Source organism: Alexandromys fortis, unplaced genomic scaffold, assembly GCF_014885135.2.
Source record: "Alexandromys fortis isolate MF-2015 unplaced genomic scaffold, M_Fortis_MF-2015_v1.1 scaffold_1, whole genome shotgun sequence".
In the NCBI taxonomy this organism is placed as follows: domain Eukaryota; kingdom Metazoa; phylum Chordata; class Mammalia; order Rodentia; family Cricetidae; genus Alexandromys; species Alexandromys fortis.
In genome coordinates this window covers 41,434,106-41,506,194 of record NW_026067927.1, presented here as the reverse complement: position 1 = coordinate 41,506,194, position 72,089 = coordinate 41,434,106, and the positions used below count along the sequence as shown (strand labels likewise).

Below are 72,089 nucleotides of genomic sequence, written 5' to 3'. Positions count from 1 at the left end.
TTGTATGAGACTCACCTTAGGCCCAGGTATGCATCACAGAGCAGGGGAGAGTCATAGAGGGTTTGTGAGGACAGAGAGAAAGGTGAGCCCTCAGTTCCTCCTTCTCCTTTCTCCAAGCCACACCAGTGACCTCTGTTTGAGACTGCTGCTCCATTTTCCATTTCCCCCTTACCTCACTTCATGTTCCTCAGGGAACTTTCCTTTTTATTCCCTCTGTGATCTGGTTGCCAACTCAAACCTCTTTAGTTTTGGAGTACTCTTGACTTGGACTCAATCAATTCTCCTGCCTAGAGAGTCTGACATGATACCTGGAGTTGCATTGGGACAGATATCAGCAGCACAAATGACCTCTCGCTTATACAGTGGTACTCAACCTGTTGGTAGAGACACCTTTGGGGAGGTTCAAATGGCCATTTCATGGGGGCTTGCAATCAGGTATTTCTGGGGCAGACTGTGGGGCCACTGGCAGTGGCACCAGGATTTATCCCTACTGCTTGTACTGGTTTATAGAACCCATTCTCTTTGGAGGGATACCTTGCTCAGCCTAAGTATAGTGAGGAGGGACTTGGTCTTGCCTCAAAACAATGTGCTAGATTTTGTTGATTTCCCATGGGAAGCCTTACCCTCTCTGAGGAGTGGATGTGGGGTGGGGTGGAAGAAAGATGGAGGGAACAGGAGGAGGGGAGGGACTGAGATACTCTAGACCCTAGCAAAAGTTAGTTGCCCCAACATGAAAAACATGTAACATGAAAAACAATAGTTTGCTTTCTTTTTTTAAAAAAAAAAATAAATTTAAACCAGGCAGTGGTAGTACACACCTTTGATCCCAGCACTTGGGAGGCAGAGGCAGGTGGATCTCTGTGAGTTCAAGGCCAGCCTGATCTATAGAAGCTAGTTCTAGGATAGGCACCAAAGCTACAGAGAAACCTTGTCTAAAAAAGACCAAAAAAGTAAATTTTAAAAAAGCTAAAAAAAAAAAAAGGTATTTTGTAAATTGATGCAATTTAGGATATATTTATTATATTGCACTATACACTTCTACTTCTGATCGAGAAAATTATATATATTGTTTACATTTGGGGGTCATTGTCTTCATTTGCTGCACATCTATTTAAAGGTTGTTTAATTTTATAATGTGAAACTTTAGTCTTTAAGCTAATCAGGTATTAAGAATTAGACATCAATAGTCACCCATGTTTGCCATACTTATAGTTAGGCTAGCCAGGTTCTATAGATGCACAGATATTGTACTCCACATAGAAACATAATCTTCAAGCACTTCAAAGAACTATAGGATATGACATTTAAATAACTCAGGATTCTGTTGATGTGAGACACAATTGCTTTTGGCAGCATTGATCTATTCTTGAGAGAATGTTGGGCACTGAAGACACTCCACTTAGAGCTTGTTTTCTTCTTTGCAAAACTGACCTTTGGACAAAGAACTTCCCTTGCCTCAACTACTAACAGTATGCACACTGTCTAAACTGGACAAGCAGGATACAAGCAAAAACTCTGCCAAACCTTGCCCAAACAGGGTAGGACAATCTTTCAAATTTTCTAGCATCACTTTACAATATACATGGACTGACAGTGGGATGTGAGGGTGACTGGAGGGTCTGATACCCACGGCTGAAAAGTTGGAACCTAGATATTTATATGTGGTAACAACAAAGGGGTGGCCAGCATGACCTGAAAACTAGCAATGTATGTAGGGTAGCAATGAGGGGAAGAAATGTCCAACAGGTCCTGATTTCTAGCACCTTATTTATGGACAAAGGAAAGATCCACATACTTACTTAACATTGTTTTTACAGTTGTGGCTGGTATTGCCTAGGAGTATAAGCTGAGAACTAGTCTGGTGTCTAAGCCCTAAACTCTAGATGTGTATATGGATGTCAGTTAGGTATCTAGTAAAGTCTAAATTTAATAATGTATATACAGTGAAAATGAGTGATGCTCAGCAGGGTGTGATACAGAGTATTGCATATAGGACAGAAGCATAGGGCAGGTTGGATTGAGGGTTCTGACATGACACGAATCATTGTATTTATGAATGCTGAAATGAGCAAGGGGATATGCCCAGCAAGGCCTGATACCTACCATAATATGTGAAGTGGTGGGCAGGAATCCAGTGGGATCTGATTCGTAACAGTATTCACAACAGGGCTGGAAGGGGGTGCCCAGCAGGACCTGATACCTACCGGTGTATGTGGGGTGGGAGCAACAAGGAGTAAAGCTTATAAGTTTATATGTGCTGGACATGACTTTATCTGTTGCTGACCCAAATTGCTTTGCTGGTTTTTATGCCATGCTTATGACCTGTCTTCTGATGTCCCACATAAACTTTAATGTGTCAGGCCCCATTGAGCACCCACCAAATTTGCTGTAAAACTTACAACACTAGTTATCAGACTTTACTGAAAAACCTCATGTCTCTGCTTCCAATAGAAATACACTACTAACTATCATGCCTCGATGCACACTCTGACCCCAGGCAAAACCCCACATACACTGCCAGGTTCAAATCCTGCAGAATATCCCCTGACCCACCACATCAATATACCATGAGGTATAAGCCCTTACCAAGCCTGGGTCCACTGCAAATCTCCATATACACTGCTAGAAATTGGGCCCCAGTGTATAATTAATCCCCCTGATATCTCTCATACACTGCTATGTTATAGGTCCCTCTGGACAATCTCACTTCCCTACACAGAAAGTGCTATATATAAGGCCCTGAAAAACAGTGCCTTCCCTCACCTAAGTCTTCCTAGAACCCTTTCCTTCACCCATATAAGTATGAATCACGCCCTGTTGGGTATGCTCTCCAACCCTATTACTGCCCCAAATGCACTACAAGTTTTCAGGCAATACAATGTACTCCTTGTCATCACATATAAACTTCTAAGTATCAGACCTAACTGCACTATATCTCTACCTGATGCCACACAGACAGTGTAAGGTACCAGGCCAATCTTCCATGTTACATACATAGCTATATATCTGGCCTTGTTAATCAACCCCAAACCCCTGACACCAAAACCCTACATACATAACTAGTTATTAGGACACACACTCCTGAAGCCCCCATACACTATTATTTATCACATACTATTGGACTCCGAACCTCACCCCACACACTCTGCATAGATCGGACTTGCTGGATACCCTCATTCTCTGCTAATATTCCACTAAACTGCTGGAGACCAGGTTCTATTGCACAGCCTTCATACTCCAGGTGCACTGTTAGGTATCAGAACCTTTACACACTGCCTTCCCTGCCTGATATACATAGATTACTAGGTATCCCTTCCACCCTTCACTGCCAACAGATACACACTGCTCAGTAATAGGTCCTTCTGGACACTCTTACCCGATGGCATTCCCCATCCCATAACTATAACTAAGTATGAGGTACTACTGAACAACTTGTCCTCTATCTCAACCAGAACCAACTTCAAGGTATCAGGACCTTCAGAACAAACTTGCCATTGTTCCATATATATATTACTTGGTGTCAGACCTTCCCAGACATCAACTATCCACTGTTGCTGACTAATTTATATTAATAGTTTTGGCCCATGTTGTACATACTTTATATAAGCTTTAGGTGTCAGATTTACTATAAATCTACAGTTTACTATAAATTTACTATAAATCTATTATAATATATATAAATTTACTATAAATCTATCATAATATATATAAATTTACTATAAATCTATAAATTTACTATAAATCTGACAGTGCCCTATAAATAATGTTAGTTTTCAGACCCTACATGATATCCCCAGCACCTGCTGTCTTTATTGGGCACCCTCGTCATCTTCTATATCACATATACTGTTAAGTGTCAGGCCCTTTTGAATATCACCCAACTACTGCTGCACCAAGTGGAGTCACCCAGCAGTGGCTAGGGATCAAGTGTATATGGGGTTTTGATGATGGTGCAAAGGTTTGTCTAGAAAGTCCTGAAACCTAGCTGTATATGTGGGATGGCAGCTTTAGGGGAGTAGGGGAGTCCAGTATGATCTGGTATTTATCATTTTGCATGGGAAGAAGGGAAGTGTCCAGCTGGAACTAATATATAGCAGTATAAGTGGGGGATTAGACTAAGGTTTAATAACAAACTTTATGTGGGTTGGCTGTGAGAGTTGGAGGGTATCTTATAGGGTTTTATATCTAGTGTTGTATGTGAGGTATTGACTCAGGGACTTGGCTGGAATGTCTAATATGTAGAAATTTATTTAGGGAAGCAGCAGGTGTGTGTCTGACATAGTTTGAAAACTAGCAGTATATGTGGTGTGACAATGAAGGTATTGTCGGGGTCCAGCCCCAACAAGATTGTATGTTCCAGAGTAGGGTCATGTGGAATAGAAATGTTGGACAGAATAGACAGAGACACAAAAGTAATACAAAGACATAGAATAGTACCAAGAGGGCAACTCAGGGAATACTAAATAACGAATCAGCCTGCATTTATTTTCCATATGCTTATATACCCCCAATCCAATGGGGGTAAAGAAAGCAAAAGACTGCTTTCACATGACACAAAGGACAACCAGAACAGTTACTTGCTTCAATACTTGAATCATCGAGTCACTATTTCCTGAGTTAAGTATTCTGATGTTTTGGGCAGGATATGCAGCGAATACACCTTAGACCAAGTATCCTGTAGGCAGCCACTCCCTAAGTCAAACCTCCTCTTTTAAAATGAAGGAGCAGGAATACACTTGAATTCTCTGGCCTTTGGTCAAAGTGGAGCAGATCTACCTTAATGTTGAAAACACCAAGTAACTATACTCTGTTGTTCTTTTTTTAAAAAATGCTGCAAGATCCCCAGTGGCAGTAGGCAGCAGAAATGCTGTAGGTCTGGCCACACCTGTTGTCAACAACCTGTTGGGTGCTCTGTACCCTAGCAAAGAACCCAACCACACACACTGCTAGGTTCAGACCTCTGTAGACAAATCCCCATCTGACATATCATATACACTGCAAGATATGAGATCCAGATGGGCATCCCTACCACCAGCAATGCTTCACACATACTGCTAGGAAGTAGTGATCTGCTACCCAACTTATGCTGCCAGTTTTCAAACCCTGTTGAACACCTTCCTGTTTTATCCAGATACAAAATTCTAGGTGTCAGCCTTCATTGGTAATACCTCCACCTGCTGCAATTGCCCATAAAGCCCTATATGTCAAAGCCAGCTGGACCCATGCTCTTATCCCATATATAGTACTGTTGGCTGTTTCAAACATACTCCCATTGTTGCCCAACATACACTAATATTTATCAGGCCATGTTGGATATTACTGATACCATCCTACATATTCTACATATTAAGAACTAATAGACCCTTCACACCTCTAGTCCCTGAGATTTGATGGCTAGCCACTTACACCATTGACGTCCCAGACTCTAGACTAGATATTTATCCTTCTATGTAGCTTTACATGTACTGCTATCTAGCAGGTTTAACAGGAGCTCTCCTAAACACCCCATAAAAAATTCTAGGTATCAAGCCATTTTGAACACATTATTTGTCCTTTCCACTTGTCATCCCAAATACACTACTATCATTTAGGCCGTGCTGACTACTGTAGGATTTGGGTGGGAGTGACTAGACCCATGGTACTCTCTCCTCTAGAGACTATAGGGATGCTTTAATCCAGGGGTCAAAAGCTGTCCTTAGAGATGAGCAGTAGCTTTGCACCTGAGACACAGGTTTTCTTTCTCAATGTCAACATCTCAGGCTAAAGTGTTCATGGCTGCACAGTCTTTACTCATATTCCCAGCCAACCCTCCCTACACAAAAGTGTGCCTTCCTCTTCTGACTCACTGAACCAGCTCTCTCTAGGGATGAGATTAAGGAAGGAGGACGAGGGATATAGGAGGCTAAACCAACAGTAGCCAGGGGAGACTGAAGGACAAGAGGATGTAGCTCTCTCTGGAGATACTGTTGGGCCCTGGGATTTACTCATCTTGAAAAGGATGTCAGGAGGCTGCACAACACAAAAATCTCACCGTCTGCTAATTATATATTATCTTGCTTCTTATGCTTACTCCATGGAGGTCATCTACCAACCTGGTCACACTGGGAGCCTAGGTTCCACAGTCATCATCGACAACTGTAGCATCTCACAGTGAGTGTCTGGTGTGGGACCAAGGCCTCGCCTAAGATTGTGCTTCTAGCTTAGCACAGCTGTGAGCAAAGCTGCTGTCAGACTGTCTTCATGGAAGAAACTGAAGCTCTAAAGGGAAAAAGGCTTTTCTAAAGATAATAAAGAGGACTCACAACATACACCATGTGAATTCAAATATAATCACTGTAGAGATGGACACCAAGTGAGCACCAGCTTGGAGCATGGGCTATTTGGGGACTACATTCTCAATCTGGTTAACCTGTCCTGGGAAAAGTGGGTAGATTGTGATAGTCACTCTGGCAGAAGAACTCTTTCCTCATGTGAGAAGCCCTCTTTTCTTTCCTCAAGCCCTGGCCCAGAGATATGAAGGGAAATATAATAGAGCAAGATAGGGCAATTGTCCTATCAAACATTTGAGGTTACCCCCTATATGGGACTAATGACCCCCATAGCCTAATATATTTCAGTACTTGGTTCCCCAGTTGGTGGAACTGTCTGACAAAAATTAGGAAATATGGCTTTGTTGGAGGAGTTGTGTCACTGGGAGTAGGCTTTGAGTTTTTAAAAGTCCACTCCATCCCAGATAGCCCTTTCTTCCTTGCATTTGTCTATCAAGATATAAACTTTCAGCTACTGCTCCAAAGCCCTGCCTGCCTGTTCGCTTCCAAGCTCCCTGTCATGATCATTATGGACTCTAGCCCTCTGAAATTATAACCTCTTCTAGAAAATCAATTGATAATGCTGTTTTATCAAAGCAATAGAAAATAACTAAGACAGGGCTGGGAGGGATTCTAACTCCCAGGCAGCTTTGGGCATCCTTTTACGCATGTTCCCAATATGCGGAAGATAAAATGGAAGACCAGCCCTGAGTTAAATATCCTGATGACTTGGATTTCTGGTGGAGAAAACTATCTGTTTGTATACCTCCTCTCTGTGCTAGACAGAGCCTCTTTGCTGGGCATGCAGGCACATTGTCTCCTGGACTTTCTGCCTGGTTCATGCTACAGATGTCTCAATCCACACAGGCTGATTTCCCACTCCATGACTCAGTGTCCATGATGTTTCATCACTTAAAAATAGAAAGACATATGAAAGTAACTTTTGTCAACTGAACTATATGGTACTTATTAATTTACAACCCTGCTGTGTCATAGTTTCCTACCTGATTCCTCCCTTCTGAACATCTGTTTCCTTTAGTCAACACTTCGTCAATGCCTCCACAGCCACTGGTAACCATTTCTGTTGTCTATGTCCAGGTCAACTTTCTCAGGTTCCAGATAATAAGGAAACTGTTGCTTTGTCCATCTGAGGTGCAAGTTGCATATTCCATAAATATGTTTAACTATTCTAAGTCAGTTGCAAAGAACATTAGAAAATTCATTAACTAAAATATAGAGGTATATTTTGGTCCGCCACCTACCTCATTTTATGTTACTCCATTCTCCCATTCCACTGGAGCCACTTTCTTCTGGGAAGCATGGCTTCTCCTTTGGGGAAAGAGGCAGCAACACAGGCTTTGAAAACAATTCACCGTTCTCCTCTTCACCCTCTTCCAGCATCGCCTTATGTTGTGGGAAGAGGCTGTGATCACACTCTGGGGCTGGGCACTGGTGGAGTATAGTTCCTTGTGATGAGTGCCTGTGGTTGTGACACTTTGAGGTGCCTCCATGGAGCTCATTATAGACAATGTGTTCTGGGGAGATGAGCTGTTTTTTGGGTTGGTTTTACTCTGTGGTGTCATCTGGGCAATCTCATTTCTAGAAAGAATATTTTTTGAGGATGTGCTGCCTAAGGCCACCACCTTTGAGGTCGTACATCTCTTCTGAATAATGCTTCTCATGAGATGAACAGCTACATGACCACATTCAGAAGCTACTTTAGGAAAGATGGTTCTCTTCTGTTGACAACACAGGATGTCAGGCATGCTGAGCCTTCTGCTCCCCTCCTTCATTGCAATCTTGTCATCGCCATGAAACTTGTGTTTTGCCAGAAAGGTGTTAGTTGGAAGAGCAGGATCACTCCCTGTGCCATTTAGGGAGAAGCGAGCCATGGAAAGACATAAAGGTGTACTGGCAACATCAAACTGCATAGGTTTAATTTGATGATGTATATTGCTTCTCAAGAATGACTGGTGTTTTAATATTAAATAAGTTGCCATGATGTTATTAAATTTTTTTTTATGTAAAGAGTCTCTAATGTCTTTGGGACTGTAGCCCATGACCCGCATGGCTGACACAATATTGAGGTTTGGTTTTCTAGGGAGCATCTCCAAAGAAGATGATAATTTTAAAAGTACTTCACTGTCCTTGAGCCACAGATGTTTCATAATGTCATGTATCTTGGGTCTCTGCTCAGAGTCAATAGTGAATAACTTCACAATGAGGTTGACGATGTATTCTGGAAGCTTTGATGGGATGTAGTAATGTGGATCTTTCATCTCCACCTTCATGTCTTTATATGTTGTTGCTTTGAATGGGAGGTACCCTGTCACCATGATATATAGAACTACTCCCATGCTCCAGATGTCAGGTGTCTTGGGATCATATTCTTGGCCATTGAAAAGCTCTGGAGCACAGTATGGAAGGGTACCACAGAAAACCTTTAATTTCTGCCCCACAGTTACTTTGGTAGCCAGACCAAAGTCACACAGCTTGATACTTCCTTTGCTATCTAACAGTATGTTATCTGGTTTGATGTCCCTGTGTGCAATGTTATTCTCGTGGCAGTACTTAACTGCACATACAATCTGTGTGAAGATGTGTTGGGCCTCCTCTTCCTGCATGGAGCCTACCTCCACTATACGACCTGCCAGGTCACCCCCAGAGGCCAGTTCCATAACCATATAGATATGCTGAGTAGTTTCCATAACATGGAACAGCTTAATTATATTAGGATGATTCAATAATTTCATGATATCTACCTCATTTGTGATCAAGGTAGCTTTCTTTTTGTCCTTTTCCATAATCTTCAGAGCAACCTGTACGTCTGTACGGAGGTGACAGGCAAGTTTCACTTCAGCAAAGCTGCCTATACCAAGGGTATCGAGGATCATGTAATGATCTGTGGGAACCTCCTCCCCAGAGGAACTTTCCTTCAGGTCCTGGTGCATTGTTACCTCCTCGCTCCTCCTGTTACATACTGTCTATCTCAGTATAAAATCACAATACTAGATTTAAAAAAATTATAAGTAAGTCTATGAGAGAAGTTCATAATCATCAAATTCCTATGTAAATAAAAGCAAAAATTCACCTAATTATGTACTCCAAAGTCACAGAAACAAAAGAATAAACTAAATCTAAAACAGTGAATGGCAATACATAGTAACTTTCAGAGATGAAATTAATAAAATAGAAACCAAAAGAACATCACAAAGGATCAAAGAAACAAAGAGTTGGTCATTATAAAAATAAGTAAAATTGACAAACCCTTACTCAAACTAACCAAATGAGAGAAGATACAAATTATTAAAAATTAGACATGAATAAAGGTGATGTTACAGCTGCTAACACTAAAATCAAGGACCCTAAGAGGGACATACATATATCCCCCTGGGAAAGGGAAATAGACAAAATCTCCTGAGTAAATTGGAAGAAGAGAGAGTGTGGAAAGGGAAGTGGAGAGGAGAACATGAGGGAACAGGACAGTCAAGTTGGGGGAAGGACAGACAGGGAGAGCAAGGAAAGAGATATCTTGATAGAGGGAGCCATTATGGGGTTAGCAAGAAATGTGGCACTAGGGAAATTCCCAGGACTATACTAGGATGACCCCAGATGCTAAGCAATAATGGAGAGGGTGCCTGAACCTTAAATGTCATCACTGAACCTTCATCCAGTAGCTGATGGAAGCAGATGCAGAGATCCACAGCTACTGACTGGGCTGAGCTCCTGAAGTCCAGTCAAAGAGAGAGAGGAGTGATATGAGCAAAGGGGTCAAGACCATGATGGGAAAACCCACGACCCAAGCTAGTGGGATCTCACTGACTCTGGACTAATAATTGGGGATCCTACATAGGACCAAACTAGGCCCTCTGAATGTGGTTGACAGCTGCATGGCTTGGGCAGTTTGTGGGGCCAATAACAGTGGGGCCAGGATTTATTCCTAGCATATGAACTGGCTACTGGGAGCCCATTCCCTATGAAGGGTTACCTTGTTCAGCCTAGATACAGTGGGGAGAGACTTTGTTGACTCCCCATGGGAGGCCTTATTCTCTCTGAGGAATGGATGCAGAGTGGAGTGGGGGACGGTGAGGGAAGTGTGAGGAGAGGAGGGAGGGGAAACCAGGATTTATATTAAAACTAAAAAAGATTGTTTTAAAAAATAAAATTTTTAAAAGTTATGTAAAGTTAAAGCTTTAAATGCAAAAAAGAAGCTCATTAGGGAAAATGGGAAAAGGGGGAGGCTCATTAGGGAGAGGGGTCTTGTTTTGAAAAGAAAAAAGGGGAAATGCTGTGGGATAATGCTCTTGTACCCTGTAAAAATTTGTCACTCATATTGGTTTAATAAAACACTGATTGGCCAGTAACCAAGCAAGAAGTATAGATGGGGCAACCAGGCTAGGAGAATTCTGGGGAGAGGAAAGGCTCAGTCTGTAGTCACCAGCCCAATGCAGAAGAAGCAACATGAGAATGCCTCACTGACAAAAGGTGCTAAGCCATGTGGTTAACATATACACAAAATATGGATTAATTTAAGATAGAAGAGCTAGCTAGAAATATGACAGAGCTTTTAACCAAGCAGTGTTATAATTAACATCATTTTTGTGTGATTATTTGGGTCTGGGTGACTGGGAAACATAAGTGCAGTCTCTGTTTACAGAAGGGAGGTAAATGTAGAAGAAGGAGGGAGGGAGATAACAATAAAGATCACTGAAAAAGCCACAATCAATCATACTATTAACTATTTACCTTAAAACCCTATAATATATATAATTCAGTATATAAATATGCATGGTTAGTTGTAATAAACTTTTCTCATCTGTGCTGATGGCATTCCTTCCAAGAACCAAAGACCACCTAACAAAACCCCTAACAACAGACATGAAAAGCCCTCTTTTGAGTTGTTGGCTAGTACTGTCTAAAAGAATTCTAAAATACCCCAAAATATATAGCCTATTGCTGTTGTCCTTGGTTACCATCCAGGGGTGGTAGGCAAGGCCATGTTGCTGAAGATACTATGCACTTCAGAAACAGGACTCAGAGGTCTTTGAGCTCAGATTAACCTTAATTCCCCTCCCAAAGAACTAGCATTCATGGTACCAGAAGGTACCAAGAAAACTTCCAAATGTAAAGGCAACCAATAGTCCTACCTAGCTATGATACCTATGAACTGTATCAGTGACCATCATGACATGATAACCCTATGGATGCAGTAGTGACACACACACACACACACACACACACACACACACACACACACACCTTGGTCATAGTCAATGGTTTCTTAATTGGTCTTAAACCCTGGGCAACAAGAAGGATACCATGTCTGGTATGGGAAACCTAGCTAACTAATCAGTGCTAGCAAAATCATGGTTATTGGAGGAGATCTACAAACACTAAGTTACTAAACAAACACAATCCCTAACAACAAGTTACAAATGTGTCCTTTTACCAACAGATAAGTTTAGTCTTCACCCCTCATTAAAAAAAAAAAAAACCTTCTCTTTGAAACAGATGGAGACCACCATAGAAAACCAGTTCAACCAATCAATATTCAGAGTTGTAGAGCCCAGTCTCAATGGATACATCCACAAAAACTCAGGGAACATTGTGGAAGGGGCAGAGGGTGGGAGGTGGAAAGATTGTTAGAGCCAGAGGATCAGGGAGTTTGCTGTCAACTTGTGTCTTGTAGTAACAGCAGGAGCTCAGAAAGCTATACCCATAAAGTCTCATCAACATAAGAGTACAAACGTGAGCTGGACAAGAATGCCAATGAACATGCAAACTGCAAGGAGAAAAGCCCATGAGGCCTCAACCCTACGACAATAACTGAGTAAATCTGGGAGTGAAAGAGGTAGCCCACTTGTTATCCAGAGCCAAATGATCATCCATGCAAACACACATACATGTAACATTTTATATGGATTCAACAGATATTTGGGGATATATTATATGCAAATACATATGTGCATGCAATAACAACCGATAGAAAAGAAGACATTATAAATTTGAAGAAGTGTGGGATGGAATATATGGGAGACCTTGAAAGGAAAGAGAGAAATGTTGAGATTAAAATACAATTATCCCAAAAAAGATCATTATGGAGTAGTTTGAAAAAAAAAATTTAGTCAATTATAATATCTGGAAGAAATAGATCAATTCCTAGAATCATACAACCTACCCAAATTTAGATAAGAAAAACAAAATCATGTAAATAGATCAATAACTAGGGACAACATTGAAATACTAATGGAAAAAAATTGCCATAAAGAAAAGTCCAGGACCATTCAGACCAGCAGATAAATTCTACCAGAACATTAAAAGAAGAATTAACATCAATGCTTCACAGATTATTCCATAAAACAGAAAGGGAAAGAACATTCCAAATTCATTCTACAAAGTCAATATTACTGATACTAAAACCAAATGAAAACATTATAAGCAGAAAATATTATAATTTCCTTGATGAACATCACAATTCAGCAATGCATCTAAAAGGCCATTGAAGCAGAATTAATAAAATCTCAGAGACAGAAATTGGAGTTCAACATAAAGTTCCAAAAAGTAGAGCAGCCAGCCACTGGCTCTTACCTCAACCTCAGTCCAAAATGGCGATCCTGCCTCCAGGCATCTCAGAATGAGACTGTGAATGAGAACTGTCTCCTCCCATTTTATAATCCTCTCTAGGGCTGGGATTAAAGGCATGCATCACTGGGATTAAAGGCATGCACTGCACAGTTTCTATGGCAACTAGTATGGCCACTGAGGTTAAAGTGTGTGTTACCACTGCCTGGTCTGTAAGCCTGATAAGTGTGGCTGTTTTACTCTTTGTTAGTCAGGTAAGCTTTTATTAAAATGCAAATGTAATGCCACTACAGACCATGCCCCAGGATCAGGTGGATTCATCCAGGAATGTAAAATTAGTTCCTCATGCACAAACTCACAATACAGCATATAAAAAGAATTTAGGGCAACATAATCAGTCCTAAAGAAACACAGCATTTTGCCATAAAATTAGACAGAACCAGAGATGCTTCAAATGAGACAATCCAGCTCCACAAATATCAATGTTTTCTATAGTATTTGGTATCAGTGGATAAGGCAGGGGATCTGAATACAAAAGGGAAACCATCAGAAATATGAAAGAGGTCAGGGATAGCCACAGAATGCTACATAGGACCTGGGATTAGTTCAAAATTCTGGGCTTTCACAGCATTGGGGTTCTCCATTGAACCTGCTAGTATGAACAGAGGGCAATTGTATGAAACCCATTCCAAAGTGACTTGGACAACCCACAAAACAAAGCTGATTGAAGGACTCATGAAAGAGAGAAGTGCAGTGGCTGATAGCATTGGGCAGCGCTGTACCTGATTGTTAGCCAGAGACCAGGAAACATCTTCATGAATCTGGGGTGCTGCTTACTACTCTCTGCACTGGTGTCAAACTGCACTAACTGTCTCAGCAATCCTCCCCACTTCCAACTGTGAATCCAGATTTATGAACCCTCATTGGTCACATGCATTAACCAATCACACTGGCCAAGTGGGCTTGGCTCTTCTGATTGGTCAAGTTGAAATCATGTGACTTTTTTCCTGTGGATACAGAGGAACTACTGGTGGAGATCCTGAGAGAACAGTTAAGAGATTGAGCCTCCTAATGCTCTATGCTTTGTTTCCAGGGATGTGCCTGTTCAGACCTGCCTCCTCCATCACACGGCCTCTGTCTACAGAATTTATGACAGCACTTCTTCCTTTCCCAGGCCCCATTCCTTTCTAAACAGACTTAGTCTTTGAGGATCAGTTTTCATTTGCTCCCAGCAAATCACTAACTTCCACAGTAGTGGTTTTGCCCCCAAGATAGTCTGACACTTGATGTAAAGAAGACAGAGCAAAAGTCAACATACATACTGGAGGCAGCTGGTGGCATGTGGGGGTGGGGCACTACTACAGGAACAGACTACATCTAGGAAATAAGCACAGTAGACTATGCAGTCCAGTTACTCAGGGCTAGAGTGCTTATCTACTATGCAAGAAAGCCTAGACTCAATCTAGAATCCCACCAGTTTAAAAAGAATCAAAAGTGCTAATTAAAAGCTCTTTCTCAGTTCCTCGGGTACTAAAAATAATACTTTCTTCTAAAAATGGACACAAGAAGAAACAAACAAAAATACTCTTAAGTAGTGTGAACTAAAGTTGAAAAACAAATTGAGAAGTGTAGCTAAAAACTAATGAGGAAGGGTAATGAATAGCAAGCCTCTGGGGAAAAACAACAAAAGTCACAATTTGATAATTTATGCTTATGTCTTAGAAACTAGAAAGAAAGGTGTTAAACACAAAGGATGAACAAGAAGGGAAGTATTTATAAATCAAAAAAGCTCAGAGACCCGTCTGTAACATGATTGGGGCCGGCTTGTTGGGGTTTGTGTCCTGCCCAGTTCCCACAGCTGTTTAACCCCAAAGAAAAGCACACAGCATGACTGTATTACTCTCTGATCTTCAGGCAAGCTTTATTTATTAAAATACAAATGAAATTTCACTACATATGAGCTCTAAGGAGATTAAACAAAAATGTTACAAAACTACACTGCATGGGTCCAAAAGGGATAAGAGCAGTTCTACAGCCTTAAGTTATTCATGTTCCCATTAATCTTTGGGGAAGAGACGTTTTTACAGCAAAGTAAAACAAAAATCTATATCCTCACCTCTAATGCTACCTATTCTTCACAGGCTCAATGGCTAATGAAAAGAATGGGATATCAAAAGGAAAAAAGGATTAGTTGGAGTTGCAAGGAATTATTGAATTTACAGTCCCACAGAGAAAAAATCATGAACATGGATCAGATTTTATATAGGGGACGCTGAAAAATTACATGAAAAACTAATGAGCCTGTGTGGACACGTAAATGGCCTCTCTCTCTCTCTCTCTCCTCTTTTTTCTCTCTTCACTCTCTCTCTCCCCCCACTCTCTCTCTCTTCTCTCTCTCTCCTCTCTTTTTCTCTCTCCTTTCTCTCTCCTCTCTCTCTCATCTTTTTAAAAAGAAAACAAACTATTTTAAATTTTTTTACATATCAATCCCAGTTCCCACTCCCTCCCCTCTTCCCCTCCCCTCCCCCATCCACTCCTCAGAGAGGGTAGGACACATTACTTCAAGGAAGGACTAAGGCTCTCCCTACTATATCTAAGCTGAGCAAAGTATCCATCCAAAGAGAATGGGTTCTGAAAAGCCAGTACACACAATAGGGATAAATCCTGGTCTCACTGCCAGTGGCCTGAAGTCTGTAAATGGCCCCTTTCTAAAGAAAAGTTGCAAGCTCTTCACCAGTTAGTCAGAGAGCAGTTCAAGAATTTTTGCATAGAACCCTCTTTTTCTCTTTGGAATTCTCCTGTTTGTTAAAAATAATCTTGTAACTGGAAATTGTTGATTGACTAATGGAATGTTAGTGCCACCATGTGGCCAAGGGGAGCTTTACAGCCCAGCTTACCTCTGCCTAAAGATTGGCCTTAAAGAGTTTTGGATTTAACAGACTGCTTTTATAGTATACATATTCATCTTGATGATAAGGTGCACTTTACCTTTTCTGTTCCCTCAGTCATAAAGAACCTCAGCTTTGGTATCATAATACCAAAAAGGAATATATTACCTTAAGACATGACAAACTTCCCTACTATGTGTCAATACTATATAGGAAAGTATTTAGAGCTATGAGGCAGGTTTTTCCTCAGGCTTATATTTGTCATATGGATGATCTCCTGTTAGCCACCTACAAAGAGGAAAAGTTACAATACGTATATAATGTGAGTCAGGATATGCTACATAAAAATGGGGTTATTATTGCTCCTGAAAAGGTACAAAGATCAGACACTGTGATATTTGGGACAACTAGTGACCAAAACAGTTGTTAAACCACACACACACACACAAAGTCCATTAGACAAGACAATTTAAAAACACTTAACAACTTTCAAAAACTATTGGAAGACATTAATTGGCTACAATCTACTTTAGGAATACTTAGTTATGTACTAACCAATCTATTAAAACTCTAGAAGGAGAAAAGGTGTTGGACAGTCCTCAAATATTATCCCAAGAGGTAAGGGAAAACTATAGTTGTCTTAATCCAGACTAAAAGAAGCTTTCATATATCATGTGGATCCTTTGGTTCTATTAAGCTTATTTATTTTCTTCACTAAGTTGTCCCTTAAACGTATTATGTCTATTTATCTGTCTATCTACCATTATCTATGTATCTATCATCTATCAGTCTATCTCTGTGTCCCTCATTCACGCCCCCCCCCCATGTAAAACAAGACATATCTTTGACTTCTGAACAGCCTGCCTCATCTAGTTTTAAAGTTTCAGTCACAGTGCCTGGTTTGTATTCCAACAGCTTTCTTTTCTGAACCAGCTAAAATAGCATGTTTTGAAACTGGCATGAAAAGTGCTTCTTCATCTTTTCAAAGGCAAGCACTCACATTTAGGAAAAAAATATGTTGCAGTGTAGTCTTGGCCAAGAGTACATTTTGTTAATCTGTTATCGTTTCAGCCCAAAAGTTTGTTCAACATGGATAACAACATGAAATCAGTTTTAAATCGCTAACTTAAAATATCTCTTAATCCTGGACATGCTGTGCTGCTTTCTTAAAATTTAATCTAATACTTAGAGCAAGGACAATAAATAAGTTAACTGAGAAAAATGTTTCAGGTTCCAATTCCCTTTTAATATTTTTATTTCCTGCCTCTGTCCCTTTTTAAAAGAATGCATGAAGGGATAGTATGAGGGAAAATGATAGTATGCCTTCAGGCCTAATTGAAGAATACTTTTTTGTGTATTTGTCCCCAAGATAAACAACTTAGGGAGTGGCTAATTTCATTACTTTCAGGCTGTAATGAGGCAGAGCATCATGGTAGGGAGCATGTGGTGGAAAAGAGTTGGTTATCTCACAACAGTTGAACTGTGGGTGGAGTCGTGGGAAGGACAAGGAATAGCCCTCAAAGGCACATCTACTCCTCCAGTTATCAGGTCCTATCCAGTCACTTCCACATAGTCCTCCTAACTGCAAACCAAGTTTTCAGTAGGTAAGCCTTTTTACAGGAACACTTCATATTCAAACTGTAATTGTCAGGTAGGGAAACCAAAAATAAGGGTCTAACAGTGGATAATTATGCCATTATATTGAGAAAACTGACACAGCTGGACATTCTTGGGTCATTACACCTACCAGGAGAAAGCCAGCCAGTTAAAGGAATAAATAAATAGCTCTGTCTCCCTATTACCTTGATGGAACTTGGGCTTATTCCACAACTCTCAGAGAAGGGAGAACAAACTAGTGTTTTTTCTACATGTCTGATTTCTGAAGTTTGTTGCAATGGTGTACTGTGGTGTTCTTTGTGTTGAAATCCTGCCGTTAGGTCCCATAGAAACAATAGTCTTTCTTGGAGACAGTGAGATGTTCCCACTAACCACCTTCCACTTCCACAGGTGGTCCTGTCTGCTTCACAGATGACATGCTAAAGTGCCTCCCCATATACAGGCTGGCCCCTTATGTTGCAAGGTCAGGCTGTTATACACAGTCTCTCCAGAACCCTGGTAATGTTCCTGGTCACTTTTTCCTAGAATGCAGGAAGGAATGAGGTGGGCAGATGGGTAAATGCTGGAGGCAGCAACCTTGTGCTGGAGCCTGCTGAGCACGAAGCTGGTAAAGCCAGCAAGAAGCATTCTCCTGTGGTTTCTGCTTCAAATTCTTGCTTGAGTTCTTACCACGGTTTCTTTTAATGACATACTATAACTGAAATTGTAAGACAAATAAGTTCCTTTGCTTCAGGTCTTTCAAAAAAAAAAGCTAAGTTCAAAACCACCCCCAATGAGACACAAAAAAATGTGGCATTGATATAATTTGGGTAAATGGTAACAAACTGAAAAACCACTTTCACTGGAAGTGAAATGTATGATTCTCTAAATTGTGGATTAGAGTTCTGTAAGGAGTGGAGCAAATCCCTCCAGTGAGTTAAGTCCTGCGTGAATGGTGTGGGAGGTCCTTCTGTATATGTGTTGCTTTTATTGGTTAATGAATAAAGAAGTTGTTTTGATCTGTGGCTTAGCAGAATAGAGCTAGGCAGGGAAAACTAAACTGAGTTCTGGGAGAAAGAAGGTGGAATCAAGGAGAAGCCCTGTAGCCCTGCCAGGGACAGATACCAGACAGAACCTTGCTGGTAAGCCACATCCACATGGCGATACAGATTAATGGAAATGGGTTAAATTATGATGAAAGAGCTAGCCAAAAAGAAGTTAGAGCTAATAGGTCAAGCAGTGATTTAATTAATGCAGTTTTGTGTGGTTATTTCGGGGCTGAGTAGCTGGGAGCAAGCAGCCTCCTACAACAAGTGAATATGTGTTGTTGACATGCACCCAGCCATGTGGAGGACTCAGTGGCCCTAGGACCCATGAGAAGTTGCCAAAGCCATTACCTATATTGGCCAGGCTCTAGAAGAATGGCAATATTTTGCTCAGCAGTCTAAGTATTAGTGTTTATAGACAATTGATAATTGTGCACAAAACTAGCAACCCCAGCTTCCTTTTCCAGAAGTTTACAGCCTAAGCTACACCTCACCTACAGAGCCCTTCTATTAAGACTAGGTAGCCCCTTTGTTTGTGCTGTACATAATGAACACACTGAGTTCCTAGTTGAGGTGATATCAGATTCCACCTAATCCCAGCTTTACTATACCTTTGTCTGTTGGTCCTTTCTTCATTCCCTCAGCACCCCATCCTCAGGTAAAAAACAAAGTTTAAACTAATGAAATCTTGTGAAAGAAAATATTTTTGCAGGTCTTAATGTATATTTTCTTCAAAGATAAAAGAAATATTACTAAAATAATAAAAATGTGTTTCTTCAATAAGAGAATCTCATTTGGTATGATGCTGACAATGTGGCTGTGTTTCTCAGTGACTCACAACACAGTCCTATCTAGGGTACCATCTTGTTAAGCAGTTTCATCATCAGCTGCTCAGACTCCAGAATGTGTGAGCTTTCCATATGAGACCCTTGATCCAGTTCTCTGCTGAGAACCCTGGATGAGGTTTCTGTGGAGTCTCCATAAGAGGTTTTATTTAAACTTCTGTGAAAGGTTGCTCTGTGAGTTCTTTGACGCATCCCAGGCAATGGGAGATCTGTGTTGTGTGGGAAGTTTATAAGGTGCTCTCTCTCTGTACGGTATCAGAAAGAAGTTCTTGTGAACAGCTCCATGGGAAGTCTCTATGGCAATCTCTAATGTGCTCTCTGAATTAGACCTGTGAGAGATGGGAAACATCACCTGGTTTTCTCAGGGTGGTGATTGGAATCTAAGAAATATCTGTAGAGCATGAGGGAGGGTAGTCCCTGTGAGAGATTTTTGAGACTTGGGGAGTCTCTCTTTTCTGACTATATCTGTGAGGCAGTCTTTGGGGTTTTCTGGGGGAATTTGGGACTTGGAATCTCTGCAAGCTGACTAGGGGTGTCTTTGGGAGAACACTGGGTCTTGTGGGGTGGTCTTTGTGTTGCTTTGGGTGTTTTGTGAGCAGTATCTGTGGGTCCCTATTTGCTGACTGAGACAGGTCTCTATATAAGGTTTATATGGAAGTTTAAGTGTGGGGTCTGGGAATGTATCTGTGTGAGAAGAGGTGCAACTATGAAATTGAGGCCTCTGTGTGACTGAAAGGTCTGTGTGTGGTCTTTGTAGAGGCCTCTAAAGGGGGTCTGTGAGATTTGTGTATGAGAGCTTTCATAGAAATCTCCATGGGGCATGTATAGGTTGACATGAGGACTCAGCTATGTGAGGTTCCCATGGAAAGTCACTGTGAGAACTTTCAGATTACAAAGCAATGTGAGGCACTGAGAGGTGTCCATGCTGTCTGGTCTCTCTGGGAGGCTTCTGTAGATCTCTTTGATGACCTTCCTGAATCTTATGGAGGATAGAGAATCGATGTCTTTTGTCTGGTTCAACAGTGTAGCTAATGTATTGCCCTTTTCCTGATTAGAACCATGGGATCTTGGTCCAGCTCCTCCACACTTCAGAAAACTCACCTCTTGGTATCCTGAGAGAAGCCAGGACCAGTCAGATATGATGTCTTCTGAGGTCAAGGTCCAGTCTATATTACCCTCTTTTTAGTTTTTGTAGTCTGGATAACAACTATGCTTCCAGTTTGAGGCCCTTCTGTTAGCCCCAGCTCCATTTTCACTGTTGGTCCCACTCTGGAGGCTAACTTAGTTGTCCATCTTTAAGAGAAGGCTAGTTACATCAGCACCTAGACTCCAGGGGCCTGTGATTACACTATCCCTACATTACTGTGATTACTATCCCATTTGTGGAGGTCAGAGCTCATTTCTGTTGGCATCAGGATCAGTCTGGTACAAGGTTATCCTCCATGGGTTATGAGGTCTCTGAGCTGTGCCTATTCTGTGTTCTGTGTGTAGCACAGCTTGGAACATGTTCTTCACATAAATAGTTCCTCCTCCTTCTAATTTTCTGTATGGACAGATCCCAGTATGAAGGAATGCTAGAAGCAGAGAATAGTGCATAGACCTCTCCTATACCCTTCAACACAGGGGAGGGAATACATTTTGACGAGGTACTGGCAATGCATACCCTTTCTGATTGTGTCTTTCCTATTGGTCTCTGAACTAAACAAGGACAAAGAGCTGAGGAAAATTTCCATGTGATTCCAAATCATCCCCTCCACCCTTTCTAAATTTTCCATTTCTGTACTGGTAGTAGTATACACACAACAGACAAGATCTCAAGATCCTTCATCTTGAGATCTATTGTGAAATTATCCTTTCTAGGATTAGAGATTTGATTATATTCAACATTAAAAAATTTATCTTTCCTAATTTTTTTAAATTCCAATCCAGTAGTGTTGGGCTGTTTGTTTGTTTGTTTGTTTGTTGGCTTCTCTAGGTCTGAGACCAAGGATCATAGATGGGATACAAGTGTGAACACTTGGCCCCTAACATCCTCCCCCTCTTGGCTTCCAGATGGCAGGGGAACAGTAAGGGTTCCTCATTGATAACATGTTTATAGCACCTTCATGTTTCTGTCTTTGATTCCAAGATTTTAATTTCTTTTTATACAGCCCTGAGTCTACAATCCCCAACTCTCAATCATATCCGTCTTCATTAATCCAGAATGCTTCCCTGGACTGGAGTTAGCTGTGAGACAGATTAAGGTAAGTGAACTGTAGGAGTCATTCCTCTGGAGTAGACACCTTCAATGGCATCCCTGAATGAATGATACCATCACCCTGACCTGGAAGGTGCTTTCCTCTGCTGTTGTAGAGCATGAGGAATGTAAAGAGGTGGCTAGCATATGACTAAATTTTTCTTAAGGCTGTACTGTTTCTACCTTTCCCCAGGAGAAAAAGCTTCCTCTTGTCTTCCTCTCCCCAACATTGGGATTAAAAATACCATCATGCTTGGTTTTTACATGTATGCTAAAGATCAAAACTCAGGTCTTTATTCTTTTGCATCAAGCATTTTACCAAGAGAACCATCTCCCTGGACACTGGAAACAGTGTTTTGATGTCAAGAGTTTTTGTGGAAGTGGGTTTTCACTATCTCTGCCAATCACCCATCCTCATTTATCTCTAGTAGAAACCAAAGCCCATATAAAACATGGAACAGAGAGAAACCATCACTCTTTATTAAGAGGAAAATATGTGTTTTGGGCTACATTAAATTTCTTGAATGTATTAACACGAGATAAATAATTTTTACATGGACCAAGTTTTCTTTTCTTTCGATTATGCTTTTCTACTAGTGAAAACTAGAGAGGAATTTTCTAGTTGGCTATAGATACTTCTCCGGACAGCACAGTGCCTAGGACAGCAGAGATGGTAACTTGAAACAGTTGGCATTATTGTTCCATTCTGAGAGGAACTTACTAGGTTCAAAGTTGTATTATGGGGCAAGGGGCTGGTATTCTGAAGGGTCTGTGGTTCATTACTAAATGGTACATTTTTCTGAGATGGTTGGCTTTTGATGTACCTCTCCTTTGTAGAATACCTTTGGTAGGAGGAATTGGCTGGGTGGCTGGGTGCTCTTCTTTGCTCTGAGCCAGAGACTGGCTTATGGCCATAGGAAGACTGAGGGGCAGGGGGTGGAGGCATTTCCCGGTGCTGTTTTAACTTGGAAGCACATTGTTTACGTTGCTGTATCATTTTTTTTTCTAGCATTTGTCCAATGGCTGTTGTAAGTTCCTGGGCCTCAGCAACATTGCTGTCCACGCGTGGTTTCTTTACTTGGTTTCGTGGACTCTGGACAGTAGCTGCTGTAGGCTTACCTTTCTTAGGAGGAGATTCCTGCCCTTTTATTGCTTTCTTGGGGTGAATCCACCGAAGAAAGCGGCTCACAAGTTTTTGGAAGGGGCTTTCTGGAGGAACCTGTGTGGGTTTTGGAAGGGGCTGATGCTTTCTTATAAATTTATCTTCCTTCTCCTTGACTCTGGTGAGCTTGGGCCCTTCATAATTTCCTTTACTTGGTCTTTTAGTTTCCTCACCTTGGTAAGGAGGTGCCAACACTTTGATTTGGCTCTTCGGTGAGACTTGATGGTTTGGAGTACTGGACTTCTGCTGCACCAGGCTATTGTCCCCTCCTACCATCACAATGTCACCTAACCCAAGGGAAGCCAAAGTGTCTGCAGTTAGCAGTGTGCTCCTGGGATGTTCAGGAAGGAGCACAGCTCTGGTATAGACCTGTGGCTGGCTGGCTGATTGTGTCTCCACACTTTGTGGAAACTCGCTAACTGTTTTTGCCTGGTGACTATGTGCCCCTGGGTTTTGGACACTGGTTCTTCTAGGCAGTAAAAGGACTACTTGGGTCTCTCTCTCTTTCTCTAAGACAGTCCCACTCTGAGATGGTGTATCCATGACTTTATGTTTGAGAGTTTCAGAATGATGCTTGCTCTCTGATTTGGTTGGCAGGACCTGTGAAGGCTCATGGTCAGCACCAGATGGAAATGCTCTCAGGGTTCTCTTGATACCCTTACAGGAAGGAGAGGCAACAAGGAGAAGACTCCCTAGTGATGGAGAAGAATCCTCAATTACCACCTCTCTCAAACATGTCTGGCATGGTTTTCCTAGGAACCCGACTACCTCAACTGCTGAACTGGTCCCAGATACAGAGGTGGTTGAGGAGGGCAAGTCACACAGTGCAACAGACAAGGACTCAACTTTTTTAAACTTAAAAAGATTCACAGGCTTGAGCATCTTGAGGGGTAGACCCCACCTGTGCTTCACCCAAAACCTTACAATATGTTCCTCCAGGGCCTGGTGAGTGCCTGGATCAAGAAAGGCAAGCTTCTGTGAAGAGTTCACAGATTTTTCTGATATCTTAGAGGATGCTAATTTCTTAGTTTCCATTTGGATATCAGACATGTAAAAACCATCGTTCAAAGCAAGCCAGGATCGACGCACACTCAGAGGGATTAGACCTTGATTGATTTGCTCTGACTTTGTGCCCACATGATCTTTCAGGGTGCTTTTTAATTTGTTTATGTATTCCGTTGAATCAGTTTTGGGGTCTCTCTTCAAGTTCTTCACTGGATTTCTTTCTGACTTCAAAAGATTTGCCCCTTGTAATGTTACTGGAGCTTTTTCCAAGTACCTGTTTGGATTTTTTGAGATGTTTCCAAGAATTGGTCCCAAATTTTTTCCAGATTCCTTTTTTATTTGGAATCTCACCTTGTGGTCATCCTTGCTATGGTTGCCCATAGACACAGAGGATCGTGAGGGGCCTGGTTTGTCTCTGGTTTGACAAGGTCCTGTTACTGTGTTCTGAAGCTGCATCACTTCCAGAGACTCTTGGATCTTACGAGAAAGGTCCCATTGGTGTTGAATGAGCCACTTTTGAATGTGTTGCTCCAGTTTCTCTCGGAGCTCACAGCTGATAGGAAAATTGTCAGGAAGGATAGAGACTGCCCAGTCTTGGGAAAGATTGGGGGGGGCCAAGACATCATAGACTTCTTGAGGTCTCTGGACCATCAAGGGTAAAGGCAGCCTACTTTCTAGTTTTGTTAGCGAGTGCCCTTCTATGTGTTGTATTTCAGTAGGGAGACACTGTGATTGACTTTGTGACTGAGAACAAGATGGTCCATAATCTCCATAATCACTTGTGTAGGGTAGAGAAGAGGGTAGTTGGGCTGGGAGAGGGGACTGAGGATGGACTTGATTTGGAGCTGGGGCCTGGAATTGGGGTGGAGACAAAATTAAGGGTGGAGATTGGAGGTCCAGGTAGGACAGAGGACGTGTACAGGAATGCACTGGAGACATCTTATCCCGCATTTGAACTGGATAAGCAGTTGAGATGACATTGAATAAGAAAAAGGGAGAAGGGAGAGTAGAAGAAGCCTGAGGGATCCAGGCAGTGGCCACTAGAGATTCACTGTGCAGAGAAGGGAGACCCCAAAAGAGCTGGTTGTATTTCTCTTGAAAATTGTCCCCCAAGATGGTGGGATATGATAGTTTCTGAGTGGTCATCTGCTGTTCTGATTTTTCTTTCAGGTTCCAGAAGGGTGGCAGGATAGTTCTGTCTTGCTTAGTACTTGGTGACTTAAACATGTTCCCTAAATAATTCAAATGGTATCCTGGGCTAATTTCTTCTAGAAATGATTCATCTTTTTCTTTTTCTTTCAGCTTTTCCAGGCTTTCTCTCCAAGCTGGAAATCAGGAAACTGGGTTATGATGGTGTAAGGTAAGGCATAAGGTTTTTATAGCAAGCTAAATGTGTGGGTGTCACATTAGAAAAGATTATGAGCTTAGACTCTAGGGCCTGCTCATTAACATCCAAGGTCATGTAATCCATGATCAATAGCGTTCTTAATTAATCATTCATAATCAGATCCCATAGCTGTTACCCTCCTCCCATGATCCTTCTATCTGACCTCTGGGAGAAAGGATGGGGTCACCTCAGAAAAGAATCAGCTTTACTCCAGGTCCCACCTCCAAATCCTAGTAACATTGCTCCTAATAGTCCAGAGCCCTCCCTGTTAGGAACACCTGTTAGCTGGCTCATCACAGCTTTCTTCTAACACAAGAGCCTGAGTAGGGTATTCTTGTTTCCTTCCCAGGAACCTCCCTCTTAGGCCTCTGCAACTCACCTGGGAAACTTGGTGCTAGCTCCTCACAGGCAAGCTAATGGCAGAGACTGACTTACCTTTGAGATCTTTCCTAGAACGAGTCCCAAACTTTTTCCTGTACCGACTCTGCCAAGTCATCTGCCTTTGAGGCTGAGAGAGAAAGAGATGATTGGTAGGTATAGATAGATAGATGATAAATGTTCTCATTATCCTCTAGAGAAGCTGCAGATACTCATGAATTTTTTAATTTGATATGGAATTAATGCCATTTCTGTGTGGTGTGTGTGTGTGTGGTTGTGTGGTTGTGTGGTGTGGTATGTGTGTGTGTGGTTGTATGGGATGTGTGTGTGTATTGTGTTGACTGCCTAGCCACTATCATAGACCAGAATAGTGTATTAGTGTATTGGATCTCTTAGAACTAGAGTATAGGTGGTTGTGAACTATGCATTCTGGGAAGCAAACTTGGTTCCTCTGGAAGAACAGCAAGTGTTCTTAAATGCTAAGACATCTCTCCAGCCCTAGCTGGCCTGGAATTAACTATATAAATCAGGTTAGTCTTGAACTCACAGAGATCTACTTACCTCTGTCTTCCAAGTACTGGGTTTAAAGAAGTGAGTGAAAAAGTGCAAATACTTGTTCTCTCTCTCTCTCTCTCTCTCTCTCTCTCTCTCTCTCTCTCTCTCTTTTCTCTCTCCCATATGTATTCAAGTGTGTATGAATATGGGAGACCAGGGATCCCTGTCAGTACTCTTTCTGTCACTTTATTTTTTAATGACAGAGTCCCTTACTAAACCTGGAACTTACTGATGCAGTTAGACTGGTTGTCCAGGAAACTTCATGGATCCTTCTGTCTTTGTTTCCTTAGTGCCTACAGGCACACATCACTATGCCCAGCTTTATAATATTGGGTGTTGAGTATATAAACCCAGGTCTTCATGCTTGCAAAACAAGCACTTACCTACTGAACACTTTTGTCAACCAGTTTTCTTTAAGAAATATAAGAAGGGAGATGTGGAGATGGCCTAGTGGGTAAGAACATTGCTGCATGAGAACCTAAGTTCAGGTCCCCATCACTCATGTAAAAAGCCACATAGTTGCACATGTGCTTGTAACCCCAGTGTTATGGGAGGCATAGTTGAGAATCTGAACCTGGAGCTAGGCTACGAGACACCAACTTCCAGAGACCATTTCCTGTCACTGCCTACCATGGAAGTGGGTTTGCAAGGTCTCTGTATAACAAAATTAAGGAGAGGGTTATAGAACAGAACATCTTCCATTCTTCTTTAGTCTCCTGATTGATGCACAGGCATTTGCACTGTGAGGCCAACCTTGGATGTCTACAGTAACTGTTCTTTTGCTCAAGAGTCAAATCTCTGTAGTTGCTTCATAGTTGCCAGGTTGAATTCTGCTGCTTGAAGCCAGAAGTCACTCTGGCCTCTGGTCTAATACCTTTTGAGGCTCAGCACAGTCCTCAGACAAAGCATCACAGAGGAAATGATTGTACAGGAGAAGAGAACATATGAACCAGTGCTCAATGCTTGTCTTATCCCTGATATAGAGGCCCCCAATTTATATGAAGAATGCAGGTCCTATCCATGAAACCATGGCATTCAAGTTCACCCCGGCATACCAGCATATCTCACAGACATACTGTGAGCTCCAGATAAATGCCCTGGTGACTGTTCTCAACTCTGCTCCACCAGTTCCCAGGAGATTTCTGCTCCTTCTGGAGATGTCTCCCCAGCCATTTCTCTACTTGATTTGGACAAGTGGAAATTTGCAGTAAAATGTGCCGTTGGGGCAGAAGAGACCGGTAAAAGGATCCATGTCACATGAAAGCCAAAAAGGGGTTTGTGGGTAGTAGAGGAGCACAAGTAGGGAGGAAGATGAGAGAAGAGAGGGGGATGGAAGACAGCAATCAACAAAAAGTGAAGTTTGTTTGAAGATCCCATCATTAAACCCAATACTTTTTTATGCTAATTTAAAAATCAAGAAAGAGATGCAGAGAAGGGAAGGATGGAGTGGGGGAAGGAAGAGAAAGAGGGAGAGAGAGGGAGACAGGGAGAGAAGGAGGGGAGAGAGAGAGAGAGAGAGAGAGAGAGAGAGAGAGAGAGAGAGAGAGAGAGAGGTATTCTCTGTTAGATAGATTGAGAGTTTCTTACCTTCATATTGGGTAGCGGTAGAGACAGATGACTATCAATGAAGGGAAGTAACAGAAGGTAGAGCACCAGTCCACACACAATGGCAAATATCATGTCCATTGTGTCCATCGTGGAGCTGAGGCTCAAGGAGTGAAGGATAACCCATGTCCACTTCCTCACAGAACTGGAGACTCCACATCACAAAGGGCTTCTGAGAGTGGGGGAGGGGCAATGCAGATAGATGAATTCTCCCTCCTCAGTCTGTTGGGTACTTCCTTTCAATTCCACCTACTCTATTTTTTTAAATTTACAATTATCAGCTCCCTCGTCCAAGGAATTCATATATTACCTAGTTCCTTTTCTCGTTTGCAGTTCTTAATTTGAGGTCTTTTAAAGTCATGGTTTTTGTTTGTATTTTATTTTTTCTTTTTCAAGGCAGGGTTATACAATGTAACAGCCTTGGCTGTCCTTAAACTAGCTCTGTAGAACAGGCTAGCCTTGAACTCACAAAAATCAGCCTCCCTCAGCCTCCCTAGTGCTGAAACTAAAGGCTTACACCACCGCTACCACACTTAAGATCAGTATTATCATCCTTAAAGTATCTTAGATTGGGGGCTAAGAGCGCTTGTTCAATCTTAAAGATTTGAGTTCAGATACTAGTGGCTACATAACAAGCTAGACCTCTCTGTCACTTCTTATAATCCCATCTCAAAGGGGAGTGGACAGAGGAGAGCACTTGCTAGAGTGTATAATAGTGATTATTAGAGGCTGAGAAGGAACTGAGTGGTAAAAAAAGGAGGCTGCTTTTGATTGTGCCTGCTATAAATATGTATTGAAATATAACACTGAGTTAAATTAATATGTACAACTAATACATGTCAATAAAATCTTTTTGTTGAAAGGAGCGTAGGCCCTTTCTTTGTCCCTCCCTGCTAGTTTACACCCAAAATAATCACTGTATTTATTTAAGCTGTATTTATTTAAACACTGCCTGGCCCATTAGTTCTAGCCTCTTATTGACTAACTCTCACATCTTGATTCAACCCATTTCTAATAATCTGTATTTCACCATGAGGTTGTGGCTTACCGGGAAAGATTCAACATGTCTGACTCTGACAGCTCCATGGCGGTTCTCCCTCTACTTCCTTTCTCCCAGAATTCAGTTCTGTCTCCCCACCTACCTAATTTCTGCCCTATCACCAGGCCCAAATCAGTTTCTTTATTAACCAATGAAAGCAACACAAATACAAAAGGACCTCCTACACCATCTTTTATTTTGTAACACACTTATTCGGGTTTCTTATCAGGGTAATAATGATGACTTCCATTAGAGAAGTTTGAAAGTGTTCTTTTGTCTTCAAATTTTAGAAACACTTGCTCAAGATTACAAAAGGAAATCTGTTCCTAGAAAGAAGCTCACAAAAATTACCATCTAGTGAGCATTAATAAGAGAGAGGAGGGGAGCAGGGAGAGAATCTCATACCATGTGAAATTATGATGGGGATTTGAAATTGGAAACCATTAGGGAGGATAGCTAGCATGTATTGCTTGGTCCTAAGGGAAAAAGACAGATACTTTGTTGTTGTAATGTCAGAATATACATGGCATCATGTCCATTTACAGCCATTATTCACCCTTACAGGGAGAAAGAAACTTCCTTTCAAATCTGAAGAACAGGAGAGTTTTTGATTCCTACATATTTTCAAGGAGGTAGGCAAATTTCATACTATAGGACCTAGCTGTACCTGCCCAGCCTATGTGACAGGAGCCCTAAGAAATCAGGAAAGCACAAAAAAAGTTGTAACTCAGAATCATCCTTGGTCTAGGATTATCAGAGAGCAGGGCTTGCTCACAGCTGCAGGTGGGAGGGAGATACTGAATTCTTTAAACTCTGTGAAGTTGCAGTGCATTTTATCAACTCTTTTGAAGGAGAGAGGCTACCAGGCTGAGAGGCCAAGGTTAATTCAAGTTCTGAGAAAGAGAAAAGGCAGCTAGAGGGTCTATTCAACATTTGTGAAGTATGTCAAGTTTCCTTTAAATGTTTGGTAAAAGGATAGAGAAATGGTTAGCAAATAAAAGTACTTGGTCTCAGAGAAGAATATAGTCCACTTCCTAGCATTCACATTGGTTGCTCCTAAATACCTGGTACTTAAAACTCTCTCTGGCCTCCTCAAAAACCTACATATATGTTAGTACAAATACAAAGACACATGAATATGCATAAATAAAAATAAAATAAACCATTAATTAAAAACTCACTTCAATGTTCAGTAGAATTCCCCATTAAAGCCATCTAACCTTAAGAATTTTTTCTTCTTTATGGTTATTTGGGGTTTAATTCACATTGTTCTATTTCTTTGAGATATAAGGAATTTTTGGATTCTTGAGTCTTTTTTTTTTCTCACAAAGACATTTTATCTCTGTACACTTTCCCCTTAGAGTTGCTTTTGCTACATTCTGGTGATAAGAGATTCCCCTCTGTATGGTATGAATATCATTAGTTAATAAAGAAACTGTCTTGAGTCCGTGATAAGTTAGAACTTAGGTAGGTGAGGAAAACTAAACTGAATTCTGGGAGAAGGAGGCAGAATCAGGGAGAAACCATGGAGCGGCTGCCGGAGACAGACATGCTGAAACCTTGTTGGTAGGCCAAGACCTCATGGTGATGCACAGATTAATATAAATGGGTTAAATTAATATGTAAGAGTTAGCCAAGAAGAAGATAGAGCTAATGGGTCAAGCAGTGATTTAATTAATACAGTTTCTGTGTGATTATTTCGGGAGTCTGGACAGCTGGGAGCCAACAAGGAGCTTCCTCCAACATTCTTTAAGTTTTGATATGTTGTCTTTCTATAATTTTTTGTTTTAGTTATCTCTAAGTTCAATGTAGTGAGTTTTTCTTTGTCCCCTCAGTCAGCCAGCTCCCAAATTACAACACAGAAATTTATTACTAATTATGAAAATTTGGCCAATAACCTAGGTTAGTTTCTATCTAGCTATTATAACTTAACCCATATCTTTTCATCTACATTCTTTTACATGACTTAGTTATCTTTACTTTGTAAAGCTCTTGCTGATTGCTCTGAATCTCCTGGTATCTCTGTCCTTTTTATTCCCAGCTCTATCTGCATCCAAAGTCCCACCCAGCTATTGGCCATTCAGCTCTTTATTAAAGCAATTAGAGTGACATATCTATACAGTGTACAAAAAGATTATTCCACCACATTTCCCCCTTCTTGTCTAAATAAAAAGTAAAGGTTTAACTCTAACATAGCAAAGCTATAAATTATAAGAACAATTTTTAGGTAAGAGTCCTGTTCACAATGTTCAGTCCATTTGTATTTGGCATATACAGAGAAAATACTCTATTATCTAACTTACATTGATGAATTTAAAGTTTTATGCCTAAACCATTTTTATCATAACTTGTATTATCTTAAAACTATCTATTTAGTTTTCCTTAGGTAAACAATTTAAGCTTATATGTCTCTCAACCTTATACAGCTTATACCTTTTCTGTGAGTTTCTTCTTTGAATTTGGTAACAAAGAAAGAACTATTATACAATCCTTTCAACATATTCAGTAAAATATAAATACTGGTTGGAATCCATATCTAACTTAATGTATTAAGGGGGTAGGAGAAAGCTCTTTAACAATTAGGGTACTAATTCTAGTCATTTTCTCAAGTTGTGTTTTTATTTCATTACCTACATGGCATTTTATGCTAACGTAATTGACTGTATACTTGAAAACCCTTTAGTTATACTCTTAGTATACATTCCTAAAACAAAACATAAGGTATGTATAAGTTGAAATGTATTAATCTTATTTTCTGTGACCATGAGTTCTGAGTGTCAAAATTTGTGTTTCTGGATTGCATTGCAATTACAAAGACTGCTAGGCCATACTTGCTTGGTCTCAACAATGAAAACTACATTGTGATAAAGTGTCAATTAGGGATGCATCTCAATAAAGTTAAGTTCACCAAAGGAGCTAATGAGTCACCCCTGCAGCCATAAAGATGTGGATTGAGTCAATGCCACGCTAGAAGATTCTAGATATGCAAGAAACATATCTTCATCCTCAAAGGAAGGTGAAAAGTAATTATGAAAGTGAAGAAAGAAATGGGAACCTCCAGGCATAACTACACTCTCTCTCTTACGTTAAAGCAGGCACAACAATAATAGTAGTTAGCATGTTTTCAAGTGAGAGACACTAATGAACACTAACGAAAATAGTTTCATACAACCATTCCTGATGATGCTCTTTTTCCTTATAAAATTATAGTTTTAGATACTTTCATCAAATATTTATTTTGTTAGACCATTGTTGGAGTTAAAAATCTGGAAGGGTGGAGGGGAAAGCAAGAGGAGAGATCTCTAACCATGTGCTTCAGGTTCTTCCCTCAGAATTTAAGACTCACCAAGTAACTAGTTTCCCTTATAGTTTGTCTTTAATCTCTTGATTTAAAAAACGAGACTTAGATGGGTGTGGTGGTGTACACCTTTAATCCCAGCACTGGGGAAGTAGATGCCGGCAGATCCTTGTGAGCTCAAGGCCTACCTTGTCTATATAACAATTTCTAGGCCAGCCAGAGTTGCGTGGCAAAAAAAAAAAAAAAGTCTCAAAACAAACAAACAAACAATAAAAATTAAAGAATAGGACTTAACTCAGCAACACTATTAACAGATTTCATAGCAACTGAGAGATGAAGGTCAGGAAGCCATCAGAACCAGAGTAGGGTGTTTTCTGTCACAGCATGACGACCAAGTTCTCAAATACGCCAACAGCAGTCGGACCTGTGCTCTAGGTAGTTTCAAGTCTTTTCAATCTACATCGACCTCTAGGACTAGGGCATAGTGAGCAGGGAGAAAAGAGATGGAAGTCATTAGCCCTTCTTCAGTAGGGCACACAGTTGCGTGTTGGAAGGCCTCACTAGTCAGAGGTCAAAGTCCATCATGGCCTGGCAGCTTTTTCCAAAGCTCAGAAACATGAGAACTCTTTCCCCAGAGAGATTTCCTGCTCTCTACCTGCCCTTATCTGGAGAATGTCCCTGGGCACAGAGGACATTGTTTGAGAGCTTTCTCTAGGCCTGAATGCCTGGTTTATCTTTAGCATGACTCTTGGGCCAGACACCATCACCAGGGCCCCAGGAGGCAAGCAAGCCATCCACATGAGTCGGTTCCTCCTCACCCCCTTTGCTTCTTCAATTCCACCTCTTTCCACAGAACATCAACTGGTCTGCTTTTCTCTCCCATTGCTCATCATAATGGTGTCTGTCCACCCGGAGCCTTATGGTGCCAGGCGGGCCTGTGGATGTCTTTCACCTGCCTGGGCTCTCTGTGTCACCTTTAATGTAATTGGCAGAATCTGGAGAATTTTTGGTGAGATAATAGCTCAGAGCATGCATCAGCTCCTGGGGTTCCATATTTCTTGCTTATTGTTGGACAGTGTTATCCAAGAGGACCTTTCAAGTACTGTTATCAGGCACAAAGAAAATGTAAAAAGCCACAGCATGCTCAATGTGATATTTGGGACACTGCCTAAATTTTTAATACTTTCTCAAAGCACACCTAGATTCATGAACAACTCAAGACTTATAAACTCAAGGCTTCATATACAACCATGACCAATCAGTAGTTGTTCTAACTTTGCAACTTCTATAAATCCAGGCTTAAAAATAACAAGGAGAGCCGGGCGGTGGTGGCGCACGCCTTTAATCCCAGCACTCGGGAGGCAGAGGCAGGCGGATCTCTGTGAGTTCCAGACCAGCCTGGTCTACAGAGCTAGTTCCAGGACAGGCTCCAAAGCCACAGAGAAACCCTGTCTCGAAAAAAAAATAACAAGGAGAAAAAAATAATTGTATATAGTCTTTGAAATTTTCATACATGTACATGATGTATTTTTATCTTATCCACCCCTACTTCCTCCCTCTAACTTCCCCCCACGACCTACCAACCGGCCTCCTTCCCAACTTCAAGTCCTTTTAAAAATTCTTTAACTCTATAAATAACCTACTGAGGCCAATGAGTGCTGACCATGTGCAAATGGTCTTTTCTAAAAATGTCTTTTCTAAAACTCTAAATCAAGAGGCTCCATAAGCAATCACACACCACAGAAAGGCTTCAGATTTAGTCCAGCCTAGTTACTAAATAAACACATCTCACAACTGCACTCTGCTTCTGCATGCTGTCACGGTGGGTGATCGTGATGTGAACAGAGCCCAGCAGATGCTGAGCACAGTGCAGATTCAGAGAGCAAACACTTGCGAGCTCCTCAGCATCCCACCCCTGACATCCACTCCATTAGCTGACAGTTCTTGACCACTCACAGCCTCCAGTGTAGCCCTATTCTCTCTTCTCCCCTCCCCTCTCTCTCCTTTTTCTCCTCTCCTCCCTTACAAACCATTTCCTTGCCCTGCTCCCCTCTCCACCAAGACAAATTCTGAGGCTGCTTTCTTTTCCACAGCCCCTCTCTCCCACAAATGCTTCTCTTTCAAAGCCAGATAATTTGTGGGGTTTTTTAGTCCTTGCTTCTATTAGTATTTCCCTTAGAGTATATCCCTTCTAGTCCATAATTAACATTTGACACCATTTCTATCTATTTTATAAGAGCCTTATCTCGGTATCCTTTTCTTACCCTCCTTCTCCTCAGAAACACTTTCCTCCTTAGATGCTATATTTATAAGACTTCATCAACAGCTTTCTTCAGACTCAGTGAGGAATGTGTACACTTTGAGAGTATTTTTCTCTAACAGGTAAGGGATTCCTAAATCCTGTTCCATGTGCTTTAGTAAGCTAAGAGTGCTGGTCACACTTCATCCCTTTTCTATGGAACCTGCTCATTTACTTTAGAACTAGTATTAGTTCCCACAGCTGTGCAACATACCTGACCAGAAGCAACTGTGGGAGTGGGTGCTTATTTTGGTCCATCATGGTTTGTAAAGGCACAGCTTACAGAAGCAGGAAGCTAACTAGTCAGATGCACACACAGTCAGGAAACAGAGAGTGAACAGGAAAACAGATTTGTAAAGCCTCGCGTCCTCTCTTGACCTACTTCTTCCAATAAAACTCCACATCCCATAGGATCCACAACAGGACCGCCAGCTGAAGACCAGCTGGAACACATGAGCCTATCAGGTGCATTTTGAATTCAAATCACGGCAGATTTCTAACCTGTCTTTCCTTCATTTTTACAATTCAGGGATTTTTCCAGGATATTTCTAAGTGGGATTGTTTTGTTTTTCATTAAGTCTATGCTGTGAATGGGTGGATTTATTCACCCTAAAGACTTCCATTAGGAAACTTCCTTCTACTATATGCTAAACAATTACTTTTCTTCCATCTGTTCCTTCTTTTGTTTTTTTTTTTTTTTGTTTTTGTTTTTTGTTTTTTTGGACTTCTAATTCACTGTGATTTGCATATTGCCATGGGTTCCAATCGTCCTTGTTTTCTGTTTGTGGTATTTCAGTTTTATTATCCACAGTTGGTCTCTGGTCCACTCCAGAAACCACTCTGTTTTTATAACAGATGAACTGATATCTTGATGTGTTCAAAAGTTATGCTTTTTGAGTTCCAGGAATTTTTTTTTCTTTACTAAGTTCTCCTTGGGAGTTCTCTCTACTTCTGCGCAAGTTCACTTCAGGCTGTGGAAACTGGCTGTGTCTTCCCTGCACAGCACAGACCGCTTCATGACTTCTACATCAGAATTGATGTGATTAGGAGCTAATTAGAAGAAAATAGTGTGGATATAGATCTAAGCTGTATTTTCACAACAAGCACACGGCCTCCTACCTGGTCTAGGAGACTGATGAGATGAAAAATGGAGGCTAAAGTTAGGAGGACCTTAGGCACAGACATTAAACTGTTATTTCATATGGACCTCCCATCCTTTGACTGGGCTGTTCTTCCAGTTGGTAGTTGATCCCTTAGCCTACAAACATCAAGCTATTTGTGCAACTGCAAACAACAAAATGATAGTCAGGCATCTGTGGCTGATTCTATTGCATATGCTGAGCCTAGAAAAAAAAAACTACCTCTTCAAGCTGAAGGGCGTTGAGGATATATCTCTTCTTCTTTGGTTCTCTGGACTCAATAACGGATCTTGCCCAGTTAGGGGACTGTAACATCACAACCCATCACTGCAGCTCTGTCAGGCTGGTGTGCCCAGAAAGCCCCACCGTCACCTCCCCCACCAAGAAGAATAGATGGAACGTTTGCAATGTAGTCACTGCCCAAGAGAAACAAGGCTTCTCTCTGACTCCAGTCACATCCCCACAGGCCCTTAAATGAAGTGGCAGTCTGCTTCTCTGGCACTACAGGAGAATTTATAGAATCATATAGACTCCCAAATTCTTAGAGTGTCATAAAAAGGGGTCTAGAAGAGATATGGTCAGGAGAATGCACTGGGACTGGTCACTACCTCCCCAAATTCAGTTCTGCCTTCTCACTCACTCACTACACATCACTCAGGGATTTTTAACTCATCCAGCCTGAAAACCAACACTCTTCTATTACCACATTGTGATGGTTTGAGAGAAAATGGCCCCGAAAAGGAGTGTACTATTAGAAGCTGTGATCTTGTATAGCAAACATGGTCTTGTTGGAGGAAGTGTGTCACTGTTGGGATGGGTTTTGAGGTCTCCTATGCTCAAGCTACTCTCAGTGTCTCAGTGCACTTCCTGTTGCCTGCATATCGAGATGTAGCCAGCATCATGTCTGCCAGGATGTCATCATCTCTTTGCCATGAAGATAATGGACTGAACCTCTAAAAAATGTAAGCCTCCCCAATTTAATGTTTTTCTTTATAAGAGTTGCCATGGTCATGGCATCTCTTCACTGCAAAAGAAACCCTAACAAAGACACACAGGATGATTGACTATCTTCTCAATTCTTCAGCTGATGCACCCAGACATCTGGGAATATTTCATTTACTCAGTTTTTCCCACATGGCTTGTGGATTGTGAAATATAAACAAAAATTGTAGGTTCCCACTCTGATTACTCTAAAGTTATTATTATTATTATTAATTATTATTTTCACAGACTAAAGTGGTAGGGTTTTTCATTTAGTTAGTCCTAGTGAATAGTTTTTTTCTCTTTATCAGTTTTTATGACTAGTAAAAGTAAAAATAATACATCTACAAATAAAGAAAAGAATGAAAGGGGCTGGAAAGATGGATCAGTGGACCAGAGTTCAGTTCTAAGAACCCAGGATAAACTGCTCACAACCATCTGTAAGTCAAGCTCTGGAGGACTTGAGGCCCTCTTCCAGGTTCCATGGGCACCTGCAGCCACCTGCCATACACAAGTACATGTACATAAATAAACAATAAAATAATTTTTTCTTAAAGAATTAAAACTATTGTTTGTTAACAATTTTGATAAAAACCACCATGATCAAGTGAGGTATGTAATACTCCATTTTATATACACTCAACATAAGTATGCAAGTGTTCAATATATGTATGTGTATATTGTACACCTATTCATGTAAATGCAACTAGGCAGGTTCTTGATTATTTCATTGCTATTTGTCTTAACAGCCAATACTATGACATAAATAAACACTATCAAACTTTAAAAGATCCATCTATGATTGACATTTGGAAAATATTAGGGGACTCTACAATATACACCCTTGAAAAACATACATCTTGTATTATGTAAGATGCTCACAAGAAAGTGTGCCATAAACACTGAGATTCATGGGAACTCCATAATTTTCTTCTAACTATTAAGTTTTGTAAAAAGGTAAAAAGCTAGGCATAGTGGCACTTACCTTTAATCCCAATACTTGGGAGGCAGAGGCATGCAGATCTCTGTGAGTTTAAGGATAGCCTGCTCTAGATGCCAAGAGCTATGTACACACACACACACACACACACACACACACACACACAAAAAAAACTAAGGTTTAAAAGTATTTATGATTCCCCAATCACTGCTAGATGTCTAGACTGTGTAGGTACTAACCCCATCTCAGCACATGCTCAAGGCACATGAGCGTCCTCCATAAATAACTTCCTATGGATAGTTCTGCTCTGAGCCACTTTCTGCTTTTCACACTTGGTTGAAGACAGATGACACAGCCCAAAAGATTCATGTGTTTGGATCTGAAGTCAAGTCACATCAGCCAGTTAAAAGAAGACTTCAATCTTACCTTCAGGACCGTTTTCACCTAATCCATCCGAGGTCAGGATGTCCTTTCAACAGGAGACTGTTATTACCATTAATTCTGAGACCACTTTTTTCTATCATGTTCACTCAGACCATGCATGCCTCCACCTTTGGGAAACTGTGGTGAATTCTGAAGTAGAGGCCGGGGTATAAACTAAAATCCATTTCTATTTACGAACACTCCTTCTAAGCTTTTCTCTCAGGCCACACACACACCTAGCGACCTATTACAGGTAGGAGGCACAGGCACACTTCTGATGAGTGAGGAGAGATAGGATGTGTTTCTAACAGTCTCAAAAGGTGCTTTGTCTTAACATCAAGGTCTTGGCAGCTCAGTGTAGTGGTTCATGTGGAAAAACACAAGTTTTCTGTAAAGGACAAGCCTCTACTAAATTCCATTCTAGACAATTCCTAAATGAACAGATATGTGTGTCGGCACTATGGCATGATTTACAAAACCAGGCAGAGCTAGAACTAAAGCTGGGTGTTCAAACAAAACCTTGTGCATGAGTTTCAGAGCCACATGATTCACAAGAGCCGAGAAAGTGGAAATAATTCGGTTGTCTGTCAATCAATGAAATAAGAAATAAAACACGGAGTGATTTAGGGCTGTAGCTTCTTAGCAAGAGAGCACCTTCCAGCATCGTGAAGACCTAGGTTCAGTTTCCAGTACCACCAAAAGAAAAGTTTTACTTGTATATTGGAGGGAAAGGATTTGCTTTTGGAGGTAGGGTTTCCTCCATTCAAAAAAAAAAAAAGTTTTGCAAATAAAATAAAATATAAGGTATATCCATACTTGGGCTCAAAATAAAGTTCAAAATGTGAAAATCAGAGCTAAATCTCCAGTTCCACAATAAGGACAAAGAAGGACTTCTGCAGTTACAGTCTTGTTGTGCCAAAGAACTACACATGGAGCAACATCTTGAAATCTTGAAGTGGGTGCCTGCATGTAGATTTGAAGTGGCTTCTTCTCAGCTGGGTGAACCTGCTTTCCTCTTTACCCCCTTTGGGCATTAACTGGGTCACAGACCACGACTGTTATCAATGTTTCACCTTCCAAAAGGAGGGTCCTACAAAGGTTCTGACATGAGCATATGTCTATCATTTCTTCATCTTTCAAATAAACCCTGTTGATTTGAAAATGGGTGGAAACGCTGTGAGCTTTTGTCTGAGACATGAGCCTTCCTATAACTGAACAATGAGAGCATTTAGGCAAGAAAATAAGAGTTAGGCACCTTGGGTTCAGATTCTAATATTGCTATTACTTGGTTAAGTGATCTCATCTCTCTGAATGATACAAGAGGATCTGAGTTTGAGACCAGCCTGGTCTACAGGGCAAGTTCCAGGACAGGCTCCAAAGCTGCACAGAGAAATCTTGTCTCAAAAAAAAAATGAATTGATGTGGGAAGTCTTTCTGTATATGTGTTTCTTTTATTAGTTAATGAATAAAGCTTTTTCGACCAGTGGCTTAGCAGAGTAAAGCCAGGCAAGAAATTCAAAAAGTGATATAGAGAGTAGGCAGAGTCAAGGAGACACCATGTAGCTGCTGAAGGAGAAAGATGCAGCCAAATCTTACCTGTAAGCCACAGCCTCACGGCGATACACAGATTAATAGAAATGAGTTAATTCAAGATATAAGAGGTAGCTAGAAATATCCCTGAGTCATTGGCCAAAAGGTGTTGTAATTAATATAGTTTCTGTGTGATTATTCGAGTCTGGGTGCCTGGAAAACAAAAGAGCAGTCTCTGCCTACAACAAATGATAGGTAGATAGATAGATAGATAGATAGATAGATAGATAGATAGATAGATGATAGGTAGGTAGATAGATAGATAATAGATAGATAGATAGATAGATAGATAGATAGATAGATAGATGATAGATAGATAATAGATAGATAGATAGATAGATAGATGATAGGTAGGTAGATAGATAGATAGATTGATAGATAGATAGATAGATGATAGATAAATAGAAGATAGATAGATAGATAGATAGATAGATAGATAGATGATAGATAATAGATAGATTGATAGATAGATAGATAGATAGATAGATAGATAGATAGATAGATGATAGATAAATAGAAGATAGATAGATAGATAGATAGATAGATAGATAGATAGATAGATAGATAGATAGATAGATGTTTGTGGAAGTCCCAAGTATGGTAGCAGCCCATAAGAAATATTTTTATGTTTCTTGAACTTTTTCTTATGGCTTCAAATAAGAATGAAGAGTCTCATATAATCAACATAGTTGTCAGAACTTTTGTACCATATGAAAAAGAAGAGACAAGAAAGAGGGAAGAGGGAAGAAGGACAAGGGATGGAGGAAAGGAGAGGGCAGGGAGAGATTGAGGGGCAAGAGGAGAAGGAAGAAGAGGGGAGAAAAGGAGAGGAGAGAAAGAAATGAGAAAGAAGGCAATTATCTTACAGTGATTTGCTATTCGCTACTTAGTTTTACTGCATTTCTTAAGTAGAAATATATATAAATGCAAAATATTAACATTCATTTGAAGTTTTAAGATATACATCTAAACTTCATTGTGAATCTCATTGTGGCTTCAATGAATACTTTAGGAATGTTTTCATTGAGGAGAATTTTTTTAATTGTTGCTTTTGTACAGGCAGTTTCTAGAAAAACTGTTTTCAAACATAATTTTTTAAAAAATCTGTTGTAAATCTTATTTCTGCTATTAAATTAGGCATATAGTTTACAGTAAGTGGCTTATTAAGACACTTTTACAGACTCAACATTAAATATTATCATTTCAGTAAGCTAAAATCTGCATATCAATGCTGAATGAATTGTCACATGTTATGTAAGTTGCAGATTTATAGCCCACTGTACCATGTAGTGGGTTTGTAATTAGCCGAAGAGTCAAAGGATTTGATGAAAACCGGGGCTATTTCTGTGAACAGATCAGTGACAGTTCCAAATGTTTTTCCTAAGGACAAAGTGTGCTTCTCTGTGATGGGACAAGAGCCACTCTAAAAGGAGAAGTCGATCTCACTTGGATGCGTTTGATTGGAAAACACTCTCCAGCGGTCAATTCCTTCTCCAGCTGGTAGAGCGCTAGCAGGCCGTGATATGTCATCACCGATTCTAGTCAAGGATTAATGGCTCCAAAAAACAAGATGCCTCACTAAGTCTTCCTGTAAGGTTATACCCAAGTGTGGCTCGTCCCACCGTTCCAATCCCCTTTGCACACTAAGGGGCAGAGGGTGGCTTTTCACGAGTCACAGAGCAACAAGGCACATGGGTAATCAGTACATGTTCTAAACCACCTCCCTAGGTTCAGGCCAAGTCATAGCATTCATGAGAAACTGCCAAAACAGAAGCTTGCCTGCTCAGGGGCAGGCAGGGGAGGGAGAGATGGGATTTCTTTAGAACCGTCTCTCACCACGAGGGAAGGCTACAGTGTCCCTGGAGAAATGGTGCCTGATTCTACCAATTTGGCTCAAATGACCTTGAAAGACGGAGGGATTTCTGTTACTCCCTCTACTCCATATATAAAAGCTCCAACAATAAGGTTTCAAAATAGTGCCTGTGGCTTTCACAAAGCGGAGCTGAGGAGGCCAGAACCAGAACGCTTGCCTTTCTTTGCAGCCTAACAGGGTATCAGCTCACCTGCGATTCATCTTTAAGGTACGGTGCGTGGAGCTTCTGTTGTTGGGTGGGACCAGCCCACTGCAGCCAGTTGAGATGTCTTTGGTGAGCTGAGGTTTTATTTTGGGCACCCCCCCATCTCTGGTTTTCTTTTCCCTAAATGTCAGTGATTAGTGAATTTCAAGCTCAAGGGTGTGAAAAAGCCAATCAGTATCAATCTCACAAAGTGAGGCTCTGTGAAGATTAACCAAAATAAGGAATATACCTCATGTTGATTGATGGATAAACAGTACTGAGAAACATTTGTTAGAGGTTCCAGACCACAGAAGCTCCTTGGGGAGCCAATAAATAGGAGGATTAAAAATTAATTTGAGGTTTTTACTTGACTGAGTAACCTAAGACTTGGAAAATTAAGCTGGAGAATTTTTGCTTGTTTCTGTTTTTATAATTGGCCATTCTGTGTTCCTTCATTGCAGAGATAGGAACGCATGTGTCCTCCAAAGTCAACTTGCAACAAATGTTACTTGTCTAAGTGGCTATTTCATGTAAAGCTGCAAGTGAGTTGTGCAACTCTTAAGGGGAAGTTAATCAGTAAATGAAATTTAAGAATCAACAGTTGAAACCTAGCAGGGGGACAGCCACTTACTCACACAAGAGCAGTCTTTTTTGCTATGGGTCGTTGGTACCATTTGCCCGTCCCATATATGCAAGACAGCCAGGTAGTCTCATGTGGAAAGTGAAGAAACTGAAACCTACGATTTTCTATTCCCTAGATCTGGCAATTTCCTTAACTATTCAAGTCAGGGGGAGCCCAGAGAACACACATCTCAATTCATAATGAGGCGATGGAAGTATCTTTCCCAAAATTTAAAAGAAAATGTCTTTCTCTTAAATTATAGATCAATAAGCGCCATAAAATAAAAGGTATTTAAAAACTAACTATAGTCTGAGAGTGTAGCTTGGTTAGTAGACTGCTCGTCGAAGATACACAAGACTCTAGGTCTGATCCCCGACATTGATAAAAAGACAGATGGAAAGGAAGGGAGGGAGAACTACATGCTGTAACAATATGGTAAGCATAGATCATTTTGCTTTTATTACTTAAAGTATTTCATTCAAAAGTAGGAGAAATTGGATTTACATCTGACCATTTAGAGACCTATTTGCGATTAGAATTTTGAATATTTCTTTCTACTTAAATGGGATTTTGTGTCTTTCCTATTAGCAAAAATGTGCAGTGAAGTTGGTTAAAGTCTGTGTTTACTAGTACAAACGATGGTGTTCCTTTTTATGGAGGCAGCATAATTAAACTGTGACACATATTGATTGCCTGTCTAGGAGTCTGCCTGGTGCAGTTCTTTATCTACTTCAGATGTGTTGAGTGACAGCTATGTTGGGCATGCTGGAGTGGCGCATTCAGGTGCATTCTCTTGAATCTGTACTGTCTTTCCACTGATGGGCAAATGGGTGAACAGCCTGGTTTTTCTGCCCTAGGGAGAGGGGCGAGATGGAAGTAATCTATAAAAGAGACTCATCCAAAGCCGGGCGGTGGTGGCGCACGCCTTTAATCCCAGCACTCGGGAGGCAGAGGCAGGCGGGTCTCTGTGAGTTCGAGACCAGCCTGGTCTACAGAGCTAGTTCCAGGACAGGCTCCAAAGCCACAGAGAAACCCTGTCTCGAAAAATCAAAAGAGACTCGTCCACATACGCAGAAAAATTAATGATCATATGAACTACAGGGGCAATGAGAGGTTACATAGTAAACATTTCGTGACTCCAACCTGTAATGATACTTCCAGGAGCTTATGCTTCAGGCTACACCTGGTGGTGTGAACAAAACATATCGGTGTGAACAAAACATATCGCTAGCCCAGATGTTTGTTTACTTGGTGCAGTAGACCCAACCAGGAATTAGTTAAATGTCTATCAATACATGAATGGTTAAATAAGTTATAGTATATCTGCGAACAGTTTACTATGCCTCTGTGGGATTCACATGCAAATAAGTACTAAAGTGAGAAAATCAAAGCCCATGCACACATTGGTCCTGCTTGGAGAGAATACACACATATATGCATCTATACGCTTTCATTAAAATTGAAACACCAATAAGGCATTGGTAACAGTGGTTGACATTAGTCAGTGTTGCTGGCTGCAAGGAGATAGGAGAGAAAGACTTTTTCTCCTTTTTTTTTTCTTTTTCCCTTTTTTGGGGGACAGGGTTTCTCTGTAGCTTTGAAGCCTGTCCTGGAACTAGCTCTTGTAGACCAGGCTGGCCTTGACTTCACAAAGATCCACCTGCCTCTGCCTCGATTAAAGGCATGCACCACCACTGCCTAGCAGGGAAAGGCTTTTATAATTAGCTTTATAGCCTTCAGTAATTATTGAAATATATTATCATATGCATGCAACTTTTTAGTGATCTTAAGGAGATCTTTATGAACTTCATAGCCCTTTCAGAAAATATTCTGAAGATTTTAACAAGAAAGACTGAATAAATCATAGTTTACAATAGCTTTCAAGTGCCTCTTCAGACACAAGGACCAACACAGCAAAAAAGGGAAGAGAGGAGTACCCTAGAGAGTCTCCAGACCAGGAAGGGCCATCAGGTGCTTCTAGGAGTCCATGGGTTTTTTTTCCTTGTATCATTTCCTCCTATGCAGCCCCAGTGGTTATGCTAAGGGCCTTGTCCCCGGGCCAGCTCACATTGGTTCCTCTGCCTTCTGACATTGTCCTCAATCTGTTGCATTCAGCCACTCCTGCTTCCCGTGTGTCCCTTGGGGTTCTGATGGATCCCTCTGTTATTGATTAAAATGATCTATCCAATCTATTCAGAAAGCAGGCCCTGTGATTTGGTGTGGGACAGTGGGGGTGCCAGGATTAATCTCACTAAACAACACCATAAGGCACTGAGATGCCTTCCTTACAGATACTCCATTCTGGTGTCCATGTCTCTCTGTGTGCTGTGTCCTTGTGTACAATGGCCAGTAGAGGACATCAGGTGTCTGGCTCTATACTCATAGTTTTATTCGCTTGAGACAGGATCTCTCACTGAGCCTTAAACTATACATTTCAGGCTGGGCTGGCTTGCAAGTGAACCACCCCACCCTATCCCACCAGGGATCTGATTGTCTTTGTCCCTCATTGCTGGAGTTACAGGCACAAGCAGCTATTCCCATCTCCAGCGTGGGTACAGAGAATTCAGAGGTCCCCGTGTTTGTGCTGCAAGAGTTCTCACCTACTGAGTCATCTCCCTAGGCCCCAATTTTGCTGGGTTTTATTTTTCACCTGCATTCTGGGCACTGAATGTACATTCTAGTGTTTACAGGGCAAGTACTTTACCAACTGAGTGATCTCCTCAGCACCCCCAGATTTTTTTACAAGAAATGTTAAGATCAGAGTGGCTGGAGTCCATTGTCTCAGAGGAGATGTGTAGCCTCTTATCATTATGCCTATGGAAAAAATAATGGCATTGACTAGTGACAGTTAAGGCCATTGGGCGGGAAGTCTGAGGAAGGGAACTAAGAGACGGTGTTTAAAGAGCAACCAAGATTTATTAAAACAGAAGAACAGTTTCCTGAAGTAGAAAGGACGGTGGAAAGGAAAATGCCACTGAGATTCCAGGAGCTTTGCCATCTTCCTAACCCCTGGAGAAAGCAGGAGGATCAAGCAATGCCTTTCCACTGCCATCTGAGTGCAGATGAAGTATATGATTGATGATTTTCACTGGCTCTACCCGGGTAGTTCCAGAGACAGTAAGTCACAGCTGAAAGGAAAACAGAATGGACCCATTTGAGACCTGTTTCCTGCCTTAGACCTATGTTTTCCTAAAATCGCTACCAATTCTTTTTCATTTTTGATACAAGATCTCGAGAACTCTGTGCTGGCTTCAGACATGCTCGGTAGTGAAGGATGACCTTAAACTTCCGGTCCCCAGCCTCTCCTTCACACATGACATTTGTGGTGATTCATATGGTACTAGGAATTGACCACAGGGGTTCACGTATACAAGGCAAGCTATACTAGACAAGCACTCTACCAAAGTAGCTACATTCCCAGTTCACAATTTCATTTCTTGTGGACCCAAGCTGCCAATGCCAGCCACTACTGTGCTGCTCACAATCAGCACAGTAAAGGAAGTAGAGAGTATAAAACATATTTTAAGAGAGAGAGGGACACTAGAAAGAAGACCTGGTCTAAATCAAAGTGCACTTTATGGTATAGAAGTTGTCAAAGCTTTAGTTTTCCAGCAGCACAAGCAGCTGTTTATAACCTGTAAGAGAGTGATGACAGCAATCGTTTTTAGGAGACCAGTCACTTCTTCAGCATGCTCGGCATCATGCAGTGAATGCAATTTTTCCACCTGATCACAGAGAGGGCACAAATCTAGCATCCTAAGTGGCACCAGAAGCTTTGCTAAATGCATCTGTCCAGGCTCTAACACTGGGCCTTGGACAAAGGGGAAGCCTCTTGTCCCTGTCATCTCAGGTTTTCTAATCCTAATAGCCCAGCAACAGAAATAAATAAACCTTAAGAATGAGCTGAGTCAGTATGCAGCAAAGCATCTGATATCGTGCATAAACCAATGTTGATGAGAGTATATGTTAGGGTGGTTCAAGGTGGTTAACATTTCTTATGCTTACCATGGGTGAGCAATAGATTGTGAGAATCCTGCAAACATCAATATCATGTCTGAAGAATGATACAGCAGTCCATGCATGAAGTACCATGAGCTGGATCACAACAATTAGTCTCCGTCTCGTGGGTAATGAAACTGGGACTCAGTACGAAAAGCTCATGGTAGTGACCAGCCTAATGTCCTCATTCTTGGTTTCTTCATATAGCTGACTGACAAAACACAACCACAGAGTTGGTAAGTGAGTCCTGGGATGGAAGCTGTAGGGAGAACTGTGCCCACTTGCCCCCTTATAAGACATGGTGAAGACCTCCATTGCCAGCAACTGCTGAAATGACAAGCAGTGGGCTCTGTTTGGTGAAGTCAGATAGCATTTGTTCAGGTGTGGTATAAGAAAGCTGTTCCAGGACAGCCAGAACTGTTACACACAGAAGCCCTGTCTCAAAAAACCAAAAAAAAAAAAAAAGGAAGGAGGAGGAGGAGGGAGAGACAGAGACAGAGACAGAGACAGAGACAGAGACAGACAGAGACAGAGACAGAAAGAAAGAAAAGTTTTTCTTTCTCTTCTAACCGGCAAGGGAAAGAAAGCCACAGGGAAGAAGGTGGTCCCTGCCCTCACTGTCGCGAAGAAACAGGAGGCTAAAAAGGTAGCGAATCCTTTGTTTGAGAAAAGGCCTAAGAACTTTGGCATTGGGCAGGACATCCAGCCCAAAAGAGATCTCACACACTTCGTCAAATGGCCGGCTACATTAGGCTGCATCGGCAAAGGGCGGCCATCTTCTATAAGCGGCTCAAAGTTCCTCCTGCCATTAACCAGTTCCCCCAGGCCCTGGACCCGCAAACAGCTACCCAGTTGCTTAAACATGCCCAAAAGTACAGGCCAGAGGCTAAGCAGGAGAAGAAGCAAAGGCTGCTGGCCCATGATGAGAAGAAAGCTGCCTGCAAAGGGGATGCCCCAGCTAAGAGACCACCCACCTATCCTTTGAGCAGGAGTCAGTCAGTACAGTCACCACCTTGGTGGAGAACAAGAAGGCTCAGCTGGTGGTGATTGCCCACGAGGTAGACCGCATTGAGCTGGTGGTCTTTCTGCCTGCTCTGTATCAGAAGATGGGGGTCCCCTACTGCATCATCAAGGGAAAGACCAGGCAATGAACTGCTTCTCACATGTGCACCCCAAGCAAGTGAAATGCCATGGATTCTCCTGTAGGTACAGGAGGGTTCCGCAGGGAACTCAGGTGCATGGAGATGCAGGCATTCCGTCTCCTGGTCCTATGAATAAAAATGTAAAATCTAACCTATTTTTGTTAACAGTTCCTCTTCCAATAAACAATGACTAGAAATATGTTAGAGATCTCCACGCTGAATCCATTTTCCAGGAAAAAAACTAAGTGGGAGATGTGTGTGCCCCTGGAGACAGGAGATTGTGCCATCATCAGGCCGTAAGACAGCCCAGGTCCACAGAAGCTCAGAGCACTGTCCCTGCTCGGAGAGATCTCAGAAAGTCACCAGAGTTGAACAATTCTCTTACCCAGAAAGGGTAAAAATGGTCCTCTCTCCGACCTTCTTTCATTGTCTAGGTCCTGGGATAGTTTAAAGGGCAATTTTCATTTCTCAGAAAGTTCTTTTTATAAAAAAAAAAAAAAAACAGTCATTTGAAAAGAGTCATTAAATTAATTTGAGAACAAATGAATATCTGTTAAATTCCTCAAGTCACCAAAAATAACAAGACCGAGTTCTTCTCTTAAGGAAACTAGGCCCCACTAAGTCACAAACATCCAAGCACTGAGGTACCTGTCAGTCAGGGGAGAGCTCTGAGATCCTTGGCAGAGAGAGAATGTGAAGTCACTTTGCCTTCTTTAAAGGGACAGGAGTGTGGAGGGAACTCGAAAGCTGTGTGGACAAAATCAACTAATGCCTCTGAGCATCTGCTTCCTCATGCACAAAATGAGAAATTAATTAGCTCAAGTTATCCATCCATAATGTACGAAGAGAGTCTTCTTAGGTTTAAATTTGGCTCTGTTTTAGTCACTAGGGAGGCTAATTCTATTGCTCAGCCTCCTCATCTGAAAAATGAGTGTAAAACCACCCATCTCACAGAGCAGCACCAACGGACAACAGTACAGTGGGTAGAACACTTCAAGTGAGGAACTGGGAGAAACTCATCAGGCAATGTGCTTGTTGTGCAAGTGTGAGAAGCTAGATTTGAAACACCAACACCCATGTAAAAGCCAGGTTAGCTCTGTCCCCGCATTGGGAGGATGCAAAGACGGACAGGTTCCAGGAACATATTGGCCAAAGAGTTCAGTCAAATAAGTGATCTTTCTAGTGAAAGCCCCTGCCTCAAGATATCTCTGGTTTCCACATGAGTACACATAGGCAAGTGCACCCACATACACACACGCACACCCCACACACATAATTACAACTGATTCAAAGAAATTTGTTTTTAAAAAAAATCAATAAATTTGTAGTAGAAGAAAAATTGACATCTACAGGTGTCTCATTTGGGTAAAATTTATTTTAATTTCTGTGTTTTAGAATAATTTACATTACTATATTTTTCTGTACTTTACAGTATAGCAAAATGGCTAAAAGACAACAAAAAAAAAGCCAACTGCTTAAGAATCAGATTACCTTCATGGGCTACAGATTTTTCTTTGTTCAACTATTTTCAGAATACTTTTTGCATCATCATGATTATCTTCATCTGCAGATCCAAAAACTGAGTCATTCCATGAGCGTGTGATGATGGAAAAGTGTCAATTTAAGCTCCTCAGGCGCATCCCCAGATCAGGGTGTCACTACTTGCTGGGCTATGCTCTATCTTTCATGTTGCAGGGATGAACAGCCAGTACATGCGCAGGGAAGTCTTCTGCTGTGAGACCTGCGATGAGCTCAAAAGCTTCTGGGAAAAGGAAATTAGCAAGCAGACTTGCTACCGAGAACTTGAAGAAGATCGTCAGGAGAGAAGCGCTCTGAGAAAGTATGTGGGTTGCTTTTCTGTCCTGGATTCCTTGGGAATAAACCAAATGTACAGAGGGGCCCAGTTCTTTTTCATCACTCATTAGGATAAGAATGTGGGTGGTGGATTCTATATTACAGAGGAAGGAAGCAAGAACAAGATCTGGAGGAAAAGAAGTATATTAAACTCACAAGTCCTAGAGAGGTGTCACCACAAATTGCTCAGTACATCAAAGAAGGAGCAGGTTTTAATCAGAACATAGCAGCCAGGAAGAAAGTGTAAGCCATACCTTTTGGTGGATTTCCATGGCAAAGCAGGAAAGAGAGGACAGTTAAGGGTTGACTAGTTTGAGCAATCCCCGTGGGCTTCTGACTGGCTAAACACCAATACTGACTCTGGGATGCTTTCCAAAGGAGAACACAGTGGCTGGTGTGGAAGCTGAATATGGAAAAAGTTGAAGCTACAGACTTTGATGGAGATGGTTTGGAGATTGGCTGAACCTTTTACTGGGATGAGAATGTAACTCAGTTCTTTACCTAGAATGTACAAAGTCCTGGGTCAGATCCCAGCACCAAAGAAGGTGTGATGCAAACATCTGCAATCTGTAATTGGGAGGATGCAAAGACAGACAGGTTCCAGGAACAGGGTCTCATGTAGTCTAGGCGGATGACTTTGACCTTCTGAACCTTCTGCTTTAACCTATCTTATAACAGAGGGTGAGGAATTAGTCCTGGGAAGAGCAGTCTTTCTCTAGTCAGGACATTTTTAAAAGAAGTCAGAACATAAAATACAGAAAGTCAGAAACCAAGGTTAATAGAACTACTCATTCAATATTGCCAGTCTTCACAGGGTTTCTTGGGTGCATATATAGTCTGATTCTCACTCAGCTGTCAGCACTGCTAATAGTTTCAGCCCAAAGAGCTGCTTGCAGTGGAGGGCTTCCTTGCTGTTTGGAACAAGTTCAGTAGTATTTCTTGCCTCAAAACATTGGCTATCAGCAGGATTCCCATTCCACAGTGTGGTAAAGGTGCCTGGAGAGCAAAGTGGTCCCTACTGAGAACCAGTAGCTTACAGACATCAACAATACTTTCTTCAACACAGACAGAATCAAATTTCAGGTTGTCCAGATGACTCAGCATGTGAAGGCACTTGCCACATAAGCCTGAAGGCCTGTGTTTGAATCCCATAACCAACATAAAGGTGAAGGAGGGGCCTGACTCCACAAAGATTTCCGCTGACCTTCACATACCTGCCATGACATGACACACACCCACATATACACAACATGCATACACACAGGCACACATACACAATAATAATAATTTGAATTAAAAAGATTCTGTTTCCTATAATTGTTTACTCAAGAGATGGGTGTGTTGATACAAGCCATAATCCTGGAAGTTAGGATGTAGAGGTAGAAGGATTAGAAACTCAAGATCATTCTCAGCTACCTTAAGAGTTCAAGGTCAGCCTGAGCTATATTGTAGCTCAACACCTGCTCTATATGCTACAGTACAATTGGCAAGTCGGGCAAGGGCCTGGAGATTGAAACACACACACACACAGAGAAAAAGAGAGAGAGAGATGGGTGCCAAGATCTCCCCAAGAATGCCGTGAAGGCCCTCTTTATTGTGTTCCAGGGCAGCTTATATAGGGTCTCCTTGACTAATGGCCACACCCTAACTCTCAGCTGCAAGCCCACCAGAAACCACTCCTCGGACATCAGGAACTCCTGAGGGTCTCGTGCTCAGAGCAGCTGCAAGCACAGGAAAACAAGTTGTTTACTCTGGCAGGCAGGGGGTCACAGAAAATTCAGGGTCTGGGGTCCACAGTCCCCAACATTACATAGAGCCTGTCTCAAAAATAAATAAATAAAAATAAGAATAAAGTAAAATCCCTCTTCAGCTCTTCACAATTATAATCCCAGTACACAAGGGCTACATTCACCAGCTCTTTCACAGTCAACTTGTTGATGACTCAAAAAAAAAATTTCTTTTTTACTGTGATTTTGACTGGAATTTCATTGAGTCCAATAGTAATTTGAGAAGGCTAAATTAAATTTGGTGGAAAACTACCTGTTTGTAGTCTTCACTTGTTTTTCTGTTGGGACCAAATGGAGTCCTGGCCTTCAGTTGTTCTTCCCTGCTAAAGCCTTCTGATTGGAGTTACTAAAAGCTGTGCCTTGAGGATCAGAGGATGGGGTTCTCACCTGTTGGCCCACTTGACTGCTGGGTATTTAAGCCTCCATGGTGCTATGAAATAGAGGGCTTTGTACCAGTGATTAGACTTCGATGTGTCTGTCTGTCTCTGTATGTTTGTGTATTTCAACCTCCAGCCCCTTGCCCGAAACGCGAGAACTGTATTGTAGCGCATAGAGTGCAGACGGGGGCGCAGTGAGCTGCACTTTTCTATTTTCTTTCTGTTCTTTGCTCATTCACAACAGTCATGGGCTTCTTTGGACAATATTTATGAATCGGTGGACCAGCAGACATGGAAACAAATGCACTAACCAACTGCATTGTGGTGTCTCCTCCTCAGGCTTCGAGAAGAATGGAAGCAGAGGCTGGAGAAGAGGCTGAGAATGCTGGACAACCCTGATGAGGAGGGAAAGCAGGCTAACCCCGAGAACTGAGTGTTTCTAGCAAGCCATCAAGGGCATCCTTTCCTAGGAGGAAAAAGACTTCTACCGAGTTAGACTGACTTACTAAGCAGAACTTCCCCTATTTGCTCTCCCATTTGAGAAAGGACACACATGTAAACCCCACCCTGTGCTAATGGAAACTGTTATTCAGCTCAACACGCTCCACACAGAGGACAGGGTGGCTGCAGGGGTGGGATGCTTGGATTGTTTAATGCGAAAAACTCTTTGAATTAGCACCCCTCCCCAGGTTTCAGAGACCCATGTAGTATAAGCTGGTACTGCATTCTGCCCTCGTTTTTTTTTTAATTATTTATTTATTGTGTATACAGTGTTTTGCCTGCATGTATAATTGCAGGCCATAAGAGGGCACCAGCTCTCACTATAGATGGTTGTGAGCCACCATGTGGGTGCTGGGAACTGAACTCAGGACCTCTGGAAGATCAGGCAGTGCTCTTAACCTCTGAGCCATCTCCCCAGCCCCCTCTGCCCTCGTTTTTAAATTTAAATGCTTTCTCTGAGCTTGCTTGAGGAAATGACCTTGATGGGATCTGGCTTCCCCGCCTCTCCAAAAATTGATTACAAAATCTTTGTCTCCTTTCTCCCTTTCTTGTGTACACAGATTTGCCACAGCCTGTCTATATGAAAGTGAAAATCTTTTATGTTGCAAAATGAACTGTGAGAAAAGTAGCTTTGGCAGTTTTCAATTTTAAATGATCATTTGGCTGCAGCTGGGAAAATGGATTTGAGAGATAACAGGAGATGGTTTGGAGATGAGTTTCTGTAACTTCTGTGGTCACCACAATAAAGGACATGAGCAAAGAGAATGTGTGGTCTTGCAGATGGGTTAGAAGCCATGAGACATGAAACATCTAAAATTATAGGTGTCCATTTATCTTAACCAACACTTATATAACATGGGCTAAATAAAGAGAATATGAATTCTAAAAGCTGTTGAACTAATTTTATTAACAACCAAAGTTACTAACCAGTGAGGTTATATGGGGTGTACAGTGCCTAGCTTCCTGGGCTTTGGTTTCCTGGTGTAGCAACACTTTACCACTATGCCTTTCCAGGTGGCTGGATAGATTATCAGGTGTATGGTGTAGGAGTTCCTTCTGTTTGTGTGTTGCTCACATTGGTTAATGAAGAAAGAAACTGCCTTGGCCTAGTTGATAGGGCAGAACTTAGGTAGGAGGAGAAAACAGAACTGAATGCTGGGAGGAAGAAGGGCAGAGTCAGAGAGAAGCCATGGATCCTCTGCCAGAGATGGATGCCAGTTAGCCACTGCCACATGGTGATACACAGATTAATAGAGATGGGTTAAACTAATATGTGAGAGTTAGCCAATAAGAAGTTAGAGCTAGGGCTGGAGAGATAGCTCAGAGGTTAAGGGCATTGCCTGCTCTTCCAAAGGTCCTGAGTTCAATTCCCAGCAACCACATGATGGCTCACAACCATCTGTAATGGAGTCTGGTGCCCTCTGCTGGCCTGCAGGAATACACAACAGAATGTTGTATACATAATTAATAAATATTAAGAAAAAAAAAAGTTAGAGCTAATGGCCAAGCAGTGCTTTAATTAATACAGTTTCTGTTATTTCAGGTGTAAGCTAGCAGGGCTGCCGGGACAAACAAGCAGCCCACCCTTCCTGTCGTTGGTGCAAGGCCCCTCTCATTACAACAGGTGTAATGTTTCCTAGCACAGGACTTGGTACAGAGGGGACCCTGGATGTGTCTGAGCTTTCATGTCCTCCATTCTTCTGCATTCTGTCTATCACTAATCCGGGCCTATAGAAAATTCCTGGCTCACCCTAAAGCAGAGATCCCAAGTATGCCTGTGCCTACAGTCTCAGTTGCCTAAAAAAAAAAAAAAAAAAAAAAAAAAAAAAAACCTTTTAAATTCATAGATTTCTTGGGCCCTACTCTCAGAGACTGATTTTGCTGATCTGACATGGGATTCAGGAACTGTGTTTATATCAAAATACATGGGAAACCCTGATGCTCAGCTAGTCTTGGAGCCAGTTCCCTAGAAGGCATAGAAGAGAAGGAGGGAGAGTACTGAAAATTCTGTTGGTCAGACTAAAGAAGAATATGAGTGATGCTCTCTGCAGGTGCAGCCCAGGGAGGACCTGGTCAACTCCCAGAGTGCCTGAGGTCAGCCTTGGAAGATCAGCTGGCAAAGGCAAGAAATAGCCTCTGCCTGTCAAAGCAGGGCTGGAGGAAGGGAAAGGAAGCATAGGCTGGGTTAAGTAGGGGAAGGTCCTTAAAATGCTACCGTAGGCATTTGGTCTTCATCACACACGCCATGGAGACTCATCAAAGGTTTCTAAGCAGGCTGGTAACCTGCTAAGAGTTTGTCTTAGTAACTTAGTGAGGCAACACTGGCAGCAGAGTGGAGAATACACTCTACAAACATGAGGGATTGCCCTTGCTAAAACTGTGGTTATCCAAACAGCTTTATTTGGAAAATACATCGCTTCTGTGATCCTGAACTCTGTCCAAAGCAATTGGAAGTGCAAAAATGAGTGGGATCTCAGTAACAAGATGCAAGGATCACAGTGACCTTACACTGCAACTCCTGGTTAACGACTTCAAACTTGCATATTTTATCACAAAATTAATTAGCTCTTTCTTTTTAATCAGATCTTACATTATACCAATTTAGAGGTGAGATCAACTGGCCTGAACCCCCCCCCCCAAAAAAAGAAAAACTAAGTTAATTTTATGCCTGCATTGTTACTACCAGGGAAGGTACAACAAAAGGTCCTTTTTCATTGGGACAGTTGATAAACATCTCTCTGTATTAGTGACAGCAGAATTAAAAACAGCAAGTGTCCCATTCCAAAAAGTAATTTAGCAACAAGATTGCAGAGTGGTGTACAAACCCCTTGGGGTATTTGGGGAGGGGAAAAAAAGCCTGAAATGCAAAGAGATACAATGGCATTCACAGGCATCCCGGTTGCTGGAGGCATCACTGTCTGTGGGAGACAGGCGGGAGACACTGGTTAGGAAAGATTTACTGTCCTGGACTGACAGAGGAGATGGACAGTACTCAGTCAGCTGGGCAAATCAGAGGATCATTTATAATACAACACTGGGCAGCCTCACCCCCACCCCAAATGCCGTGACAAAGTGCAAACCAGGCACAGGGCCAGGTCTCTGAACAAGACCTTGACATGGACAGGGGTTGGGGGTATGTTAGGAAAGAGCCCAAGTCGGTCCCATTAGCTCTGACTTACACAATCTCTTTTTGAATATATAGACTGTAAAGAAGGAAATGGGATTGTATCACTAACATGACACTCTTACATCAGCTTTGACTGTAACGAATTTCCCTCTAAAATAATAAATTACTTGCATGTTTGTGTCAAAAAAAATCAAGAAAGGAAAAAATATACAAATGACCTACAGGTGGCTAGTGGCAGTAAACATGGCTAACATTATAAAAATTAATATTCATCATTACACTCAAAAAGGCAAGTAATTTTTTAGAATATGATGTTATATCTTTCATGTAAACTGTTCTGTTTTAATATACTGTAGACTTATTAGAACTGAAGGAGCAAGATCTGCTTCTTGTTACTGTTGAGTTCAGTGCATCTAGATGCAGATTATTTACTTGCTATTCCTTTATTTTTATTTATTAATTTATTTTGGCGAGTGTCTCAGTAGCTGATTTAAACTGTTGATCCTCCTGTCTCAGTGCTGGGATTATAAACCACTACAACTGGTCCTCTTTTCTCTCTCATTTCTTGTCTTTCTGGCTTTTCTCTCCATTTCCTTCCCTTTCTGGGTCCAGGCTGGTCTTGAACTTCTGGATTCAAGTGGAATTCAGCCTTCTGAGTTCTGGAATTACAGATTATGCCACTATGTCCCGTTTACAGAGAACTTCAATTCCTGCCAGACAAAGTGAGGTGTCTTCCTTTAAAGATATCTAAGGGAAGGAGAGGTCCTGTACCACAATGAAGCAGACTGAGTTAATATATGATCTGTGCTATATGATGGAGGTAAGGAGTGGGGTCCACATGTGATGTGATGAGGGTCACCCTTTCTTTCAGTAAGGGAGCAGTTCTTGGCTCATGTATGACCAAGAAGACATTAAAGTTGTCCATCTCTCCCCTTATCCCATAGCCTAGCATGAATCAGGGTGGGCTGGGTGTGGTTTTGCTATGTTTACAACCTTCTCTGCTTAGGCCCCAAAGGACCTGGGCACTCTAACAAGGAAAAGCCAGAATCTTGGCTTGGGCTAAAACCAAAAGAAATGAGAGCCCTCCTTCTTGCGGATCTGCTCACAGTAAAGGTGGAGATGCTGTCAGAACACCTGAACTCAGTCAAACCACCACACTTGCTATTCTGTTACTGTCCTCTGCTAAAAACTAGAATTAAACACCCTGAGTTCAACATCAGTTTGCCTCTTCTGAGTACCAGCCACCTACAGGAAGCTAAGCATCTGAAATGTAGCCTAGGGCAGGGCTCTAACTTTCTTCCCATGAGTGTCTCTAAATGTAATGATAGCAGTAAACTCAGATATATTATCTAAATTTTCATGCTTTGCCTCCCTGTGAAGCTTTGTGATAGGGAGGACCATGCCGAAAGATTGAGTTTGGGTGTTAAAACTTGGTTTTAAAATGAATAAAAGAAGAAAAAGGAGTGTAGTTCAGTTAGTAGAGTGCCTGTCCACCATGAAGGAGGCTCTGCATAGGATCCCCAGCTCCACAGAACCAGAAATGGTGGCACCCAGCACTCAGGGCTTGGAGGCAGGAGATCAGACGTTCAAGGTAATCTTTGGCTATAGGGAGAGCTTGAAACTGCCCTGGTCTATATGTGATTCTGTCAATAATAATAATAATAATAATAATAATAATAATAGTGGTAGTAGTAGTAAAACAGAAAAGATTAATAAAAGCTCACTTCAAACAAAGTGTGGCCTAGTCAGGTTTTTCTCCCAAGAATTTTTAGAAGATTAAATTCATAGTATTTTACAGTAAATATTTAGCAGTCAACAGCCAACAGTTAACGTGTATCTGTCCAGGATGGAACAGCAAGCTGGGACAGTACTTCGCAAATGAAGAAAATCTACAAATCTGGCTTCTAAGTGCTGCTTGCTGGACTGTGACCTAGTCGCTAACACAAATAACCAGTTGTTATTTGTAGAGCCTGGGGATTAAATGCCATGGCTTTGGAGTCAGGAAACTCTGGGAGCTAATCTCCGTGTTGCCACAAAACAGGCAAGTTAGTTAACCTCTGTCAGCATCAGTTTCCTCGTTGCTCTGACTTGGATAATGAATGTCCCCCCAAAGAACCTTGATCCGCAGCCTAGTGCTATGTGCTGGTGGTACAGTCTTTAAAAGGGAGAGCCTAGTAGAAGGTGCTGAGGCCATTATAGCTGAGTCCCAGAAGACCTGGGAGACCCTGCCCTCTCCTCTTCTCTTCTCTTCTCTTCTCTTCTCTTCTCTTCTCTTCTCTTCTCTTCTCTTCTCTTCTCTTCTCTTCTCTTCTCTTCTCTTCTCTCTCTCTCTCTCTCNTCTTCTCTTCTCTTCTCTTCTCTTCTCTTCTCTTCTCTTCTCTTCTCTTCTCTCTCTCTCTCTCTCTCTCTCTCTCTCTCTCTCTCTCTCTCTCTCGCTCTGCTCCCCGAGGAGGTTGTATCATTTGTTTATTTTATCACTAGTGGGGAGGGTCATAGGGCAGGTTTAGAGGTCAGAGGACAACTCTGTAGAACCAGTTCTCTCCTTCCTCCTTTACATGGACTCTAAGAATCAAACATACCATGTACCTTTCTCAATGAGACTCCAAGTTACCCAGTCCCACTCCCAACCCTGCTTTTGATGTAAATGATCTTACTCTCTTCTGTGTTCCCACCACAAGATGTGCCTCACCAGAGACTAAAACAATTAAGAAAAATGAACTGGAATAAAATCCCCCAAACTGAGAGCCAGGTTAAATCTTTTTTCTTAATAATTATCTCAGATATTTTGTTATGATGACAAACATCTGGCTAACACAGTCACCTTCAAGATGAGGTAATAAATGCTACTTCACAAGAATTCTGGAAGGATTATATGAAAAACTGGCCATGTTATACTTTAAACTGAATCCCTCAGTGGGAGAGATGGCTCAGCAGTTAAGAGCACTGGCTGCTGTTCCTGAGGACTGGGGTTCACTTCTCAGCACCCAAATGGTGACTCACTATCATCTGTAACTCCAGTTCCAGAGAATCTGATGCCCTCTTCAGGCCTCCATGGGCACTGCCTGCATGTGATGCAGTTACTTATGTAGACAGACACTCACACACATAAAATTCAATCTTTTATTTATTTTAAATATATATTTTATTAAAGAAATCCTTTAAAAAAATATGTGCATTGAGGTGACTTTCCTCTGAGAAGCCAACACCTACATTTTCCAATGTGATTGCTGTTTTTAACAAAATCTCAATCCTTCAATTTACCAGTAAAATTCAGGAGCCAGTTACTGGGGTAAAAGCCTACTGGTTCTGGAGGCTAAAAGCATCCAGCTGACCTTCCTCCTCAGTCAATAACCCAGAAGCCTCTCTTCTCTCCTCCAGTCTCAAACAAGTCTCCTCAAACTCAATGCCCCTCCCTTCTACTTCATGTGTGTCTCCCTATTCATCCTCCTGACTCCCCCTTACTCTCTATGTTTTTTAATAATCCCATGTTCATTTCCTGTCAGCTGCTCTGCCTCTTGACCTAAGGTTTGACATATTTAATCCTGTTTATAATATTCAAGCAGAAAGCTCTTGGATTAAGCTGAGTCACACCATAGCTAGAAGCAGGTTTTCTAGTAAACAATGCAATCGGGGCTCACAGTGTGATCAGATTTCCTGCAACATGTGGTTTCTTTCCTTCTTGCATCTTTCTCTTTACCTTAGCATTTAGAATCTATATTAAAATCTCTTAATAAACTGTAACTCTGCTTCAAAACAATAAATATATCAAAACAATTTATATTTATCTTTTTTGGTTTTGGTTTTGGTTTGTTTTTTTTTTTTTTTTGAGACAAGATCCTTTTATTATATAGCCCTGACTGTCCTGGAACACACTTATGTAGGATGGGCTGGTCTTTCACAGAGATCCTCCTGCATTGGCTGGGATTAAAGGATATACTGTCACAGTCAGTCATATACATTGTGTGTGTGTGTGTGTATGTGTATCTGTGTGAGCATGTGTGTGTATGTGTGTGTGTGTAGTGGTCGGTGGGTGTGTACATTCATGTGTGTGCATTGTGAATTCAAGCACACTCATGTCATAATACACGTGTGGAGGACAACCTTAGACATCCATCCTCACTTTCCACCTTATATAAAGCAGTGTCTCTGGATGGCTCTACCCCTCACCATGAGTGTGGCAGAGCTGGTCTTGATGGCATGAGCCTAGGAGAGCTGGCTCTTTCCCTCACAGGAGGGGGCTAGTCCCAGTAACAGACCACCAGCTCAGCTACCAGCCAGACCCACACCCTGGGCCTTGGATTGATCCACCCTAACATCTGCCCCATCTATGACCTGCTGGAGTGCATGAAGGGACTGGTCCTGTGGAACAATACCCACAGGCCCTGCATGACTCGGGCTACAGCAGTCTGAGAGGAGCTTGGGTGAGGACCAGTGATGATGGCGTACCAGAGGCCTTGAACCTGATCAAAGACTCGTAGCGATGAGCATTTAAGGGTGGGGCTGATTGGACAGAAGGGTGTACTGAGTAACGCACTGCAGCTCCTGATGCCTAGGATGAAGGAGGAGGTGTTGGAGAGACAGAGGAGCAAGTAGGGGTTTTGTTTTGTTTTTAATTAATTTTCAGGGGCTGGGGGCATGCTGCAGGGATGAGAGGTGTATATTGAGGAGCTGGGAGGTGAATGAGAGTGGGGTGCATGATGTGAAATTCCCAAAGAGTTACTAATAAAAAAAAAAAGCAGAGTCTCTGTTGTTCACTGCTGTGCGTGCCAAGTGAGTTGGCCCGAGACCTGCCAGGGATTCCTCTATCACCACCTCCCATCTCTACTTAAGAATGCTAGGATTATGGTTGTTCAAGAGAGGTGTCTGTCTTTTACACAGGTTGTGGGGATTTGAACTCAGGTCCTCATGCTCGCAGGACAAGCTCCTTTACACACTGAGCCATCTCCCCAGCCCATATGCTGTTACTAAGACTTAAGAGCAACTCTGTCTTGGAAAATCCCACACTTCTTCTTGCCTATATATTTGTGTGATAATGCTTAGAAACTTGTTTTTCATCAATTCCCTTCTTGGTCCTACAAGGTAACTATAAACAGAATAGAACCCAGGCATTTCTGCCTTCAGTTTGTATTTATCTGCTTTATGCATCTCACTCTCTTTGTTTACAGTTCCTCCTGTTCCACACAGCTAAATGGTACTTAAAGATCTCCAGTCATTGGCCCTACTTGCAGTCAGTCACATCAAGTCCCAGCAACAAGATTGATAAATTCATTTATGATAAGGAATGCCTAGAACAGACATCACTACCATCTTCCCACTCCCAAAAAAATGAGGTTGGCTAATTTTCACAACAAAACTAGCTCTACAGTACATAAAAGGTATGCTCACAATGCGGAAGTAGGTTTCCTCAGTATGCTCTGGGTAACCTGGAAGACGGCGTGATCACCGAATAGAAAGTAGAACTTTCAAGAGACCAAAGCTCACAGTTAGACTGGTTTATGTCAAATAAAATCCTGTTCATTGATAAGTCTAAAGTCTCCTGCTTCCCCTCAGACTGCAACCTCACGAGAAAGATACAAGCAATTCAGAGACTAACAAACTGACTAGCGCTAACACATGAACAAGTGCATCTGAATCTGGATTTCGCTGCAGCAATTTCCAGTAAGGAATGTTTGAACTGAGTAGCTCAAAACCAACATGCAGGCTGTTAGATGCTTCCTTCCGCTCACAGCAAAGGCACAAGCAGAGTCGAGTTTAGAAGCAAACACTACTTTCTGAGTGTGGAATCAGCACAGCACATATCACACTTCGCTCTTTAGGCTCTTTTCCCACACTCCGGGTGTGCCGCTGCCTCCCACTGTCGAGACAGAAGGTTTTCCTTTGACAGGCTTATCGTACTTATTATAGGTAGCCTCATTTACATGGTGTTGGTTTTTTTAGACATGCGATGGTCTTTATGGTTGACCTTTGTGGATGAACACATTTCCCTTAGCTCACAGTCGTCTCAGATCTGAGTGTGAGTAGTTGGTTTTAACACTATGTCTCATTCGCTCGTCCTTATTCACTTTTAAACTGAGTGTGATCAGCCACCTCCAGAGAGATGGGTGTCTAAATCTGGCCCTGATTTTGGTTGGGTCCCTTTTGTAAACTGTGAGAAATTTCCATCCACTGTCATAATTAACAGGCTGTCATTCAATCCAGTAAATGTTTACTTTTTAAGGCATGTGTGACTAACGCCAGCTATGTGTGGCATGCACTGTTGTCTAAGTTAACCTTTGTTGTTCTTTTGACCTTTGGTTGTTGGAAGCTTTACACGTCTTTCCTCAGTGGGGCATGAATAGAGTGAGCTTAGTTCAGAGCAGGGGTAAGGTGTCCTTGGAGGTACAGGTGACTTAGAGGAAGGGACAGTGGATGGTCACCAATACAGGACTGCTCTGCCTTGAGAGGAACTCAACTATGTATGTTGTGATTTTCCAAGATCGCTAAGTGAAAAGGCAGCAGTCCCAAATACTCAAGCCTCATCATGTGACACCCCATCACTCAGCACCCAGTGTCTGCCAGATATGCTGACATTCAGAGGCTTTCTGATAATGGCCACTACCCATGAGTCTAAAGGATCAGACTTGAACACACAGGTGGCAGTGCACATCTAAGCCCACTCTGGGAGTTGGGGGAGCTGTCCTTTATTTGTTTTGCTTCTGTGGTGTTTGCATGTGTATCTGTGTGTGTGTGTGTGTGTCTGTGTATGTGTGTGCGTGTGTGTCTGTGTTCATGTATGTGTATGCATGTGTAGAGGATGCAGAGACTGATGTCTGGTGTCTTCTTCAAACATTCCTCACCTTACTTACTGACTTGGGGTTTCATTGACCCTAGAGCTCGCAGATTCAGCAGGTTCCTAGGATCGTCCTGTCCCTAACTCCTAGCACAGGGGTTGTAGGTGCGCACCTCTGTGCCAAGATTGTTTTGTAAGATCTTGGATCTAAATCCAGGTCCTCCTGCTTGCACAGCAAGCACTTTGCCAACCAAGCCATCTCCCCCAGCCTCCAACCCCAATTTCTCTACCACATACCCCATGGATGACTCAACCAAGGTTCAGTCGCAGAACCAGTGTAACTTGGGGGCCATCTATTCAGAAGAAGAAGAAACTGTGTCGGTTGCTCATCAGAGGGGACCACCTGTTGTCTGAGGCAGACACGGCATTTATTTTCCCGATGGTCCACTAACACTGGGCCTTCTATTCCTGTTCTTGCAAAGAAACCTTCCTAATTCTACTGACCCTTTTTAAAAATTGTAGTTTAAGGTGGCTGGAAAGATGGCTCAGTGGTTAAGCGTGCCTGCTGTTCTTCCAGAGGACTAGAGTTCAGTTCCCAGCACCTGTATTGGTGTGACTCTCAACTACCTGTAACTGTAGCTCCAAGGAATCTGACTCCCTCTTCTGACTCCATGGGCACTGCACATACCTGCACACACTGACACCTACACATATTTAAAATAAAAAGAAATCTTTTTAAAATGCTAATATGTATCATATGAAAATTATCATTTAAAACACTATACAGCATTTATTGCAAAAAAATGCAGAATGTGTCACCCATTGGCTCATCATTCTTGCACAGAGAATATTTAAGTCTTTCTCATATTGCTCTAATTTTAGTGCAAATACCTCCAAAGATCCCATTCTCTTTTGATGGTAAACTGCTATATCCTTAGTCCCCAAATTCACTTATTCAGAGAACCCTGCCAAACCCAGGACCCAGCACCCTGCCATGCCTGCCCCCAGGCTCACATTAGCCTGGGATGCAACTGTTCTGTGGGTATCTGTACCCTCACTTGGACTGTGAGCTCCATGAGGGCAGCAGTCAGAGCCTAGAGCAGTGGTTCTCAACCTTCCTAATACTGTGACCCTCTAATACAGTTCCTCATGTTGTTGTGACCCCCAACCATGACATTATTTCATTGTTCCTTCATAAACTGCAACTTTGCTACTGTTATGAATCAGAATGTAAATATCTTATATGCAAGCTATCTGATATTTGACCCCCAAAGGAGCTGAGACCCACAGGTTGAAAACCACTGGCCTAGAGGAATGTGGGGCACATGGTAGGATCCCAGTATATACTCATTCCATAAAGAATTAAATGAAGAACTGATAAGATATGAATTCTGCCTGCAGACCACACAAAGGAAATCTCTGTTAGCCTTAATTCCTAGCCTTTACATTAGGAAAACTGAAGCCCATAGTGAAGTATCTTTTGTTTTCTCCTTTCTCAAATACAAAAACAATGTTGCACAACTATTAATTTCCAGTTCACCTCTCACAAAAGCCAGCATCACCTATTCAACTATAAATAACAGATTCTCCTTTGAGTTTACTCTTCTAAGGTTTCAACCTGCTGACTCTATGAATAGACTGCTCAAGCATTTTGTCCTGTCTGTAAACTAATGAAAAGCGGAATTTCTTTTGTGCGAGCTAGTCTGCCCGACCTACCTCATCTTCAGGGAAGGTCCCTGTCTGGAGTCAATGGTGGAATCTAAAGACAGATTTCTCTGGAAACAGAGGTGCATCCGAATATGCCATGTTCATGGGAAAGTGTCACGCCTCTGACTTCAGGAAGCCCCTGCTGTGGGGCCAGACAGGATTAATTCGGAAAAAGACCTAGAGTCTATGGTGATTTGAATGAAACATCCCTCATCTTCTCAGGCATTTGAATCCTGGTCCCCAGTGGGTGTTACTGTTTAGGAAGGCTTAGGAGATATGGCCTTACTGGATGAAGGGTGTCACTGGAGGTGGGCTTTGAGACCCCCATTTTGAGTGCAATCTTTTGATTCCTGCATTCATTTTGAGATGTGAGACCTTGGCTTCCTCTCTAGCCATCTTGTCTGCTACTAGCTGCCACACTTCCCTATCATGATGATAATGGACTCTTACCTGGAGCCATAAGCCCAAAATAAACCCTTCCTTCTGTAAGTTGTCATAGTTACAGTGTTTTGTCACAGCAATAAAAAATAAGTAATAGATACTCCAACTCTGGTTCAGCAAGAAATCTGATATTCACAAGACCTTTCGACCACGAGGCTAGGAGTAGCAGCAAAGCATCCCAATTATACAGATGAGGAAGAAAGACAGAAGACCAAACAGCCAATGGGGCCAGTAGGGACCAGGCCAAATTTAGCATCAATTCTTGGTACTCATGATGGTGAATTTTGACTGTCAACTTGATAGGATTTAAGTCAAGTCTCCTAGACCTGGGAGATAAGCCTCTGAACATTTGTGTGATTGAGTTTCTAGACTGGATCCATGAAGGTAGAAACTAAGTGTGGGCAGTACCATTCCATAGGCTAAGGACTGAATAGAAAAGAGAAAGTGGGCTGAGCACCAGCAGTCCTCTCTCTGCTTTCTGACTATGGATGAAATGTTGCCTCACGCACCTGTCTGTGCTTTCCCACCGTGGTATTCTGTACTCTCAAACTGTGAGCCAAAGCAAACCTCTCCTCCAGTTTCTTTTGTCAGATATTTGCTCACAACAACAAAGAAGTCGCTGGCACAACGGCAAGGCCTTTGTTCCACTTTGGTGAATATGGCATTCACTGCTGCAGCTTCAGAGGCGACCTCCATTATGATGGCACTGTTGGTGTGATTATATAAACAAAGACCTCTGGTCATTCTGCACCATGTACAAAGCCATAAGAAGTGGGAGGACTTACAGCCTGTGATTACAACAAGACCTTGGCATAAGTTAACTTTGTAGTTATCTGAGAAGGGTCCTCCCATGAAGACCAAGACAGTCTGGTGACACACACACACACACACACACACACACACACGAGAAAAAAATGCACTGTGAGCCGTGCCATGAGCATGGCCAAACATCTCGTGTAACTCACATCTCCAAATGGCAACCTACCCTCACTTTCTGCGGAGTTACTCTTACCAGGGGGGAAAGGCTCTGCCTCCAAGTATAGCCTCTGATAGATCTCCTGGGACTCTTCCAAATCCTGCCTGTCCCCATCCTTCTCACAGAGAATGTGATGAAGAACACACTAATCTCCTGGATCAAAGGTAGGAACAGAATGAAGTGCAAAGGGCTCCCACTGCAGGATCAGCGCGTGCTGAGATAACTCCTCCAGCTCTTGGCCCAGGAGGTGATGAAAGACCCAGAGGCGCCTGCTGTGAGGTCACCGACCAAACCTCCTCCCACCTGTCCTTCACCATCACAGTGCCCAGCCACTACCCCTCTGAGCCAAAGATTCCAGTGACCAAAAGTCCTTTCGCAGTCCCTGTTTCCCATCTCTCTGCTGGGTTTCCCAGTTTTGGAGACGCAAATCTGCCTTTCATCACCTCTGCCACAGTTTCCCTTCCTCACTGCCAGTCTGTGACCCTCACCTCCTCTTTCCCTGCCCACAGCTTATATTCACTTCCATGTCTACTATCTAAAAAACCCTGGAGTAGAAAGAAGATAGAACCCAGTTTTATCCACACACTCCTCCCTAAACCTTGATATATACCTCCTTGTAGGTAAAATGTCTTTGTTTTAAAATAAATAAATAAATCTTACTGGAGGGACTTGCCAGTGCTTGTCTAGCGTGTGCAAAACCCTGCGCCTAATCTCAAGCACTGCATAACTCGGTCATAGATTCAAGCACTCCTGCAATCCCAACACTTGGAAAATAAGTGAAGAAGGATCAGAAACTGAAGATCATCCTCAGCTACGCAGTGAGTTCAAGAACAGCCTAAGCTGCATGAGACTCTCTCCAGAAGGAAAGAAGTGGCATTGGAGGGGGCAGGTGAGCAAGTGAGCTGTTGTTCTTTAAATTGGCCCCAGTGTTTCGGATTATAAATGGCTTAACACTTTTCAAGGGATGGGATTTTATAATAATTCCTTTTCATTTAAAAAAATCATTACAGGGGCTGGAGAGATGGCTCAGCATTTTAGAACACTGACTGCTCTTCCAGAGGACCAGGTTCAATTCCCAGCACCCACATGGTGGCTCACAATTGTCTGTAACTCTAGTTCCAGAGGATCTGACACCTTCATACCAATTCACATCAAATAAAAGTTAAATAATTTTAAAAAATACTGGTCTTTTTTTAAAAATCCCTTGGGCAGCAGGGAGGCTGAGATGTGTTCAGAGGTTTGCTGTGCTGTGTGTATGTATATATGTATATGCAAATGTGGTATGTGTGCATGTGGTATACATGTGTTTGTATGTAGTATGTATGTGTGTGCATGTGTTGTGTGTGGAGGTGCATTGGGGTATGTGAATGTGTGTATTTTGCATGTGTGATGTGTGTGCATGTGGTATGTGTGTATGTTTATGTGTGGTGTATATATGTATGTACATGCAGTGTGTGTACAATGTGGGAGTGTGTGGGTGTGGGGGGAGGTGGCTTGTTTTTGTTTGCTTTGACTATAGCATGTCCTGTAGCCCAGCACTCTCTTCCTGTTGTCTTCCAATCCAGATATAGAACTCTCAGCTACCCCTCCAGCACTATGTCTGTCTATGTCCCACCCTGGTTCCTGCCACAATGACAATGGACTAAGCCTCTGAACTGTAAGTCAGTCCCAATTAAATGTTTCCTTTATAGGAGTTGCTGAGGTCATGGTGTCTCTTCATAGCAATAGAAACCCTCACTAAGACACTGTGTTTGCGTAATGGATGATGTCCTCTGGGAAGAAGGGTCCTCAAGGTTTTCTATTTGCACCAAATGAACTCAGTGTTAAATACAAAGGGCAGCTTTCCAGGGCCATTAATACTGCCTCATCTGCTGTGGAAACAAGAACAGAAGGCCTCGCAGCCAGAATGCCATCAACCCTGGATCCCAAATGCTTCAGAAGAACTACTCAGTTTCTGTTATCACTGTATATTACTAAAATAACCAATCAGCTTATATATGATCACGAAAATTGATATCAAAGGGAGATTTTTCCAAATATAACCCAGAACTGTAGTTACCTTAGTTGTAACTACAGTGACCTTCCACCTCCTTCAGTTCCTGGAGCCCCCTTAGAGAAAAAAAAAAAAAAAAACAATGATCTGAATACTGGGGCTTTTCCCATACTCTCATTACTCTGAAACCTAAAAAGTAAAAAAAAAAAAAATTAAACACTCTTGTAATCATTTATTTTGAAGTACCTGAGCTGTGGCTTTTCTGACTAGATATTTGGGTTTCAAAGCAGCTTAACCTGTGAGTGAAAATACATCATTTCCTTACCACCACAAAGGCTCCAAGAATGCCGAGCCATGCTGAAAAGGGCAGGTTCCTACCAGAGGTGACCCCAAAACAGTGAGCAGGGGTGTTGCTCAACGGGGAATGCTTGCTAGGATACATAACATCCTGGGTTCCGTCCCCAACAGAAATCAATATTGTGGCCAATGCTCTCATCCCAGCACCCAGGAGGTAGAGAGAAGCAGGAGGATCAGGGTCACAAGGTCAACCTTGGACACATAGTAAGTTCAAGGCCAGCCTGGACTGTATGAGATCCTAACTCCAAACAAATTATAAAATAAAATAAGTTCTGGTGGTCATTTTCTGTCAAGCTATTTCCTGAACCACTTAATTTCTCCACTGGACGCAGTCTGTATGGCTATCAGAAGGCACGAGTTTCAGTCTCTCCCAAGCACTTTCTCATTGCTTGGCAGTGAGGCCATAATTTTTTTTTAATCCAACTTTCATTTACACACTATTTGTGACATTTTTCTAAGCATTCCCTCCTAGTCCTTTGGAATAACACTGTCAGAATCTTGCCCTTCTGCTGTAAGTGAGGTCTATGTATATCAGTTGAATGCTGAAGACATGGGAGGTTGAGACAGAAGGATTTCTTCTAGTTTGAAGCCAGCCTGGGCTCCAGAGTGAGTTCCAGGCCAGCCTGGACTATGGAATAAGACCCCATCCTTTAAAAAAATAAGTAAATATAGAAATAAAGCAGAAAAACTGAAAAAAAGAAAGAAAAAGCAGAACAGAATTGGCTGTTTGAGCTCTCAGATCCCACTTGCTGAATGTGGAGGGTCTTGGTGTTCTCCCGAGATTCAGCCTCAGACGGATAACATATAGCAGCTACCTCCACCAGACATAAAAATATCCTACTAAATGGGGAAAAATTACCAATAATTATTTTATCAAATAATAAACTCAAAACTTTCACAAAAATTGATACAAAGATGTTCAAAGCTGGAAAAAAACTTCTTATTTATGAGCTGATAAACTGTTTTGTATTCATAGTTAAGGAACTGGATTGGGCTGAATAATAAAGTGGTTCAAGGGGCTGGAGAGTAGGCCCAGTGGTTAAGAACACTGACTATTCTTTGAGAGCACTTTAGTTTGGTTCCCAGCACTCACATGGTGACTCACAACCATCTGTAGCCCCAGTTCTAGGGGATCTAACACCTTTTTCTGTCCTCCTTGGGCACTTCATGTGTGGTATGCAGACACACATGCAGAAAAAAATTCAAATACGTAAAACGAAAATACATAAATCTCAAAAAATAACAAATAAATAAAGTGGTTAGACTAGCAAAGGAAAATGCCTCAGTAACATTTTAACAGGTAAATCAGAAATGCCTTAAATGAGAAAAACCCCATCTCTGACTTTCTAAATATCTGATTTTCCCACAGATTTTGAATTCCGTGTGATGAGACTGTTTTCAGGAGTCCAACAGCATCCTCTGCTCACACTCGAGTATCAAATAATCACCCCATGATTAATGTTCGTACTTCACAGATTTCCTTAATTGCTCTGAACATAAATCTCAGAAACAGTTATTAAAACATCTGTGCCTTCAAAAGATTTATCATTAGTTCATAATCTTTTCTGATAGAACTTTAAATTCGAAACATGGTCAGGGGTTCTAGCCCAGGCCTGCCACAGAAATCAGCAGTACCTCTGCCTCACGCCACGTGGCTGGGGTGGGCGGAACTCAGACAAACACGGTCAGGGGATTCTAGCATATAATCTCTATGTGTCGAGGAACCATGGTCCAGCCCAGTGTCATGGCAAACTGAGCAGGACAAGGAGACCCACACACAGGTCTGGGGCTGTCCACCTGAAGGAGAAAACATGGGCCTACTCAGCACCCCGCAGGGCCAGCCAAATGGGCACTGATAGAGTGAGCAGAGGTGTTGGGGGCTGCAGACCCTGGCCCCTTGACTTTCTTTGCCTGCCTCAGACCCTTTGCCTCCTGGAGTGAACTGAGCAAAACAACTTGTTCACCTGTGCCTGCAACTGAGCACGAGACCCTGAGGGCAGGGGAGTGGGTTCTGGTGAGGCCAGCAGCTGAAAGATCCGGAGAGCTGGGGCATGGGTATCAGTTGCGGGTCCCTATATAAACTTTCCTGGAGCACAATAAACTTGGCATTCTTGTATCAAGGATGACCCATGTCTCCGTGTGTGTGTGTGTGTGTGTGTGTGTGTGTGTGTGTGTGTGTGTGTGTTTAAGTCTCAGCTTAGTTCCTGGCTCGCATACCTTCCCAAAGAGAGGGAGAAGGAGAGATAGAATGGTTCGTGTCCTGTGGACAGAGGCATATCTGAAGAGGCAAAAGAAGATGTGAGTGAACTGGAGTGAGTGACTTGATTGATGTCTGGGCCTGGGCTGTGGTGGGACCCCTGTCTGGGTTCCTGGCTTTACACAGCCACAGTCTCTGTTGACGTCTCTGGCCCCTCTACCACCAAAAGTCAAGAGGACAGGGCTGTACAAAGTTGGCCCCTACCCCACTGGCTGCAACACTAGAGATGAATGGTCCCTCCCCTCACTGACTCAAGCACTCAGGAGTGTAATAATTAAAACTCCTAATCCTCTGACTAGTTATTTTCTGGGATTTCCACAACTTCCTGTCTTCCGCCACCCTTTAATGTGATGAACGGTGACACAGTAAATACTTCTCTACTGGGAATCGAGCACAAGGGAGGAATTTACAGATTTGCTGCCTCGATCGGTTCATTTCAAATCTAATTTATGTATCTCAACTCTCTTACCTACCTTTGTAGTTCCTAATAGCGTTTTGTTTTCCTAACAAGCACATATATCACCTTAAGCAGAATTAGTCAGGTTCATAAACATAAACGGAATGTTTTCTTAAGATGTAAAAATTGCAAAAAAAGTTTTTCAAGTCCTCAGCAAGTAAAGGCACTTGCCACCAAGCTAACACCTCAGTTGTATCCTCAGGATCCAGAAAGTAGGAGGAGAGAACTGGTTGCCACAAATTGTCCTTTAACATCATACACATGCAGAAAAGTAAAAGTGGGAAATGGCTTCCTAAATTCTTAATGGAAATAAAGTAGGAAGGGACTGTTGGAGAAAAAGAATACTGGGGAGTAAGACGGTAACGGGGCAAATAAAATCAAACTGCATCAAAAGCGTGTATGGAACATGATAAACCGTTTCTCAAAATTAATACAGGCTTTGAAAGACTCTAACTAGCTTAATTTATATATATTCGCATTCCTGTGAAGTTTGCAGGTTTTATGAAACCAATAAAGGTAATAAATACAGTGGGTAAAAGACAAAAGAGAATCAGGCTCCTTGAGTTGGCAGTGGCGCAGTAACAGGTACAAATAACTGAGCTTAAAGGTTAAACTTAGAAAGTTTCAAATATGGCATCTGAATTTTAATCCTTGTGTGCAGGATCTACCTGAGAATATATCCTGTCTCTGGTTCATTTTCACAAGTAATGAAGCGTTGCTCAAAAGCACCAGATAAACAAGATAATGACCAACTATGACTTAAGAGTTCCTTTAAAAAGCCAATGTATGTAAGTATTTTACTGCCAAATTACGCTGAGAAAAACAGAAAATGTCGTTTATTACATTGGCTCTTAAATGCAGTCACTGTAAGGATTGTGCACTTCAACAAACTTGAATTAGAACTGAACACGGAGCATGCTGCTTTGTCACCTCTGTGACTGCCTCATTAGTGTATGTGCTGAAGTCATAACCATCACACAAACTTACGCCACTCGCTACTTCTCAGAGGAATGTGTGAGGCCAAACAGACCTTTCATGACAACATGTCTATCTGCCTGTGGCCCATTTGACACATAAAAGATTTTTTTATTTTCACATAGATGAGAATCTTTTTTCTTTGTAGCATCAAGCTTTTTGAACTTGAAAATGGGCATTTAATGAGCGTGACCTACCCTCGTGTTTTCTAACATGAGTGACAATCCAGGACTTTAAACTTTATGATGTAGAAATGGTTTACACACATAGACATGAAAAGCTAACTTTAGAAAAACAAGCAATGGTGTTTCTTCCACAATCTCTCTCCACTGAACCTGGAGCTTACCCACGTGGCTAAGCTGATTGGCCATTAACTTCTGGGAACCACCTGCATTTGCTCTCCCAGCTCCAGGATTACCAGCATGTGCCACAGTGTTCAGCTCTTTTGCATCAGGACACTAGAAATTTGAACTCAGGTTACACAGTTTCCACAGGAAGCCATCTCCCCAGGCCCAGATTTTCACCACTCTATGCTCTCTAATTCTAAGAGAGCCTGAATGTTTTCAGACAGCATCTTAGTCCTCCGTAGGCGCTACTTGTTGAAGCGCCTATTTGCTACCAGTGTTAATCACACTGAAATAGCCAGCATGAGTCTGCCTGGAGTATCTATATCCATACAACCACCTTCAGAAAGCTGTGAACACATGAACCTACTTCAACCTCATTATAGCCATCGCTCTCCTAACACCAGGCTGTGCTGCTGAAAACCTCAGCTCTGAAAGCATTCCAAATGCCCACTTAAGGCCACGGTGCATCACAGAGCTTGGGAAGACAAGCTGCACAAATGCTGAACCTTACACTTTAAAATCCTCAACAGCTGGCTGGAAGAAACAGACCTACAAGTAATCTTCATTTAGCTCCTGAGTGGGCTTTGTAATCAAAAGTAATTTGGTGCAAAGCATATTGAAATGTCTCTCGCTGGCAGCAGGCGGGTGGATTTATTCAGGTGCCCACATAGCGTATACTGCTTCTGCAGCCCTTTCTGTCCCATTTCTCTGTGTTGCTGCTCCACTGGGCTGCCTGTGTTTCTGCAGTGCACAAAGGGTTCACTGTCTCTATGGTCACTGGCTCATAGACATGAGCTCAACTATGTTCATAGCAGCATTGTTTCTCATAGCCAGAACCTAGAAACAACCTAAATGCCTCTTGACTGAAGAATGGATAAGGAAAATGTGGTACATTTACACAGTGGAGTACTACACAGCAGAAAAAAAATAACATCTTGAAATTTGCAGGCAAATGGATGGAGCTAGAAAACATCATATTGAGTGAAGTAACCCAGACCCAGAAAGACAATTATCACATGTACTCACTCATAAGTGGTTTTTA

At 41.9% G+C, this 72,089-nt stretch overlaps 3 protein-coding genes and 1 pseudogene across 3 annotated transcripts in view; 2 read left to right on the top strand and 2 right to left on the bottom strand.

The window, feature by feature from the left end:
- The window catches only part of LOC126502616 (spermatogenesis-associated protein 31D4-like), a 13,517-nt gene extending 4,258 nt beyond the window's left edge, over positions 1-9,259 (bottom strand). Inside the window, 1 exon segment of the mRNA XM_050143774.1 lies at positions 7,966-9,259. Coding sequence (XP_049999731.1) covers positions 7,966-9,259 — 1,294 coding nt within the window.
- A 12,822-nt stretch (positions 9,260-22,081) lies between these two features.
- Positions 22,082-40,832, bottom strand: LOC126502615 (spermatogenesis-associated protein 31-like). The gene is made up of 5 exons (XM_050143773.1): positions 40,749-40,832; positions 27,592-27,725; positions 25,491-25,591; positions 23,895-24,993; positions 22,082-23,816 (listed from the first exon to the last, which is right to left on the bottom strand). The coding sequence occupies exons 1-5, from the start codon at positions 40,830-40,832 to the stop codon at positions 22,082-22,084; spliced, it is 3,153 nt and encodes a 1,050-aa protein (XP_049999730.1).
- A 5,713-nt stretch (positions 40,833-46,545) lies between these two features.
- LOC126502614 (60S ribosomal protein L7a-like) lies at positions 46,546-47,131 on the top strand (annotated as a pseudogene).
- Positions 47,132-48,819: 1,688 nt separating this feature from the next.
- On the top strand, positions 48,820-51,792 carry Fam240b (family with sequence similarity 240 member B). Its single transcript, XM_050143547.1, has 2 exons — positions 48,820-48,962; positions 51,480-51,792. The coding sequence occupies exons 1-2, from the start codon at positions 48,820-48,822 to the stop codon at positions 51,571-51,573; spliced, it is 237 nt and encodes a 78-aa protein (XP_049999504.1). The 3' UTR covers positions 51,574-51,792.
- Positions 51,793-72,089: the final 20,297 nt, after the last annotated feature.

Bases quoted from the DNA above. Each gene is read 5' to 3' on its own strand.
- LOC126502615 (XM_050143773.1), bottom strand. From the start codon at position 40,832: ATGACATATCACGGCCTGCTAGCGCTCTACCAGCTGGAGAAGGAATTG. The intron at 25,592-27,591 runs GCTACCCAATAT...CTATCTATCTAT, and splicing joins GATAGTCATCTGTCTCTACC to ACCTACCAATCATCTCTTTC. The intron at 24,994-25,490 runs GTAAGTCAGTCT...CCTGATTTCCAG, and splicing joins TTCTAGGAAAGATCTCAAAG to CTTGGAGAGAAAGCCTGGAA.
- Fam240b (XM_050143547.1), top strand. From the start codon at position 48,820: ATGAACAGCCAGTACATGCGCAGGGAAGTCTTCTGCTGTGAGACCTGC. The intron at 48,963-51,479 runs GTATGTGGGTTG...TCTCCTCCTCAG, and splicing joins GAGAGAAGCGCTCTGAGAAA to GCTTCGAGAAGAATGGAAGC.